This window comes from Jaculus jaculus, chromosome 1, assembly GCF_020740685.1.
Source record: "Jaculus jaculus isolate mJacJac1 chromosome 1, mJacJac1.mat.Y.cur, whole genome shotgun sequence".
NCBI classification, from domain to species: Eukaryota; Metazoa; Chordata; class Mammalia; order Rodentia; family Dipodidae; genus Jaculus; species Jaculus jaculus.
In genome coordinates this window covers 46,820,123-46,892,211 of record NC_059102.1, presented here as the reverse complement: position 1 = coordinate 46,892,211, position 72,089 = coordinate 46,820,123, and the positions used below count along the sequence as shown (strand labels likewise).

The 72,089-nt window shown below is 41.9% G+C and overlaps 2 protein-coding genes, 1 long non-coding RNA gene and 1 pseudogene across 5 annotated transcripts in view; 3 read left to right on the top strand and 1 right to left on the bottom strand.

Moving 5' to 3' along the window:
• The window catches only part of LOC123453267, a 12,421-nt gene extending 8,909 nt beyond the window's left edge, over window positions 1-3,512 (top strand). Inside the window, exon 3 of the long non-coding RNA XR_006632719.1 lies at window positions 3,220-3,512. This is a non-coding gene — a long non-coding RNA (uncharacterized LOC123453267). The remainder of the gene's footprint in view (window positions 1-3,219) is intronic.
• Window positions 3,513-33,355: 29,843 nt separating this feature from the next.
• Window positions 33,356-64,744, top strand: Fas (Fas cell surface death receptor). Of its 3 annotated transcripts, none has more exons than XM_045142687.1 (9): window positions 33,356-33,474; window positions 45,920-46,088; window positions 54,437-54,574; window positions 55,526-55,634; window positions 57,815-57,876; window positions 59,946-60,008; window positions 61,023-61,084; window positions 62,123-62,147; window positions 63,072-64,744. In XM_045142687.1, exons 1-9 carry the CDS (start codon window positions 33,445-33,447, stop codon window positions 63,401-63,403), a joined length of 990 nt encoding a protein of 329 aa, XP_044998622.1. In that variant the 5' UTR covers window positions 33,356-33,444; the 3' UTR covers window positions 63,404-64,744. The 3 variants fall into 3 exon arrangements, with proteins under 3 accessions (XP_044998622.1, XP_044998619.1, XP_044998611.1); XM_045142676.1 differs by lacking the exon at window positions 33,356-33,474 and adding an exon at window positions 38,612-38,654; XM_045142684.1 differs by lacking the exon at window positions 59,946-60,008.
• On the top strand, window positions 48,580-49,928 carry LOC105943722 (corepressor interacting with RBPJ 1). Its single transcript, XM_012947665.2, is given in 2 exon segments — window positions 48,580-49,846; window positions 49,849-49,928. Coding segments are annotated over 2 exon segments (1,281 nt in total). The 5' UTR covers window positions 48,580-48,645.
• On the bottom strand, window positions 58,118-58,763 carry LOC123463431 (annotated as a pseudogene).
• Window positions 64,745-72,089: the final 7,345 nt, after the last annotated feature.

The window sequence follows — 72,089 nt, the reverse complement described above, 5'->3', positions numbered from 1 at the left end:
CCCTCTAAAGTTTTGATACAGCAATGTGACCCATGCAAAGAATCTGAGTGTCACTGTTCAACTCTGTTCTTTAATCAATATTAGCTGTTACAGATACGAAATATGCAGCTATATGAGTGTGATGCTTTCATTAATCTAGACAAAGGGATAATGCCACAGAACAAGAGGAAGCTCTTAGTGTGGAGGCCCATAATCTTGATGCTGCCACCAAGAAGCTCTTGTGACCTGGGACAAGATCTTTACATGTCTAGGTCTCAGTAAATCATCTTAAAATAGAGTTTAGAGATAATTCACTTCTCAGTTCCCTTTTCATTCTAACAGTCTATACAAGCTGCCCTCTGTCTCAGTCCTCCTTGTTTCTCACTCTCCATGGTGAGAGAGGACTAGGCATTACTACTCAATGAAAGGTTTTGAACCTACAGTTTGGAGATAGTAAATGAGAAAAATGCAAATGGTAGGACTATTATGTCTGCATGATTTCTTAATTTCTTTAGTTTTCCCCTTCACATATGCCAGTAATCCATGTTCCAAAATCTAAAATAAATTTCATAAATTCAACGACCTATGGACAGGGTGGGGAATATAGTTCAATTGGTAGAGTGCTTGTCTAAATATACATGGGGCCTTGGTTGTGATGACCACTCTAGTATAAACCAGGTGTGGTGGCACAAACCTATAATCCTATCACTCAGGAGGAGGAAGCAGGCGGTGGAGATGAACTATAAGAACAATCCATGAGAATGAACTATTGAAAAGAATTGTGTCAGTATTTCTTATGGATCTCACAGATAATTTTCTGATGTTATTGCCGTGAGATGCTAAACTCTGTACTTGTAACTTGCCCTAAAGTCAATCTTACAATTATGTAATCTACCCACTTAAAACAATGTGACTAGGTTCCTCTGCCTTGGTGTATCTTTGGCCTGAACAGAACAGATGACCAATATTGAAAAGCAATGTTTAGAGATGCTGATTGATCTTAAACTATATTTTTTGCCTAACTTTCAAAGTGACCCGATTGGACTCTCTATTCAGAGCAAAAATACATGCCTAAGAAGTGCTAACCACAGCACTGAAGATGAGGTCAGTAGCTAAGGGCCCATCAATCTGTTGAGTGAGACAAGTAGGCTTATTGTGATTGCATTTCTGAGTAAGGGACTGTTGCACTCAGGTTCTCACTGCTGGTAGAAATCACTCAACCAAGAGCAGCTTGTGGGAAAAAAAGGTGGTTTAATTTGGCCTATAGTCTCAAGGGGGAAGCTCCATGATGGCAGGGAAAATGGTGGCATGAGCAGAGGGTGGACATCACCCCCTGGTCAACATAAAGTGGACCAGAGCAACAGGAGAGTATGCCAAATACTGGTATGGGGAAACTGGCTATAACACCCATAAGCCTGACCCCAACAATACACTCCCTCCTGGAGGTGTCAATCCCCAAATCTCCATCAGCTGGGAACCTAGCATTCAGAATACCTAGGTTTATGGAGGACACCTGACACAAACCACTACAGGGATTAAACAGCAAGTACAATTTATTAGGAATGTTATGATTAGGAGCTAATGAAAATTTTAAGTGTTTAACACTTACTTGACTCTATAGCCAAAAGAAAAGTTGTCCCCTTTCATAGAAGACCCTTTGGGAGGTCTCTACCATTAGCCAAGTCTTCTACATCTTTGAATCAAACCAAGATCAACTTCTAGATTCTTTTTTAAGTATGGGAAGCTTTTGAGGTTAACTTGTTTTCTGTTTGCATCAAAATCTCATTCTCATCAAAGTCTAGTAAAGAAGGTGAATGGGCAAACTTGGATATTAATTTTCTTGGTCAAAAGCAGGGGAATTGTGTTGTTTGTGAAAGCCAAAATGCACAATATGCTCTTAGCTGTAAGTGGATTCATGCAGATTTATTTTTGTTTGTTTGTTTGTTTTTGAGACAGGACCTCTGTATCAATGGCTGTTCCAAAACTCAGTACATACTGCCTCAGGCCTCCAGTGCTAGGACTACAGGAATGAGCCACTATACCTTTCTCAGGGTTCTTCATGCACGTGTTTCGTTGCATGCTATACTTTCTAACTATTTTCTAACCTAGTCTAAAAGGCCCCTTCTTTCTCTGGCATCTTATGTCCAATTTTCACTTTACCTAACTGTCCTGATTTGTGAGTCTGTATGCATGCATCCATGTATTTTGCTATATACAGTAGGAAAATAATGTCGCTGGCCCCTCCTGATTTCTCATCTGAGACCATTACAACTAAAGACAAGTGAACAAGAAAAAGAGAAATGAAAGCTTGCTAATATACATATCTCATACACAGATGAGACACTCAAGAAATGAGTAATTATGGAGAAGTGGTTTAGAACTTTGCCCATACAGCATCTTCAGCAGAAAGCAAGACATTTTTGGAGCAGTAATAAGACAAAGCAGATGTCCGTGTGGCCGTAGGGTTGGTAAGCTGCTGTGAAATGATAGACAACCACTAGCTGTAAGTGTGTTTTGTAGATCCTGTGTTTCAGTCTCCAGACAGGTGAGGTTTTCATGAGGACCTTTGCTTGGAGTCAACCTTCACCCTTCCTTGTAGTGAACTGAATTAGGACTATCCTCATCACTGTGATAAAATGTCTAGCTGGGTGTCTGTGATGGTGGCGTTCTCAGAGACGATTAGAGCACATTACAGCACAATGACTCTGACCCGACCGTTTCCATTGGTTAATCTTTTGATGGAGTCACAAGACGAGGGCAGTACTGGGAAGCAGTGAAAAGTAAGAACAGGGTCTAGTCAAATGAAGTTGGCCACTGGAGGCTTGTCTTTTGAAGTATACCTTCACCTGGTCCCTTCTTGTATGTCTCTTTCTCAGCTTCCTGAAGGCTGTGATGTGAGCTCCTCCACACTGCCATGATGGACTGACATCTTTGATACATGCACCAAAACAAAGTTTTCATCATTTTAGTGGCTCTACTAGACATTTACTCACAGTGATGAGAATAGTCCTTCACACTTCACAGGAGCAGACAAAGGATACTTGGTGATACAGAGCTCTAGGCTCATAGTTTTGTTTTTGATTTTTCAAGGCAGGGCCTTACCCTAACCCAGACTTACCTGGGGTTTACTCTGTAGTCTCATTCTGGCCTTGAACTCATATTCTGCCTCCCAAGTGCTGGGATTAAAGATGTGTGCCACCACGCTGGGCCAAAGGCTCTTTTGTTTCTGCTCCTTCACAGTTGCTGTTGCTCAAATCAGTCCTCGTGCCACAGAAGAGTCTTCGGAGACACGACTGCTTCAGCCCCTCCGCCTACAGCATCTTCGTACGTGTGTGCCCGGTGACCGCTTTCTCTCTGCGCCTCCACAAGCATCAAGCTATGAGGACAGCATGAACTTTCCGAGGAGGCTCCCTTCCATCCTCTGGAATTTCCCCTCCAATGTTCAGGAATTGCTTTAGCACTCTAACTTTTCCCTTTCCTCACAGAACTAAAATCCATATGGTTTGTTCTCTAAGGCCTCATGCATGGCAATTTCAGAGCCCAGAATGTTTTCCTTTTTACTCTGTTGAAGCATGTTCCTACCTTATATTAAAACATGTTGAAAATCCATCTGCAATCCATCTTCTTCAGTGAGTTTTTCCAGGTGGAAAATGCTCTAAACATTGTAGTGGTTTTTCAGTAAAAGTATTTTTTAATTGATTTTTTTTTCTTTTCTCATACTTTCTCTACACTCACCAATGGGTTGCAAACTTTCAGGGGGAAGCCAATGTGTTGGTTATTCCCTTAAGGCCATTCTGCCCTTCCACATGGAACTTAGAAATTAGAAATTCAGGAATTCAGTTAGGCAACTTCCTATTTTCCCCAAACCTTAAAAGAGGTACAAGGAGTATATTAGACATTGCCATTTTCAGTAACATATTCTAATTTATTTTAAGGAAAGAATAGATAAGATGCCTAAGCTAGGGAAGTTTTGTGGCTTTAGGCTCTCTTTAGCATGCCTCAGGCTTATTACAACCCAACAATTTAGCCATATTTTCCTTAAGTAGAATATGTCTGCCCAGCGTGCTTGCTTCAGGAGATTAGTATCTTAGGCATATCAATACACGCCAACCACCAAAAGCTAATGCACAGACAAAAGGCTCTTGGGTGAGCAGGCTGAGCCACATTCTGGGAGGTTGGTTCATTAGACAAAGCATCATGGGAAGCCATCATGCTTCCTTTGCACTTCTTCAAAGTCCAGAGGTGAGCAGAGAAGCCTCTTCCTGAAGGAAAAGCATGCTCATTAAGAGTCTCCATTCTGTAGTACACTGATTTGCTGAGAACCAACTATTAAGGCTACTTTGGGAAAGCCTTACTGAAAGTAAATTGTTCATTAAATATAAGTATCCAAGGGTTGGGGAGATGGCCTGGCAGTTAAAGGCACAGGCTTGCCAAGCCTATCAGCCTGGGTTCAATTCCTCAGCACCCATGTAAAACCAGAACACAAAAATTGGTGCAAGCATCTGGTATTCACTTATAGTGGCCTGTGGCAAGATACCCTAGAATGCCATTACACACATACAAATAAATGAAAATATTTTTAAATTTATTTTTATTTTATTTATTTGAGAAAGAGAGAGAATGGGAATGCAAGGGTCTTCCCCTGCTGCAAACAAACCCCAGAGGCATGCACCACCTTGTACATCTGGCTTATATGGATCCTGGGGAATTGAATCTGGGTCCTTTGGTTTTGCAGGCATGCACCTTAACCATTAAACCATCCTTCAGCCTGAAAATAAATGAATTTTTAAATATTTTTATTTTATTTATATATTATTTTAAATAACTAAATACACATTTTTAGATATACAATTATATATAATTTATATATATAATATATAATGAATACACATACATACATATGTATATATATATATAATTTATCATGCTTGTCCCACCCCAGTCCTTGAAAGTGGGAAGTGTGAACAGGGTTCCCTAAAGTGTAGCCTGAACTTCTAGAACCACAGCCACCAGAATCATTTGGAAGTTTACTAAGATAAACATTCCCTGTCGCTCATCTGAGCCAGACCCTGTGGTGTGTGGCTTATAGACCTGCATTTAAACAAGAACCCTCCCAAAGCCCTGGGACCAAGGGCAGAAAGAAAACGTGATGTAAAATTCTCAAAAGTATGCAAAAGTGATGAGGGGGTCTCTTATCACAATTGTCTATTGTGAGACTACAGAACCCAGGCGCAGGCGCCGCAGAGGACTCGATAGTGGGTATGCGGACAGGAAGGGGCCTGGGAAGGACTGGGTCCTATGTCATCTTTTAGGTTTTGCCACTTTTGGGCTTTGAACATTTCACTAGCCCCTCAGTTTACACGTTTAATGTTCTTTTTACCTCCAACAACCTTTGACGGGAGTACTGAGTTTGAAACTCTGCAGAGGAAGTGTGAGCTCTCCCATGTATCTCTTGCATCCAGATCTACAGGGCCAGGAAAGCTTCAGGAGTCAGTATCTTATTACTTGGCAGGCAAGTCGCCTGCATTGGTCTCCTCGTCTGCAAAAACCACAATGGCACGGGCTGGCTAGCAATCATTTTTCAGATTCTCGAGTAGGTCAAGGACACAAGCTATTCTGATGGGTTTGTGGTTATTTGCAAGCTGGGGATTGAGCCCAGGGCTTCCTGTGCAGGGCTAGCTGTGAGCTGGTGTACCCCTGAGCTCCATGCCTGACCAGGCTCAAGGGTCTTCAAAAGTATAAAGTGCCAATCAGTGGAGTGTTTTGTCAGTTGTCACCTATATATGGATTAGTTAAGACTAGAATGAGAATCAGGTTGTACTTAAATATCTGTTGTCTAGTAATGTGGAAAACATGGATGGACGCTGAGTGAATGAGTCCAGACCAAGAGCACAGTGTGCACCCAGTTTGATCTGGGAGATCACAGGGCGCTTGCTTTACCATTTGACATGTTTTGCGTCCCAGAAAGCGAAAAGCAAAGAGAAAGAGCCCTGTGAGATATCACTGGATGCTTCAAGAATTTCAGAAACTACAACTTGGAATCTGAGGTATTTACTTCCTTTTACTACAAATTTGAAACCCTATGGGGTAATTTCATACTGCCAAGCTTCTATTGCTTTAAAAAACCTGATTGGAATTTGAGATAGCTCGAGCCAAACCAAATTCTTTCTTTCTTTTCTTTTCTTTTTTTTTTTTTCTTTTTGTCTGGAGGCAAGAACTCACTCCAGCCCAGGCTGACCTGGAACCCACTCTGTAGCTCCAGGTTGGCCTTGAACTCATGGAGATTCTACCTCAGCCTCCCTGAGGACTGTGATTAAAAAGGCATGTGCCACCACACCTGGCTTAAAGTTCTTATTGTCTATGCTGAAGATATTGTGAAGTAGAGAGGCCACAGTATAGAATTTGGAATTAGATTGGCTTCGAGCACCCATGTTTCAGCAACCTAGTGTGAGTCCCTATGCAAGTTGGGTTTCTCTTCTGTGAGAAGGCAATGACTGCAGTGTCTACTTCGACAGGTGGTGTCGTCTGCAGTTTGTGACAGTCAATGTTACCTATACTGCTAACTGTAGCAACAACCTGGCAGCCTTCACATGCTGGCCAGACAAAGCACAGGCCCCATTTCTTGAGGACAGAGGATGGATGGGCATAGATAGAAAGCACTACATCTTGCTGTATGACTTTCTTACCTGCCTGAGTCATGTTTTGTAAAGTTCAGTGAAAGGAAACCACTTTGAGATCGGTGACTTTCACCAGCCCAGAAGCAACGGTGGCTTCCAGGCCCGAACCTCCATCACTCATCTTTCCGTTCTAAACAGGAAGATGGCTGACAAGGTCATGTGCTTTTCCTCCTTTAGGGGTACTGCTTGGAAAAAAGGACTGGTTTGGATTTCTGCATGAATGACTTCTGAAGAATTTGCCAGTCTGATCATCACACTGCAAGATTTCAAACTATTTGTTGCTGTAACATGTCATCAAAATTGGGATTTTTCCTGTGACCTAATGCTATGTAATGGTTGTAACATGTCTTCAGAAGAAAACAAATCAATTTAGTAGTATCTAAGGTTGTAATTATTTGTATTTAACTTTCACTTTATACGTTAATTTATATTTAAGTCCTTGAAATTTAAACCTAGGTATAGACTATTTGATTAACGAAAACATCTAGTAAAGTTTTTAAGGGATTCTATCCCTGTATTTAATGCATGCTCTTTTGTTTATTTATTTTTTGTTTGTTTGTTTTGAGATAGGGTCTCACTCTAGCCCAGGTTGACCTGGAATTTACTATGGAGTCTCAGGGTGGCCTCAAAATCATGGCAATCCTCCTACCTCTGCCTCCCAAAGTGCTGGGATTAAAGGTGTGTGCCACCACACCTGGCTTCGAATGCTCTCTTTTTTTGCAGCAAGGATATGTATTAATTAAGATTCTTTTCAGGGTCAGGGTCCCCACAAATGCACATGTAATTTTTGGTCACCTTGGTTTTAAAACTAATAGTGGAACAATTGAAAACTATTTGTGTTCATGAATCCATGACAACAAGAACCTTGTCCAAAACTAAGCTGCAAATGTCGGTAACACGGGCACTCCCCTGACCTGCAAGAATGCAGCCCTCAGTTGCATTTTGGATACATATTTGTCGGCGGAGTACTTTTTTGGTAGAGAAGAACAGCAAATTCTGGCTTCCTCAGAGAACTGGATGCCTCCTCCCGAACTAGTCAAAATACCACCCCAGAGAACATTGACTTTATAAGGGAAGGGGCAGCTTCTGAGTCACAGGCTTTTCCTGCTCCGTTTTCACTGGCTGGCCTGCAGCGAGGCTCTGCTAAAAATGTTCCAGCAGCTATGAACTTAGGCATTTCTGTCTTCTTTTCTAGTAGCATGGTATGTCTGTGTGGAAGATTGTATAGGTTCTTCACTGGCCCCTTGTAGAGCCTTCTTAGAGAGAAGCAGCAGGAGGAGGATTTCCCAGAGTTAGAAGTTTCAGTTTGTCAGATCTTTGTGTGGGGTCAGCATTTCAGTGAGCACATTACACGATTTGATTGTCCCTTTCAAGATTACAGATGGAAAAGGGTATCTGTGTAGAAGGCCCTTCCGAAGAAAAAGTGCTTGGGAAGATAGATAAGAGGCATTAAGGGTTGTATTACTGTGGGCGAATTTACAACGTCATGATGTTTCCTTCTGTGTAAGTAGTATTCAGAACATATACTTTCGTAAAAACAATAATTATTTGTGATCTATAACATGTAATCTTAAATGTGGGAACTGGGGGAAGCTGGAATAAATCTTAAATTGTTCTAATGCCTCACTCATCCTGCTATTTCTCTCGTTCCTAAGAAAAATGTCTTTAGCACCAGTAGTACACCTAAAAAGTTTTATGGAAGAAATAAGAATTTTTACCTAATGCTTCCTTGAGGCATGAGGTGTACCCAAGCTCAAGCTTGGAAAACTCAATGGCCAGTTTGCCTTTGATGTTTTTGTTTGAAGGAGTCTGCAAATCCAAGGTTTAAGAGGGCTTCAGTAAATATTGCTCTCATGGGTATTGTTGAATGATAAACCCCACTGGGACATTCATAATGAGTGAGTGAGGGAATGAATGAATGAATGAGTAAACTGTAACTATTCAAGTAATAGGAGTTTATAGCTTCAGATATAACTATGTCGATAACTGGAAAGAAACATGAATTTACATGAGTTTTTAGACACAGCAGTTTCCAATATTTAGACTATACTTCATCTTCATGTTTAATGTTTAATGTTTAAATTCAAGATATGAAGCTTAGGAACAATTCTTTTCTTTTATAGTTGCACTTCAAAATACCTATCAACTCTTTCTGCACTGAAAGGCAAAGCCATTATCCTATGAAAGTGGATTTGTCTCTCTAAGAAATCTCTCTCCAATGTCTGCATCCTAATCTATCTATCATTGAGAAACATCCAGAAAGTCTTGGTGACCTTGTTTCCCCTCTACTGATCCCCTGTGAATGTGGCAAATCCTCAGCCTTATCCTGACATCCAACTTCACTTTCATCCATCCTTGTTGAAGATATGGACCCTGCACACCAGCAAGATTCCCTACTTGGAACTTCTAGAACCATCTAAGTAGGTCAAGTTGATATTTATACAAGTCTGACATTAGGATTTCACCACTCAATGACTAAGTTCTTCTCAGAAGACACATCTTCCTGAATAATTCAGTCCAATTTTCAAGGCCTGTTCAGTCAATTATGGATCTATGCAGGAAAGAGGTTTCCATAGCACCTGCACTGGGGGGGAAAAAAGTGGATTTTTCTTGATTTCACTTTATTGAAGGTTCAAAACTTTATTTGTTTTTTAAATGGGTAAATCATACCCAAGTGTGTATGACAATGGATAATGTATTTATTTTCATCTTCAAAGACTAACCTGATGAAATGAGTATAGATAAGGACAAATACAAACACAAACGGGAAATCCTGTGCAGGCTGTTAGGTAAGGGATGTTGGTGGGAGGGAGCCAATGATGCTATCTCTGTCTTTGTCAACATGACCCATTTAAGTTTGTGTGAGGATCTGAGTGTTTGTGGTAAATAGAATAAGCTAAGAATGGATGGCAGATGTATTTCTTCAGATACCATCTGGTGGAGGTTTTGGTCCAAATCTTATCATATGACTAGCTCCTTTCTTTCTAAATATTTGGATTTGATTTTTCTTTTTCTTCTTGGTTTGCCAGAAACCAAATTAACAATGCTCACTACATGAGGAGGTTTTATTTTTTTAAGCTAAGAGGATGTGACATTTGTAAATGCTAAACTACAACACAAGTGGGAATCGCAGCATATAGTGGCCACGGAGATTTATGCATTACTCCTTCTCTTGCTCTTGCTGCGTGGTCTCCCCAAGATAAGAGTCAAACGTGTTCCTTAGAGGGTGGGTCCGTGAAGGAGAGCCAACGTAGTGAACAGCTTTCCCAGCAGTTCATTCAATCCAGCACTGGGAGACTTGGGGAACTGGAAGGAACTTCTCAGTGGAACTACTTAATAACTTAATAATTAGTAATTAATACTTAATAATGTGGTGTTCAAAGTCAACACCACATTTATTTATTATTGAGAATTTTCATTTATGAACATACTGCAATTTTGTCATAATCCCTTCTCGTTACTTTCCTATGTCCCTACCTCCTTCTACTGAATCCCCTTCCTCTCTCCAACTGGACCTGTTTTTCTTTCTTTCTTTTAGGGGCCATTGACCAGGTTCTCACTTTAGCCTAAGCTGACCTGCAACTCACTCTGTAGCCCAAGCTGGACTCTTTCTTTCTGCCTTCTCCATATCCATATCAAAATGTGGATGTCTTGGGCTGAAGAGGTGGCTTAGCAGTTAAGCGCTTGCCTGTGAAGTCTAAGGATCCCAGTTCAAGGCTGGATTCCCCAGGACCCACGTTAGCCAGATGCACAAGGGGACGCACACATCTGGAGTTCTTTTGCAATGGCTGGAGGCCCTGCTGTGCCCATTCTCTCTCTCTCTCTCTCAATCTCTCTCTCTCTTTCTCTCTCTCTCTCTCTGCCTCTTTCTCTGTCACTCTCAAATAAATAAACAAAAATAAACAAAAAAATTTTAAATGTTGATGTCTCAATACTGTGTAGCTCTTGTGGAGGTAATGACAGTGGAGAGCCACTATGAGTTCATGAATGGACCAGTCACTTCATGTCCAGGAGGAGAGTGTCCCAAAGTCCTATTCATTACCCTGTGGCTCTCAGATTCTTTCCATTCCCTCTTCACTGTTGTTCCCTGAGCCTTGGGGTGAGAGAGAGAGACAGAGATGTCTCATTTTGTGCTTACCTCTCAACAGCCTTTTATTCTCAGCCCTTTGACCAGTTTTGAGTCTCTCCAGCCATCCACAGCAATGCATGGGTCCACTAGGCATTAGACCACATTTATTTTTAATCTGTTTCTGATCTGTTTTCCCCAAATCCTACAAGCAATTGTGCAGCATTCTACATGGATTAGATAGCAATATAAAGATTTAATGCCTAAGTGTGTGTGTGTGTGTATCACATGCACGTTTTACATAAGGGTGAGCTATTGTAAAGATCCATTAAATAATACAAAATTCAAACCTAAATTCAAATAGATTCTTGTTTTAAAAGCCTGTCTTATAAATCCTCAGCCCTTCTAAAAATAATTTAACGTCTATATTTCATTTTTATACTTTCATTTTTCCTTAGCAGTCCCCCCTCTCCTTTCATCTATATTACTAACAGAGTCACAATTACCCTTGTGATAATTTTTGGTGCGGTTTTGGAGATGGAGCCTATGAAGACTGGCCTGTGAAATTCTTGCTCTGGGAGTCAGTGGATTGCCACCCTCCAGGATTTCTAGGTAGTTACTATTGTCTGAACCACTTCAAGAGAACAGGAAGTGGAATGTAGGCAATCGCAGAAATTACCAGGGAGACAATTCTGAAACCCTTTCATGAAATTCACAATGAAGAAAATGTCATCTTATAGAAATCACCCCTTCCTTTCCCTTTCTGAAGAAAACCATATTGCTTCATCCTGATAGCAGTTTCTCATGGATGTGAGTCACTGTGCTCCAATGCTGTATTAGTCACATCTGCATCACTGTGACAGATGTCTCACAGAAACAGACTCAGAGAGGAGCCTGACAGAAACAATCTCAGAGAGGGGGGTATTTGGGCTCACGACTTCAGACGATTGTGGTCCATGACGGTAGAAAGGTGTGGTGAGGGTATGAGAGCAGGACCAGGGAGCAAAAACCCATGGTCCCAAACAGGAGCAAGTATAACCTTAAACCTTGCTCCCCTTTCCCACTTGGTACCCTACTTCTACCACTAGGCTCCACTTCCTAAATGCTTGAAAGCTGTCAAAACCATGTCTGATGCTGAGGAACCAGCATTTAAAACGTAAGCCTTTGGGGACATCCCAGACTCAAACAATAAGATGTAATGTTGTGGCCCTGTTCCCTTATCCCAAAAGCCTCCTTAACGGGACCTTTCCTTTCTTCAGGGTCAAAATATGCAAGTTAAACAAACCTCACATAGTTCTTATTAATTATTAATAGTTAATAATTATTATTAGTGTCCACATCTACTTTGCTACTAAACCAAAGCCTTTTCCAAAAATTATCTGAATAACTACATATAAATATATAAATATATATATTTACCTATGTGTTTTGCATAGTTACATATAGGCTCTAGAACCTTAAATTCTTAAATTTTAAAGTGGAGGCTAAACCAAACACTGTGATGACCCATAAATATAGCCTGGATAAGGTGAAATTTCTTTTAGCTTGTCTCTTTGATAAAGAACTTAAGTTCTCAGGCTGAAGAGATGGCTTAATGGTTAAGGCATTTGCCTATGAAGCCTAAGGACCCAGGTTCAATTTTCAAGGTCCCACATAAACCAGATGCACATAGTGGTGCATGCATCTGGAGTTTGTTTGCAGTGGCTAGAGGGCCTGGCATGTCCATTCTCTCTCTCTCTCTGTCTCTAATAAGTAAATAAAATAAAATAGATAAATAAAATATTTTAAAATTTTTGAAAAATAAAAACTTAAGTTCTCAAGACATTACCTTAGGAACTTAGTAAATCAATTCAATTTTTAAGAACTCAATTGAGGAAACTAATTGCAAATATCAAAATGGTCTTGGTGTTTTTCCTTAAATACATGTCCACAGAATTTACACTTTGAATCAGTGCTTCACATCTTTAAAGTAAGTTTCAAGCTAAAGCCCTGTCTGCTAGTTTGAGAGTTTGGATAAAGCAGTCACCTAGCATGCAGTTGTTTTTTTTTTTTTAATTTTTTTTGGTTTATTTTTATTTACTTATTTGAGAGTTACAGACAGACAAAGAGGCAGAGAGAGAGAGAGAATGGGCATGCCAGGGCTTCCAGCCACTGCAGACGAATTCCAGATGTGTGCGCCCCCTTGTGCATCTGGCTAACGTGGGTCCTGGGGAATCGAGCCTCGAACCAGGGTCCTTAGGCTTCGCAGGCAAGCGCTTAACTGCTAAGCCATCTCTCCAGCCCACATGCAGTTTGTTAATCCCTGGTAGTCTTTTCCAAGAGGGATTTCTCTGGGGTAGCTGGATAGATCAGTGAATGGTCACTAAGTAATAAAAATATTTTTGCAAATTCCATCTGACTATTGACCTTGTTCTAGTTGATTTAAGCTTTGTTTGGTAAAATAAATCTCTTTCCTCCTAATTAGGAAGCACTTTTTGAAACCAACCAAATACTCTACTATTGTGGGGTCAGAAAACATGAGGAATGTGGCTCCTTTTTCAAGTAATATTCCTAGGAATTGTTAGGAGAAGACAGAGAGCATTCTTCTGGGACAAAACACCTGAGAGGATAATGATCAGGGGTCTAGAGAGGACAATAGTGTTGAGATATATATATATATACATATATATTTGAGGACAGAAAACCTCACATGTGTCATTTGCTTGTTGCAGAATAGAATAACAAAAACATCTCTGTCTCTCCTCCTCTAGCAGTGTTCGGACAGGTCAGAAATCTCAGGTGTAAAAATGGAGAACATGATATCAGAAGGGCATGGAGAAAGCCCCGTGAGAGCTTTCACATAACACACCTGCAGGTTCTGGGCTTGGCAAGCCCAAGGCCCTGACTGCTTTTCTCCTGAACTGTAAGTCCCAGATGAGTAGGAATTTTTTTTTTCTTCCTTCATTGACACAGCCCTGAGGCTCTTGATAAATATCCTCAAACACAAGGTCACAAACTAGTGACACGGTACTTTTCGGGTAGGAAGAGCCTGGGTGAATCTTTAGCAGGTCACAGCGTTGCAGGCTCACCCCCTGAGGAGCCATCTTCTCCCCTTGGGACTGAGGTGTGTCTAGTGTGGTATTAGCACATAGTGATCTTCATTGGGCAGCTACAGGTGAATGGTGACTTGGGTTTTCGTGGGGACATCTTCATTACGCACCCCAGGTAAGGGTCACCCAACCCAAGTCTCTCCTAAAACTGGAGGCCAGGACCAAATAGCCCCTACCACTGAATCTAATGTTCCTCTCTTGATGAGGAATCTTCACTAATTACTACAAAAATTAATTTATAATAGATAAAATACCATGTATTTATAAATAATATAAATGATAGGATAAAGGCAATAGGCAGTTAGTGAATGGAGGTAAAGACAATATATTGGCTCTTTCTGAGGGTCGTGTAAGATAGAGGAAAACATTGCTTATATTTAAATATCTCATATTGTTGTAGTGATCTAATTCAAGTATTTTTCACCCTGAAATTCTTTAAATCCAGTGTAAACCTACCTCTTAATGATTTTAAAATGACTAATCTGCAACGCTTCCTGAATATAACAAGTAGCATCCTAGTGATATTATGTTTCTTAAAAAAAATAGAAACTATTGAGACTGATACAATTGTATTCCTAGCTAGGAGCCCTGGAAGAAATAAGATATCAAACAGAATCTCTTGAAAATATTTTCATTAAATAAATCTCTCTCCTTTTCTATCACTCTTTCAAACAAATAAAACATATTTTAAAACCTAGATAAGCTTTCACACAAATCAATTAAGCTTAGAAAACAACTGTGAATTTGTTGGTACCTGCAACAGGATGCCAATTGTAGGCTTAACACAAACGCTCTGGGCTCAAGGTTCTGCCATACCGATTGTGGCCTGTCAGGGAGGGGTAAGAGAGAAGAAGGATTCTGCTCAACTGGAACCTCAAGGGAAGGAGGAAATGTTAGCTATGCTAAGATTTGGGTCTAGTCACAGCAAACACAGTTTTTGGCACCAAAGACCAGCTGACCCTCCTGGAAGGACCAAGGAAATCATGTGTGTCTGTGATCACCTGAGGAGAAATCCATTATACTCAGTCTTCTCTAGTACTAACCGATGCTAGATTGTTCCGTATCTATTAGCAGCATGTTCCAAAGCCCGCTATGATTCCTGAAGGTACGCACGGGCCTTCCTCCTTTCTTGCTGTCATTTGTACTGTCATTACTCATAGGAAGTGACATTAAGGACGGACTACATGTCCAGCATGGTGGAGCACCTTCCGTGGGAGCTTCCTGCTGCAATCCTCATAATAAGCATAGACAGTAGTTCATAGAAAGTAGTTTAGTTCAAAACTAAAACCTCAGAATAAAAGTATAGATTTAATGATGGTTTGAAGTTTTGATCTTTTGACTTAATGATAGCATCAGTTTACCAAAATATCCATTCTCTTTTTCCCCTCTGTGTAGTATTTGGTAAAGCACAAGAGATCTTTATCACCTTAATATAAAATAGATTTTATGTGGCTAGGCGTGATGGCACATGCCATTAATCCCAACATTTGCCTGGTGAAGTGGGGAGGGCTGTGGCAGGAGGATTATAGGTTCAAGGCCAGACTGAGCTACACAGTGAGTTTGAGGCCAGCCTGGGTTATTAACAAGACCCTGTTTCAAAACCTCAGAAAACAAACAAAATAGTAATAATAACAAGATGCTTTTTTGTTAATGGTTTTGCTCAACTGCCAAACTGGAGGTGGAATTCTGAGCACATTCTAGGTAGACCAGGCTAAGCTGTGAAGTTTGGAAAGCTGGGCATATCAAATGTGTTTTCCACTTAGGCTATTTTTAACTTGAGTTTATCATGAGGGCACCCCATCATAAATTAAGGACTGTAACTTGACCACACCTAGAAAGAGCTAAATTGACTTCAAAGCCCATGTGTTAGCCCCGTTGGCCCACAGAATAGGGAGAAATGTTCTTCTAGGGAATCAACCCATATTCTGTTCATCTCTGTATCCTATCTTTTTAAAATTTTTATCATTTTATTTATTTTTACTTATTAGAGACAGAGGGAGAGAAAGAGATAGAGAATGGGCACACCAGGGCTTCTAGCCACTGCAAACAAATTCCAGATGCATGTGCCACAATGTCCATCTGGCTAACCATGGGACCTGGAGAATTGAACCTGGGTCTTTAGGCTCCACAGGCCTGCACCTTAACCACCAAGCCATCTCTCCAGGCCTCTGTATCCTGTCTTTGCAAAATTTGTACCATGTCCAAAATTCACCAGATATGTTTGGAATTGAATCCTGTAAGCGAATTCAACTTCACTCCTGGGCCATGGCAGATGAGCCACGGGAAAATATTCCAACCCATCACCGGGGAACATGGAAATTCCATTGCCTCTCAGAAGTATTAGATATGGGACTGAAGATAGGAAAATGTCTCCTACATATTTTTGTCAAAACACGCTAGAAATTTCCTCTTTTTTTCACCCTACTTAAAATGCTAAAGCAGTTCACACTTACCCACACCAATATATATATATATGGAACCCTAATGTCTCTCATAAGGTGATGAATGATCCTATTCCCAGCAAGCCTTTGAACACAGACTATCTCAGGGAAAGGGAGTCCTTTAAACAGGTTTAGGCATAAGAAGATCATGGCACTTCACAAGTTCCCAGAACCAATATGTACATGGGGTGTACTCTGTCCTGATCTAGTTATATGATCAAGTTGTCTTTTAGCCTCTTCTGTGTACCAAAAGGCAATGTACAGAATAAAAGGGTAAAAAGAAATGAGAAATAATGAATTAAAATGTTCAAACATTTAAAAAAAATTTTTAAAAACCTGAACATTGGTGAGGTTCTTGTATGGTTAGGAACATCATCCATTGCCAGCAGCACTGAGAGAGGGAGAAAGAGACAGAGAGAGAAGCATCACTCAAATGATGACTTCTTAGCTGTCTACATAAAGTAACACAGGTATGTGTCAGTGTGTAAGCTGGGGTGAGGGAAGAACAAGGCAGGGAGGGGAGAGCTAAGGAAAGGGAGACAAAAATGGGATCAGTGAGTTTCCAGGCTCTGGTGCAGCGGGCTTTGCCAACTTCGGCTCCTAGAACGGGAGGCTTTGTTACTCGTCACAGACGAATTTCAAAGAGAGACATACACAAGGAGAAGGCGCCAGAACTCAGAAGAGATGAGAGTCTGGCCAAGGACTTGTCAGGAGCCATTGCAATGTAAGCCACTCATCATGTAATTTTTAATAATTTTTTTTCTGGATTTATTTATTTATTTGAGAGCGACAGAGAGAGAAAGAGGGAGAGAGAGAGAGAGAGAGAGAGAGAGAGAATGGGTGCACCAGGGCCTCTAGCCACTGCAAAAGAACTCCAGACGCATGCACACCTTATGCATCTGGCTAACTTGGGTCCTGGGGAATCAAGCCTCAAACCAGGGTCTTTAGGCTTCACAAGCAAGCACTTAAGCGCTAAGCCATCTCTCCAGCCCGTCATCATGTAATTTTTGACTCTGGTAGGTAGCAAAGCCCTAATGAAGCATGGCAAGTGTGGACCCCAGAGCTCACACTGAGCCAATCTCTCTGACTCTTGTCTCTATGTTTCTATTGTTGATAATTATATGTTTTTTTTTCATAATATGTGTCTGTAAATACTGAAAGAGCAAGAAAGGACAGCATAAAAGCATAGATGTAATGCATTGAAATTTAAAAAAAAATCAGGATGTGATTCAAACTTCATTCAACCAGTATGCTTGGTCATATAATTTTCAAGCTGTCTAGTTAGTTCTGATTCCAGAATCAAATGCCAGTTGGATCCACAGAGCAATAACAAAGGTCATGTCAAGTGTCTCCACACATACACTAGCAAAGGTCATGCCCTCTACACGTGTTTAAGGAGCCCATAAATACAGAGGATAAGCAATAGGCAGCAGTAACAGATTCAATTTCTATGTTCAAGGTCCTAGTAAACTCATTGTGGACTCTTAACAGATTACATTAAAAACAAATTGAATTGACAAAATCTGTGACAGTTGTTGTTTTAGAGACCTTTAGAAGTGAGGGCGCCTGGAGACTCAGTGCTTTATCAAGCAGCAGGACACTGTCCATGCACCCATAGCATGAATGATGACAAGAAAGAAACATCCAGAGCAAGATGAGAACCAGAGTTACCCCAGAAAAGGTTTTGAGAGGCAAAGAGAGGTGAGTATTGACTATGATATTTATTTGATTGAGCCAGCCTCTCTCATACAGGGCCATGAGATCAAGACCATTCTTTTTTTTTTTTTTTTTTTTTTTTTTTTTGAGATAGGGTCTCACTCTAGCCCAGGCTGACCTGGAATTCACTCTATAGTCTCAGGGTGGCCTTGAACTCTCAGCAATCCTCCTACCTCTGCCTCCCGAGTGCTGGGATTAAAGGCGTGCTCCACCACGCCCGGCATAAAACCATTCTTAATCCTTCCAACTATGGTCCTCAAGGGCCTTGCACGACCCATGCATTCAGTAGGCACTTAGTAATAGTCGTTGAGTGAGGGAAAGCCATTGGGATCCATACATAAGCTCAAAGATTCAAAGGAAGGGGAACACATGTCCTTCTCTGCAACAATCTGTGATCTGATAAGAAATGTGTCACACACCAGACACAGCTGATTGGTTGCAAGGCACCGATAAATAAGAGGGACAAATTCAATTCCACCTGAATCTGGATTGCTCTGAAGTGTACATTTAAAGAGAGAGGGAGATAATTTTCATAGACACCGAACACAGCAGTTGTACTTGTGGCTCAAAGATGCCAAGGAAGCTATAAGTTTGGGAAAGTCTGAAAGGAGTAAAGAGAGTCAGGATGGTGACAAGACTTCAGTTTTGCCTTATATGGAAAGTGGGACTCAGATTGTCAAAGCAGGAGAAAAGAGTTCTTCTGGGGAGACGTTTGGGAGATGAGGTGGGGGCAGAGCGTGAAGAGGCCAGCTGCGTGGAAGTGGGCATTAGGAAGTGCCGACATCAGAGAGGGAACGGGCTGGGTTGACGTGTTAAATTAGTCCCAGCCCTTTAGTCCCAGCACATGCCACCCGTGTATAAGATACTTCAACTCACCAAATCTAGGTTTCTTCACCTGAAAAGTAGAGGTGATATTAGAGATAAATATTAAAGTGAGGATTATGGTTAGGGATGTAGCTCAGTTGGTAAAGTACTATCCTAGCATTCATGAAGCCCTAGGTTCCATCCCCATATGAAATTGGATATGGTAGCACACTCCTATAAGCCTAGCATTTGGGAAGTAAAGGCAGGAGGATCAGAAGTTCAAAGTTATCCTTGGCTACACAGTGAGTTAGATGGCATCCTTGGCTACATGAGACGCTGTCTCAAAAACATAAGAGGAAGTAGGGATTAAATGAAATGATGAATCAGTTTCCTAATGCAGGTAAGCCCTTGATAAATGATAAGCATGTGTTCATCACTGGGCTGAGAGGGTAATGACTACATGTGAAGAATTTGGGCCTGTGCCTTGTCCTGCCTTGTTGTGGTTTTATGGTCTTTGGCTGTACTCACAACATGAAACATAGATAGTGAAGGCTATTTTGAGTGAGGTCTAGACTAATACCCAAGGAAATGAATACAAAAATAAAAAGTCACAGTTCTAGGATATAGAAAAGAGACAAGTTTAAAGGATAAAGATACTCACTTACCCTCCAATATCCACTTTGCTAACAGTCCTAGGAAAAAGCCTGGGTGAGTGAGTGATGTGCTTGGAAGAGAGAACGTTGAAAGATAAGATGAGAAGGGCAGAAAGAAAGATCAGGCAATGATCCTTCCAGAAAGAGTGTCTCGGGTGAAATATCATGTGTTTTAATGTATGCTTTTTAAAGGGTTAGGTTTAGCTTTCTATTTAAAAAAAAAAATGGCATGAGGCAAACTATCTCATTCACACCAAAGGCAAGAGATAACATGCTAATGTACAAAGAGCAGAGGCAGTAGTCAAACGCACCTTGATACCTGCTTGCAACATGAATTTGATTTATACGAATCAGAAAAAATTACTCTTTCCTTATAGAAGGAATCAGTAAGAAAATTAAATGAGGACTGGAGAGATGGCTTAACCATTAAGGAGCTTGTTCGGAAAGCCAAATAACTCAGGTTTGATTCCCCAGGAACTAGGTAAACCAGATGCACAAGGTGGTGCATGCATCTGGAGTTTGTTTGTAGTGGGTGGAGGCCCTGACATGCACATTTATTCTCTCTCTCTCTCCTTCTCCCCTAACTCTCAAATAAGTAAATGAAAATAAAATATTTTTAAAAGCAAAATTAAATGAGATAATATGCAAAAGAGTTTAGCACTTTTTTTTTTTTTTTTTTTTTTTTTTTGGTTTTTCATGGTAGGGTCTCACACTAGTCCTGGCTGACCTGGAATTCACTATGTAGTTTCAGGGTGGCCTTGAACTCATGGTGATCCTCCTACCTCTGCCTCCCGAGTGCTGGAATTAAAGGTGTGCGCCACCACGCCCGGCAACTTTAGCACATTTGAAATGCTTAGTGAACTACTGCACATTGTTTAAGAAGGCAGCACATGGTTGAAAGCAGGAAACAGTTGCCTTGGCTCACATCTCAGCTGTGTAACTTAGTGCAGGGCTAGTACCAGATCCTCAACCTCTGAGTTTCTTTCTCTACTTCTAAACAGTGAGCATCACATCAGCCTGTGTCACAAAATTTCCATGAACATTAAATTTGTACAACGTTTTTAGAAAGGCACCTGTCTCCTATGAAGTGCTACAAACATGTTAGGCATGATTATCTATGAGAATTAAAAACCCAGCCAAGTGTGGTGGTGTTTGCCTTTCACCCCACACTTGGGAGGGAGATGTAGGAGGTTCACCATGAGTTCAAGGCCACCCTGAGACTATACAGTGAATTCCAGGTCATCCTCGGCTAGAGAAAGAACCTATGCCAAAAAAAAAAAAAAAATTTTTTTTAAACTGCATGTGAGTTACTTAAGAACTTTTAATGTAAAAGTCAATGCATTTTCAGATATGTAATCACACTGTATTTAAGTAGTTTTCAAGAAGTGGAAAAAAGAGTAAAAAATAAAAGACAGAGTATGTGACATGGAACTGTAAGATACATATCCCCAAGACACAAATAAAAGAGGCAAGGATTCACCAAGGGGGGATTTTATGGACATTTATGGTCACATTCTTCTGATTGGCTGAAGGAACCAGCAGGCATCCAGCCACTTCTCTTTCTGTTCACAGAAATAAAAGCTCGGTGTTTGAAAATGAACTAAGGTTTGCTTTTTCTTGATAGGAAAAAATGTATTTATGTATTCGAGGCAAACTTTTTTCTGATAAGGAAAAATGTGGCCTCAGCAGTAAAATATTAAACTAAAGAGGAACTGGATAAAAATATACTTCTTGCGAGATTATTGATTTTGCTGTGTTTTCCTACATTTCTCACCTACTACCATCAAAGAAATGCTCAAATAATAATGTACTGACAAAAGTGTTAAGCACAAAGGTGGAGTGAGGCTGTTCTTATGGTTGATGGACTGTTTCCCTGGGCTGGCTGGCCACTCGCTGCCTCTTGGGTCCCTTCAGGTCACAACAACACAAGGGCCTGGGGGAAGCAGAGTATCTCAGGCTTCATGAACCAGAGTCTAAATTTAGTAAAGCTTGTGTTTTGTTAGTAGAGATTGATCTCAAAGCCTCACACATGCTGAGCACATGTTCTACCACTGAGCTACATCTCCAGTCCTCACTTCTTTTTCCTTTATATTTTAACACAGAATCTCTCAGTAAGTTGGCCAGGCTGACCTTGAACTTAAGACTTTCCTGTCCCAGTCTCCTGAGTAGCTAGGATTATAGGCCTTGCTGAATTTAATACTATTACTAGCTGACTTATTTCAAGATTCAAAAGCTATCAGTCCATTTGTGGCCATCCCAATCATGAAGTTTTTAATTTCATCCACTTTGTGTGGTGATGGATGCTGTAATTCTTATAAAGGAGAATCAGTGTAAACAGCAAAATTTCCCGATAGATTAGTGAATGAAGTGAAGAGTTCTTCCATGTTACTATATTGTGCTTTTAGTCAATGAATTAAAGAAAAAAAATGTAAAAGTCTGCTACTAATCATTAGGAAAGCATATGATCACCAGCAAACAATAGATCATCAATCTCACAGACTTGGGGAGAGGGGTGCGCCCTTTTGATGTCAGGCGACTCACATAACAGAGTTAAAGAGGAAGTGGGCTCAGCTTGGACTTGACGGTTTACTTCGGAGGTCTGCCTAGTCACTGTATGCTTGGGCTGTCACCAGTGAATAGGAGGCTAACAGGACTTGCTTCCTGGGAAACTGAGAAACCCAGAGGTGTTCACAGTATGTGACGCACCCACACATGCCACCCCAGAATGTGGCACGAATGACCTCTGCAGTGCTTATCTCCTTAAACCAACCTTCCCAGCGTGCATGCTCGCGCCTCAAGTAAAAGTGAAGTTGAATGGAGTTTGGAAAACTCTAGACAACTCCATTGGTGAGCTTGCCAGATACAGAAATGCTTTCCTACTTTCTTTCAGGGACAGTAGTTTACTATGATCAGAGAGTCAGGCTGCCCTCTTCTTGGTGTCTGGATTTAAAAAAAGAAAGAAAGAAAGAAAGAAAGAAAGAAAGAAAGAAAGAAAGAAAGAAAGAAAGAAAGAAAGAAAGAAGCTCCCAAGATGCAGGACTGTGTAGATCTGGGGTGACTTTCAGAGAGTAAAGGACCTCTTCTACCTCCTGCAAGAAGGGGTTGTCATCTCCCAGGTCTTATGCAGCAGCTCCAGGTTTGTCTATACATAGCTGCCTTTTCATAGAGGATAGTGAGCAACATTTGTCGACTATAGAAAGTTATACCACATAGAGTTTCCAAGCATTGGAAAGTACCCCAAAGTGGAATAAACTACTGTAAGCTTTGGGAGTCACCAAGACCATGAGACCACTCTGAGGCAAAGATGGAAGCTTTTATTTGGGAAAACATGAACTACCAGGACTGACTGTCAAGAGCGGAGCACAGTCAACTTTGAGATTACAGATGGTGGGCAGTATAGAGTTCTTCAGTTGGGGAAGATGAGGAAGGGAAATAGCTAGGGAGTGAGACCAGGACAGTGACCAGGTGGGAGATAAGGAAGCAGGGAACCTAGACCTGGGGCATTGATAGGCAAGGCAAGGAAGAGATAATGGCTGGGCCATTCCCTGAGGAATGTGTATGACCCATTTCCTTGTCTCTGTTGCCCTCCTGCTGTCCTTGGAGACTCCATTTTATCCTGACCTAACAACTACCTTCAAAAGTGGTAAGAATTTGCGTTGGAGGGATTTAAGCCAAGACTGGACCTCAACTCCAAGAACTGCTATAGAGGAAAGTCTAGGAGGTGGGAGGTGTTAATATCATGGTCCCAAAGACCACCCCCAATCACAGGTGCATGTGTGCATGCATGTGTGCATGCATGTGTGTGTGTGTCACATGCGCACACACATACACACACACACCAGCTTTCTTCCTGTGCAGGTCAGAGTATCAGGAGTAAGTAGGAATGGCTCAGGCGTCACATGGATGAAATGGCTCAAAGTATGCCAGGGCATTCGTGCCACATATCAAATGGCAAAGGACACCATGACATTAGCCCCAGATGAGGTTCTGCACTAAGATTTAAGTGTCAGAAACATCAAAGTGCTCCATGGAAACACTTAAGACAGCCCATGTTTTTAACCATCTATTTCAATATTTTTGTTGATTTTTGCTTTACTCTAATAAGCTGAGAACATCAAAAAGAACATGGGCCCAAGCTCTCTGATTCATGTGTCTTGAGCCCTAGAAATCATGTTCTTGAGTTCAGCTATTCAGGAAACCATTGGTCTTGTCTAAATGTCTAAATCATGAGAGAAAAGGGAGAGAGATCTTTAACTCTTCAGATCTGATGAGAGGTAGCAGCAGCCATCATGGAGGACCCAGTGATTCCTTTTTAGTTCTTCCTATCGTTTCATGTGTCCTCCCCAAATTCAGATGTTAGAAAGAATTTAAACCCCACATCAAAATGTTGTTGTTGTTTAGAGGTGGGATCATTGGGAAGTAATCAGGGTAAGATGAGGTCGTGAGATGGCCCTCTTGTCCGCTGTCCACCAGCCCCCATCCTGTAATCTTTCTCTAGCTGTAGAGCAACAGTCCTTCACCTTATCGCCTATCATCACACATCAGCTGTCTTTTAGAATCACCTGACAAGGATAGGCTTCCTTGGCAGAGGTGCCCTTATCTCACACCATTGGCACTTGATGGGATTTGAGAGGCCAAGTGGTTCACCCCCTGCTGCTCCAACATCTTATCTTTCACATCACGGTCCTTCCAACATCCCCAGAGGGCCTGGGGTCAGGTTTGTTAGTCTTTTCTTGCATTGTCATTTGAGGGCTAAAGACTAAAACAGAGACCAGGCATGGGCACCTTAAACCAACCTTTCGAAAACGACAGTGTTCCTACCACTGGTGCTTTGGGAAACAATCTGGTATGCAGGCAAATATTTTACTTCAATAGCAGTGTGTTTATTTTTATGGGTACCTTCTATTTGTGGCAAGGAATGCTGATTTTCCATTTATGGCTATAATGTTATATTTTATTTTAAAAATAAAGTGACTGAAGAAACAAAGTGAGTTTATTTTTAAAAATACATATATCAAAACATATACTTAATGTATACAAGTGGGCCACAGAGGTGGCAAAGGATGACTTAGGTTTGACATGGCCTTCTCAGCGCTGAACTCCGCCGACTGCAGCCCAGCGCTCAGACTGGGCCTCTCCCCATGTCGGTGCTGAGCCCCTGGCGGTATTCACACTTCTCATGCCCGGAGTCATGGGCGCTCTCTGCTGTTTGCAAACATGGCAAGGAAGGGAACCCACTTGGACTATGAAGCCAACATCTGTAGAACACCTATTTTCTCATTCTACATGCAAACCCAAGAGTTATCTTCACTTAGTTAGTGACACTTCAATAGTCTTTGGTATATTATCTTTGCCAAACCATCTACCAAGAGGCAGACTAGTATACTAGTTTTTTGTTGTTGTTGTTTTGAGTATTTTTTTGGGGGGGGGGTTGCCAGTTTTCTGAGTCGCCAGGTATTGCAGATTGCAGTCTTCATAAGCCAGGTCTCTTCTACTTTTTTTTTTCTTTCAGAGTAGGATCTCACTCTCACTCAAGCTGACCTGGAATTCACTAGGTAGTCTCAGGCTGGCCTCGTGCTCATGGCAATCCTCCTACCTCGGCTTCCAAGTGTTGGAATCAAAGATGGACACCACCATGCCTGGCCAGCCAGGTCTCTTCGCCAAATGCTTTTTGGAAGCACTTTTTTTTTTTTTTTTCCTGCAACACTATCCTTTAGTGCTCTTACAGGAGGTATTTCAGGAAAGGAGGCTGGAAGCCACTTAATTGTCTTCCTTTTCACCTGAGCTATGATCATAAATTAGCAATTTTTCCTGCAAAGCCAATTCATAAGAAAGAGCAGTGTGAAAGCAGGAACCAGTGTGCACTGAGTGTGCTGGGGGTTTTGCACACATCATAGTTTTTCAAACATATGTATGTGCATACGGTGGACAAGTGTGTGTGTTCACATCCATGTGGGTACATGTACTCATGCATGTGTGTGTGGCTTATGGAAGCCAGAGGTTGGTGTCCTGTGTCTTTCTTAAGGATACTCCATGTTATTTTGACAGAGTCTCCCAATGAGCCCAGAGCTCACTGATTCGGCTAGACTAGATGCCTTGTAAATCCTTCTGTCTCCGCTTCCCTCGAGCTAAGATGATGGGCATATAATTCTGATCCTGACTTTTTTTGTGGGTTTGGGGGTGCTGAATTCTGGTCCTTGGGCTTGGGCAGCAAGCACTTTAACAACTGAACCATCCCTCCAGCCCCACAAATATTATTTTTAAAAAATTTTTTTGGTACTTTTACTTAAGAGCAACAGACAGAGAGACAAGGAGGCAGACAGAGAGAGAGAATGGGCGTGCCAGGGCCTCCAGCCACTGCAAACAAATTCCAGATGTGTGCACCCCCTTGTGCATCTGGCTAACGTGGGTCCTGGGGAATCAAGACTCGAACCAGGGTCTTTAGGCTTCACAGGCAAGCGATTACCGCTAAGCCACCTCTCCAGCCCACAAATATCTTTTTTGACCCTGTAAGAAATACCAGGTTTTCTGGAAAATTAAGATATCATGTGATCAGGGTCACCGATTATGACAAGTTCAATTTTCTTTCAATCAATTAATGCAAAGAAAGAAAATTCACCTTGTCATTTGAGTACTGATGCCCTCTAGTGACAGGAAAATTTTTTGGTAGAAATGTTCAGCAGTTATATAGGTTTAGACAATTCCCCTTATTTGAGCATGAAAACAGAATAGGTAATATGTAGATATTGATTTGCATAGAAAATATTTTCTTATGTCAGTAATAAAGTCTGATGATACCCCAGAAACCTTGTAATGATAAGAATTTGGCTTAAGCAAAAGCTGAGAATTGTGTAGTTACGGGTAGTCTAAATTTCAGTTTCAGGGAGAAAGGAATCTAGAACTCAAGAGGCACCCTCTGGCTCCGTCTTCATGTAGCTTCTTTTCTGTGTGTTTTGCTGTATCCACTAGCTTCCTTTATAGCCAAATGTCTCATATATACAATCCCAATTTAGTAAAAAAAAATAAACAAACAAACAAACAAACAGAGTTTGTGTCTCACTTGTTTCCACCAACAACTCCAAAGCTTTCTTCGACTGAATATGGTACGTAGGCTGTCTTGGTCAAGTGGAATTCCTGTTCCCCCCTCTCCAGCCCACGTGTACACCCTGGCTAGTGTTGGTGCCAGTACTACTGGAATGGTTAATTGTACGTGTCTGCTTGACTAAGCTAGGGTACCCCGATATCTTGGCAAATGTTATTCTGATGTTCCTAAGAGGCTATGTTTTGAATGGGAGTAACACTGAAATCCGAAGACTTTGAGTAAGATTATGTCCCTCCCTAATGTGAATAGGCTTCATCTGATCAGTTGAAAGCTTTAAGAAAAGAACTGGGCCGAGGACGTGGCTCAGTCAGTAAAGTGTTACCCTGCATGCATGCGGACTGGAGTTGGATCTCCAGAACCCATATAAAAACATCATCCCAATGGCGGGGATGTGCAGACAGCTGGTCTTTCTGGCCAGACAGTCCAGACTATTTGACAAGTATCACTCCAACAAGAAACCCCATCTTCAAAAAACTGTGGCCACTGCCTGGGGAATGATAGCTCAAGTTGTCTTCTGGGCTCCATATGCATATAGGGAAAGGGAAAAGGAGAGAGAGACAGAGACAGTGAGAGAGAGAGACTAACCAAAGCTTGATAAAGTAGAAATTATGCCAAAAAGCTATCTTTGGACCTTAATTCTTTCATGGGTCTCTAGCTTTACTGGCTGGCATAGAATAGATTTGGGGCTCCAATCTACTGCCGTGTGAGCCAGTTACTGAAGATCTATCCATGATCTGTCTTTCCACCAACACATCCATCCATCCAACTATCCTTCATCCTATTGATTCTATTCTACTCCCTATGGCCTAGAAAACCTTGGCTAAAAGACTAGTCGTATTTCAGTAGAGAAGAGTGGAACATCTTTCCCAAAGTTGTATTGTAGGTACTGGTGATACAGAGGAGAAGATGTGGGATAAAAAGACATGGATATATACTGCAGTTGGGGATTATTAACATTAAAGTATTGCTATTTAGTAAAAGCAATTAATTGACAACAATTTTTTAAAATAATAACTTTTAAACTTTGCATTGACAACCTCCATACACCACACAAGATCCCATCATTGTAATCCCTTCCCACTATGCTGCTTTATACCCTCACTGACCTACATCCCATCCATAGTCTCCATTTCACTTTGATGTCATCATTTTCCCTCCTATTATACAAGTCAGCCACCATAAGATCATCAATGTCATGGCTACTTTGTATCTGGAAGATAGTGTAGCAAAGCACTCCTCCCCTTCCTTTGGCTCTTACATTCTTTCTACTACCTCTTCTGCAATGGTCCCTGAGCCTTGGAAGGTGTGACGGAGATGTCTCAGTGCTGAACACTCCCCTGTCACTTCTCAGCACTTTGGGGAATTGTGAATATTCCCAGTAGTCACTGCCATCTAAAGAGAGAAATTTCTTTTACAAAAGTGAAAGTGGTAGTGATATATGAGGTAAACACATTAGTTAGAGAAAAGTTTGGTGAGCATAATATATCCATTGGCCAAACAATAGTAGTTTTCCTACTAGGGATTATGACCTCCCCATCAATAGGCTTTGGATTGAGTATCCAGTACCAGGCATGAATTCCCTCTAGTACAGCAGGTCTCAAGTCCAATCGGAAGGTTCTTGGTTTCCCCCATAACAGACATACCACCATTGCACTGCTTGGCACATGGGGCCTGGCTATAAAGCCATAAAGCTTGCAGGATCCACTGCTGATTAAGACAATTGCTGTCATTTCTTCCCAACAGAAAATATAGCTTTTCAGCATCATGAAAGCCAGTTAACAATGAGGAGAGTTCCACCTCAGCTCCGGCTTGATTTTACAGTGTCCAGTGACATACTTTCCTCAGCAACAGGGCTTTATTATCCAGTTCTGGGGAGCAACCAAAAGCCTTGCGCTCTAGGTTTCTAGGTATTGCTGCTACTTTCTTGTTACTGGGACAAGCACCAGACCAGAAGTGGCTTATAGGTAAAGATGGCTTATTTCAGGCTTACAGAATCCAGGGGAAACATCCCCAGTGGCAGAAGAAGCTGGCACACCATAGCATCCACAGCAGAGAAACATGGCTGCCAGAAGCAGCAAGCACCAACAGCCAGAGCTTAAACTGGTTCTAAACACAGCTTAGGGATGGACTGCAAGATCCGCCCCCCAGGCACACCTCCTGCAGCAGGCTGCTCAAGACTTAAGTAAGAAGCTTAGTCAAAAATCCCTAAGACTATGGGGACATACATTCACATTCAAACCACCATACTTGGCAAATAGCCTGTAATGTTTTGGGGACATCAAGGGTCCTCCCTGACCATTGACTTACTTGAATGTATCTCACACCAGCACTGAAATTTTTTGTAACAATCTATGGCTCAAAAATACTCTCAAGAGGGCTGGAGAGATGGCTTAGCAGTTAAGCACTTCCTGTGAAGCCTAAGGACCCTGGTTTGAGGCTCAATTCCCCAGGACCCATATTAGCCAGATACACAAGGGGGCGCATATGTCTGGAGTTCGTATGCAGTGGCTAGAGGCCCTGGCATGCCGATTTTCTCTCTCTCTCTCTCTCTCTCTCTCTCTCTCTCTCTCTCTGCCTCTTTCTCTCTCTGTCACTCTCAAATAAATAAATAATAAAAAAATACTCTCGAGAGCTGGAGAGATGGCTTAGTGGTTGAGGCACTTGCTTGCAAAGCCTAATGACCCAGGTTCATTTCCCTAGTATACATGTAAACTATGTGCACAGATAGTGCATATGTCTGGAGTTTATTTGCAGTAGCTGGAGGGCCTGGCACACCCATTCATTCTTTCCTCTCTCTCTTCTCTTTTTCTTTTCCTCCCTTTCTCCCCTTTTCTCCATTTCAAAAAATAAATAAATAACAAGACAAGTTTTTGTCAAAGCACTTGATTACCAGCCTGAGGTAAAAGGTAAGACCCTATTGCTGAAGACACCATATACTGCTGCTGACACAGAACACAGGAAGAGCTGGCTGGAATCTGGAAGAGAGCCAGTTCCTAGACAGTTAGCCTATCTTGTGCTGGAAAGTGCTACATGAGCTACTGCAGAGGAGTGTCCAACAACTGTGTGAGCAAGCACCCACCAGTCCAAGCTACTCAGAAACAACCAGCTTGACAAGAAGTACACACCAGTGCAAAGGAGGCACAGCCTTTGTGGGCAGCCAATAGCTTTCTGATTGGCTAAGAGATCTGATCAGTTCAAAAGAACCATATCTGGAACTGGGAACCAGGTTAGAATACTATGGAGATAAAGATTATGCTCCCCAATGCCAAGTTCCCACTAGTCTTTGGCTAAAAGAGGGGCTGCACCCACCTAATTCTCCATAAATTAATAATGCTTACCCACTTTAACCTAGGCAGACTTCACTCTACATTGGAGAATCTGTTTTCTTTTTGCAGAAGATAGCAAGCCTGAGGAGAGAAACCACCTCTTGCATCTCATCCAAGGCCCAGGTGAAACCACAGAGGAACTGGGGAGATGAACAAAAGTGCTGCTTCCACAGTGAGCCTGACAAGCAGCACTGGGGAGAAGAAGATGCACCCTGAGGCTACTCAACATTTACCAAAGCAGAGATCAGAGGCTCCTAAGAGCTCATCACTGAAGTAGACTTAAAACTCACCCACCAGGACTCAGGGAATTTTGTGAAGAAGGGGTGGAAAGATTGTAAGAGCCACAGGTTGGGATGTCATGCTCAGAAGCACTGCCTTCCCCCAGTACCTGACTGCTGCTCCCACAGTGCATAACCCACCCCCCATGGGGAATACCAGCAACCCCACTTATGAGGGCTCTCAGTGCAATGAGGGCAGGGAGGAGGACAAAGGTGGTACCAACACATGATATATCCACACAAAATGTGTTCTTAATTAAAAAAAAAAATTACTCTTGATAGTTGTATTAGGTAAGATTCTCTAGAGGAACAGAACCAATACAACAGATTTTTATTGAAAAGGAGATTTAATGTTTATCCTCATAGACTAGTGGCGATCACACCTTTGATCAGTGAAGCTTCTTTTTGCAGATGGCTATAACTACTGAGAAGTTTCAAAACTCACCAAAGTACCGAAAATAAGTGGAGATTTAGTGCTCAGCACTAACTGAGACATCTATAACATCCCACCAAGGTTCAAGAACACTGCAGAAGAGAGGCAGAAAAATTGTAAGAGCCAGAAGATGGGAGGAGTACTTTGGGACAATATCTAGCAATCAAGAAGTGACCATTACATGATGACCTCATAGTGGCCGTCACTACCTCTGCAAGACCTCCACAAAATGAGATCATCAATATTTCAACATAGATGATGATAAATGGAGGGGAACTTCCATCAGAATAGAAGAGGGGGCTGGGGGGATGGCTTAGCTGTTAAGGCATTTGCCTGCAAAGCCAAAAGACCCAGGTTCTATTCCCCAGGACCCATGTTAGCCAGATGCACAAAGAAGCGCACATGTATGGAGTTTATTTGCAGTGGCTCTCTCCCTCTCTCTCTCTCTCTCTCTCTCTCTCTCTCTCTCTCTCTCTCCACCCCTCCCTCTCTCTCTCTTTCAAATAAATAAAAATAATATTTTTTTAAAATAAAGAGAATTACTGTGAGTTCAAGGCCAGCCTGCGACTACATAGTGAATTCCAGGTCAGCCTGGGCCAGAGTGAGACCTTACCTCAAAAAAAAAAAAAAAAAAAAAAAAAGAGGGTCTTGTTGAAAAGAAAAAGTTCAGTGAAAAGGGCTGATGAGGTTGGGAGGAGATCATGAACAAATTACATTGTATGTAAATTGTCAATATAAAGGGGAATTTTTTTTAAATTAGTTTACAGAATATATGGGATAATTTTTTCAGTGACAGGTGCAGGATGAGTGAGTGTATACAAAAAGGTCACTTAGCCCAGATTTGGGCACCTGAACAAACTTTCAGAAAGTCAAAGTAAACTGATTGTATATGTGTAAGTAGAAGAACAGATTAATGGGGATGAAAAGGCCTAAGTAAGATCAGGGGAAGAGATTGAGTAAAGGAAAGGTGGAGGGAGGGCTAATCAAAACCTCCTCCATGTAGACCAGATAACAAAGCTGGTAAAAGCCATGCTGCATGCAGTTCAATGGGAGAAAGAGAAATCACCAGTGAAGATACTCAACAGTGGACACTGCAAGCCTTATATTTGGTCAGCCAGGCCAAATGAGCCAACATATGCAATAGTGGCATATCTGTTATGGGGGAAACTAACTGCCCTCTACTTGGACTGGAGGCCTGCTCCATGGGAGGGAATACAACCCTGATACTGAAAACCTACAAAAGGGGTAGTCATGAGCCCTAGGGGTGTAATGTCTGTTGGTGTCTGGCTAAATGTATACACTATGCTCACCAAACTGCCCAGTAAGCTCTTCTCTTAATGTTCATACCCATATATTAATGCTACTCTCACTTTTGGTTAGAGAACCTTCTCTTTTCAGATGGCAGTGACCTTGGGATGACTCAGAAGGCACCACGGTGCTGAGAAGAAGTGACAGAGGAGTGCTCGGCCCTGAAATATCTCTATCACACCTTCTAAGGCTCAGGGTCCCTTGCGGAAGAGGTAGCAGAAAGAATGTAAGAGCCAAAGGAAGGGTAGGACTCCTTACAACATGCTCCTCCAGACAGAAAATGGCCTGGAATCCATGACCTCACAGTGCCTGACACTAAGTACACAAGTCCATCATAATAGAAGAAAAGATCATGACATCAAAATGAAAGAGAACTGATTGAGAGGGGGAGGAGGTATGATGGAGAGTGGAGTTTCAAAGGGGAAAGTGGGGGGAGGGAGGGAATCACCATGGGAAATTGTTTGCAATTATGGAAGTTGCCAATAACAAAAAGAGAAAATGACTGAAGGACGAGTGTGGGGGCGGGGGTATTGCTTAATGAGTGCAGCGACGGAGTAAGAGAGTGAGAGATGGTAGACTGCGGAGAGCATTCAATGGAGTTTGCAATGAAATAACTGGCCAGCTGTACGGAGCCCATGAGCTGCTTCCAGAGGCAGTCTCCTTACTGATGTGCTGCTATAAACTGTCCCTCTGTAGCGTTTTTTTTTTTTTTTCCAGACCAAAATAATTGTGACTCTGAACGGTGCTAACTAGAGCACCAAAGAATTTTTTTTTTTTTTTTAAGTTAAGAACATGGGTCAGGAAATAATGAGTAACAAAGGACAGGAAGTAAATGTGAAAGTTTTAATACAGCGGGGCTGTGTGACTTGTCACGTACTGTTAGCTTTGTTGTCTGTTTGGGAAATCCAGCCTGAGGGCACCTCTTTCTTTCAGAACCCTGTGCATCAGTATCTGAACCTTTTCATCTGGTAACTGCTGGTCCTTACCCTGCTCGGGGGTTTCCTGGGAGCCGCTCTCAAGGCCTGGTGGGTGGTCTCTGACTGCTCCCAGCCATCAGCCAAGGCAGGGAGAGCGCCAGTGTACTGTTCTGGGGGTGACCCACGGCACAAGGTAAGGAAGCACCGAGTTGTCACCTTAACTGAGCTTGCCAGAAGAGCCACGGGTGGGAAAATGCCCATTTATGTAACAAAGCTTGACTCCTTCCCCACTCTGGCTTCTCAGTCCATCCAGCCTTGAGCCCTAGGTTCTAAATCAATCGCTGGAGTGAGTCCCCCTCCCCAACGCCCCGCAAAGCTCCCTCTTGAATCGGGAGTCAGAGGGACAAGTGTCTGGTCTCTCAGAGGAGTGACACACAGGTGTTCAAAGCCGCAGCTGAGGAGGGAGAGGAAGGAAGCGGTTAGACAATCACTTTGGAGGAGCGCCAGGGGCGGGCCCTGGCCCAGGAAGGACACACCCGAGGGTCAGCCCGAGCCCGAGGTAGGCCTGGAGGACTGTCCCGTCTGCGCGGGGCGCGTGCCGGGCTGAGCCCGAGGGCGGAGAGGTCCCGGCACGTCGGCGGATCGCTCCACAGCCATGCCCAGCATCTGGCTTCTCCTGTCTCTGGTGAGCCACCCTCTGCCCTGTCGGGTCCCCGAGGCGCGCGGGGCGGCGGGGGAGGAGCGCGCGGGCATCTGGGCTCGGCGGGCATTTGCCCGGGACCTGCCTTCCTGCCCCGAGGGTGGGGGTGCGCAGCCAGCCGGGAGCCCGCGCATCTCCGGGGTTCGTGGAAGCGCTGATCCCCAGGCTCCGAGGCCGCGCCGGCGCTCCGGGAGACGAGCGCGCGTGGGGAGCGCCCGGAGGTTGGGGACACGTCCTTGGATGCTTTGGTGGCAAAGAGGGGGGTAGGGGTGATGGGAGGGTATCTGGCGGACGTGTCCTGACACTCCCAGGGGAAGACCCGCCGTGCTCTGGGGCGGTGAGGAACCCGGGGTCCTGGGGCATTTCCAGCAGTCCCCGGCTGGGGCGGTAGGTGTGGGCACAGCCGAGGCTTTCCAGAAGTTACCTTTGGCCAAAGCGCCTTTGCAGGTTTGCTTCCGTGCTGTTGTCTAAGTAGAAAAAGAAACTATTTTTTCTTCCCTTCTGGGAATTCTCCCTAGGCTGCAAGTCAGCAGCCGCCTTAGCGGGGTTTTCCGTGTTCTTCTGTCACCCTTTCCTCGCTGGCTTTCTCCAGTGACAGATGTTGGCATCAGAGGGAAGTCATGGCGGGGGCTCCGGCCGGGCATCTGCTTCGACCCGCGCGGCCGTCAGCAGTCCGCCAAAGCCCCTGGGGGTTCGTGGGTTCTAGTCCCTGGCTCCTAAAGGCCGGCTTGATGATGGCTAATCAAAGGGACTTGACCCCGGACTTGAAATGAATTCTGATGTTGAATTTTATAGGTCTCAAAGGATCCCAAGGCACAGGGAGCTCAAGTCACTTTTCCCAGCAGGCCAGGAAGGAGGCTTTGTACCATTTTACAGAGGGCGAAATGGGATCCAGAGAGTCTAAGGAACGCAGTGAGGCCACACAGCTAGACAAGGACAGGGCTGGGCTGGAACTCACGTGGAAGGCCCAGGCCCAGGCAAATGTGCTATTGGCCTCGACTTCCAGCACATACAGAGTGGAAGGGAAAGGTCACTTTATGATTGAAAGGAATAAAATAAGCCTCCGGGGTTCTTTTGGAAGTAATATGTACCACTTGGGCTCCCGAGAAATGTCCTTAGGGAAATTTTAAGATCTGCCTCGCAAGCCCTCTTCCTGATCACCACTCCGCTGTCGAAGTGTGGGTGGCTTTGAAACTCTCAGCTCTTGGACAACCAAGCCACCAACACGTGGAGTTATGCTCAACTTAGCTGCAGTTGTAGCTGTGGGAGAGGATGCCGATTCTCTGAGGCAACCTCTGTGTGCATGCATATTGTGTACGTGCTTATAGAGTTAATGTCAAATTAAATGGACTTTGGTATGATTATGGATTTATTAATGAAAGTTTGCTAAGTATTGTTACAGATGCAGACGACTAAAATGTCAACCTCAGACATGTCTCTGTTACCTCATTGCTTGTCTTTGCTAGTAATTCCCCTCATGTGACTTACATTCAGTTACTTAGAACCCAACTCCACCCCGCACCCACCTGCCCAACCTCATGCTTCTATTATTTTGCTGAAAATCCCCCCAGGGGGAGTTCTCCCCACTCAGCAGAGTTTCTTTAATAGTAGCATAGGTCAACTGGGGAGGGGCCTCAGCTATGTGGAACACAGAAGCAAAATGTGTCTCACTTTGGAGAAGATGTGATCACTTGCTTTCATGTCTTCTCTTCCCTCAGTCCCCTTGCATCTGATACGATCAATCAATAAATATCCACTTCCTTGCTTCTGTTCCTTCTTTTTCCTCCTAAAACTAGTTTCCTCTTTCCTTGTTTCTGGGGATTTTTCCAATGGCTCATCCAATAAATGAATTTGAAATCCCAATACATTCACAAATTTCTAGAGGAGATGGGGGGGAATGTCAATTTTTACTGTTTACCTTTTGTTTTTGAGAAGTACCTGTAGGTCGTGTGTGTGTGTGTGTGTGTGTGTGTGTGTGTGTGTGTGTGCTGAAACAATGCCTGATCCTTATAGATTTTATTTATCAAAGTGGCCAGTCACCTGTCAGCCAATATTCTGTCCCAAATTTCTTAGAGTCATTATTCAAAATTATGTTTGTGGAAAAGAGAGCAGAGTGTTTACAAGTTATCATACTGAAGAGGTTTTTGTTTTGAGTGGGTGCGTAAGCAGTGCTTGTTTCATTTATAATTTGGTCATTTTCCTTAAAATAGCCCTGGAAACATGACATTGGCAGCAGCATGTTCCTATTTTTTAGTGGGTTTTATTTATATCACTAGGCATTTGAAATGTTTTATGAATACAGTTGAATAATGGAATAAAAATCAAGACATTAGCAACCAGTGTGGAAAAACACAAGTATCTAAAAGAAGGGAAGCTTGGGATGCAAAACTTAAATTGAGGGCTGTAGAGATGGTTTAGTGGTTAAGACGCTTGCCTGCGAAGCCTAAGGACACAGTCTCGATTCCCCAGTATCCATGAAAGCCAGATGTACAAGGTGGCACATGTGTCTGGAGTTTGTTTGCAGTGGCTAAAGGCCCTAATGCACCCATTCTCTTGCTCTATCTCTCATAAGTAAATAAAAATATTTAAAAGAATTAAGTTGATATCTAGAGACCCACAGGACCCCTATCTCTAACCAGAGCTTGACAAATGGAAAAGCCTCTGTTGTCCATTTGGAAAGCACAGTCATCACACTTTGAAGCAGGTGAGAGGTTAAGTTAGCAGAAGAGATTTTATTCCTTGAATTTAGATTAAAGAGGAGTAGATGAAACAGGTAAAAAGAGCATGCACTGGGATACTGCCTCTAAGTAAAGCTCTTGGTAACAATGGACGAGGAATTTACTCCTACACAGCCTTGTGGTACAAGTGTCAGTATTTCAAAGACACTTTTCTGGAGGCTACTGGATACTCCAAGTGGGAAGTTCATCACCACAGCCAAGTTGCCAGCTGGGAAGAATCACAGTTTTCTGAGATAATCAGAAACCTGGATAAGGAAATCCCCCACAAAAGCCCCTTCTAACTCATGAGCTTTTGGAGAATTATCTTGGTGCCAAAAGTCCCTAAAGAAGCACATGTTTTATAGTAGGTACTAGAGATCACTTACATTTAAAATAGTAATGATAACAGTACATAGTTTGAAATTGGACCCTTATGATACAAAACAGTGTGAAACTGAATCCATCTCTTCAGGTAGGCAAATATAGAAAATTGGCCAGATGAAAAGAAACAAAAAAGCAAATATTAAGAAATCAAACCACTCGATTTATCATCCTAACAGGAGCATTTTTGAATTTTACTTATGGCCTCTTAGCTTTTTCAACACACACACCTAACTGATGTTTAATCAGCATTGTATACGCCCTGCTTTAAGGCACTTTGCATGTCTACAAACACTTGTGTGAAATTTTCATCTCATAATTTGTGACATATATTAGAGAGAGATTTAGGCTTACTATAATTCTCTTATGTAATTAAAAATATTACTTGTAAGCAGAGAGAGAAGGAGTGAGAGCACATGGGCAAGCCAGGGCTCCTTGCCATTTGGAGCTCCAGACACATGCACACTCTGTGCACCTGGCGTTACCTGAGTCCTGGGGAACGGGACCTGGGGGGCCAGCAGGCTTCGCAAGCAAGCTCCTTCAGCCACTTGTCAACCTTCCCAGCCCCAATTTTATTATTTTAAATTTTATTCATTACTTTTCTCATTCATAAAGAAATATTTCTTGGAGCTGAGATGTGGCTAGCATGTGCAAAGCCTTAACCTCATCAAATAAAGGCATGAAAAAGAAAGTTCCTACATACACACTCATATCTTATGAATATATAACTTATTATGATAGAATCATTTATAGCTATTATAACTGCTTTGTAGTTTTGTGTATACACACAAATGTGAGAAAAAACTAGGTATTGCTAGTTACTTAATAAGTCTTCCTTTTGTCTGGAGAAACTTTTCTTAAAAAAAGAAAATAACATTTTTTCTAATCACTGGATTCCTTCTAATGCCAATTAAGTACCTCCACTTAAGTTTTAAACAGGAACTGTTTGGTCTACTTATTTACTTTTATTTTCTAAGTGTAAGTAGCAGAGCCCAAATTAGAAAGACATTGATTATTATAAGTTGACCAACTTCACCTTCCCTTTCAGGAAGGAATAAGTTAGTTCTCCACTTTGATCCGCACTCCTTTCTTTTTTGGGGCGAACCCCCTGTCCTGCAGGCGAAGAACGACCACCAGACGAAGATCCTTCTTGATCACACTTTATTGGAGAGCCTCTTAGTTAACAGAAAAGCTAATGGCGAGGGGCGAGGGGGGCAGGAGTGTAGCTGCTTTTATAGGGCAGAATACTACGGGGCGCCTGCTGATTGGCTGCCATAGGCTCACCCGCCAACAGGAGCCACGGGATAGGCTCGGGACAAGGTGCGTCAGGCGCATGCGCAAACCTTAAGCGAGGTTGGCGCCAAGGCGCTGCCTATAAGGAATTGTTTACCTCAAGACTGGCAGGAGGCCAAAGCCATCTTGTAATGGCGTTTGCATTAGCTCCCTACACTTTTTTTTTTTTTTTTTTTTTTTCGAGGTAGAGTCTCACTCTGGTCCAGGCTGACCTGAAATTAACTCTGTAGTCTCAGGGTGGCCTTGAATGCACGGCGATCCTCCTACCTCTGCCTCCCGAGTACTGGGATTAAAGGTGTTGTGGTGGTTTGATTCAGGTGTCCCCCATAAACTTAGGTGTTCTGAATGCTAGGTTCCCAGCTGATGGATAGTTGGAATTAATGCCTCCTGCAGGGAGTGTATTGTTGGGGGTGGGCTTATGGGCTTTATAGCCAGTTTCCCCATGCCAGTGTTTGGCACACCCTCCTGTTGCTGTGGTCCATCTTCTGTTGGCCAGGGGGTGATGTCCACCCTCTGCTCATGCCATCGTTTTCCCCTGCCATCGTGGAGCTTCCCCTCGAGCCTGTAAGCCAAATAAACCTCTTTTTCCCAGAAGCTGCTTTTGGTTGGGTGATTTCTACCAGCAATGTGAACCGGACTGCAACAATAAAGTGGTACCGAGGAGTGGGGTTGCTGCTAGACACCTGACTATGTGGCTTCAGCCTTTTGTAGCTGAATTTCAAGAGGAATGTGGAAGGATTTGAAACCTTGGCCTAAGAGATGCCTCGCAGTGCTGTAAGTACAGCTTAAAGGACTATCCTGGTCAGAGCTGAAAGACCTGAAGGCAGTAAGAACCATGGACTGTGAGGTTTGGCTTATGAGGGTGAGAAAGAGCTTTGCTTGGACTGGGCTAGCAGTTTGTGTGAGAAGCTTGCTCTTGTGCCCGTGTCCTGAGAAGTTGTGCAGGGTTGCTTTGCGTAGAAATGAACTGATGTGAGCAGAGGAATATGGCACAGAAAGAAAAATCTTTGGGTGAACTACTGCCCGTTCAGCTGCAACTGAGAGATTACAACTTTTGAGACTGGGCTAGCTGACCTGTGCTGGGGCAACAGAAAGAATGTCGACTCTTTTGAAGGAGCCTGAGTGTTCAAGGAGTGTCTTGTTCTTCAAAGTCTGCTTTATTCCCCCCTGGATTAACAAACTGGCACCCTACCTGGTATCATGGAGTATACAAAATGCTGGAAAGAGGGTCATTGAGTTTGCAACATGGTCTTGTGTTTTGGAAATGGCCATGGGCAGTGTGAAGCGGGTTTGCTGGTTGCCTGCATAGAGACCCCATGGGGCCATGAGGATGAACCGTGGCTTGCAGTGGAGACCCAGTGGAGATGCCGGGACCATGAGATGGCTGCCGAAGAGCTGCCGGCCCCGGTGAAGTTTTCCAGGACTGTGAGTAGCCTAGCTGGAGGGGTGGAATTGGAATGCCAGAGACTTGTTGCTGGTTAGAATTATCGGACTTGAAGATTTGTCACTGGTTTGAGTTGCTGGACTTGAAGCTACAGAGTTTGATGTTTGCCCTGGTTGTTTTAAATCTTGTATTGGTTGAATGTTTCTTTGCTATGCCCAATGCCATCTATTGCAGTGTGAATATTTATTCTGTGCCATTCAGGGTTTTTTGAGGTTATATTTTGGTATTATGGCTCGGTTAAAAGATCTTGAACTATGGGGATGTATGAACATCATTGAGATTGATAAAAACTATGGGGACTTTTAAAGTAAGACTGAAAGCATTGTATTTTACATCATGTATGGATATCAGTTTATGGGGGCCAGGGGCGGAATGTGGTGGTTTGATTCAGGTGTCCCCCATAAACTTAGGTGTTCTGAATGCTAGGTTCCCAGCTGATGGATAGTTGGGAATTAATGCCTCCTGCAGGGAGTGTATTGTTGGGGGTGGGCTTATGGGCTTTATAGCCAGTTTCCCCATGCCAGTGTTTGGCACACCCTCCTGTTGCTGTGGTCCATCTTCTGTTGGCCAGGGGGTGATGTCCACCCTCTGCTCATGCCATCGTTTTCCCCTGCCATCGTGGAGCTTCCCCTCGAGCCTGTAAGCCAAATAAACCTCTTTTTCCCAGAAGCTGCTCTTGGTTGGGTGATTTCTACTAGCAATGCGAACCGGACTGCAACAGGTGTGCACCACCACGCCCAGCCACACTCCTTTCTTGATTTAAACTATTTTGCAACTAAGTCATCCCATCTTTGAGCATTTAGAAAGGGCCATCACAGTTTGATTGGACAACTGGCAAGAATGCCACCCAGTGGAGATGAAAGTGAATTTTTGATGAGATTTTGCATTTTTTTTTAATTTTTAAATTTTTATTAACATTTTCCATGATTATAAAAAAAATCACATGGTAATTCCTCCCTCCCAACCCCCCACTTTCCCCTTTGAAATTCCATTCTCCATCATATTACCTCCCCATTACAATTATTATACTTATATATATACAATATCAACCTATTAAGTATCCTCCTCCCTTTCTCTTCCCTTTATGTCTCCTTTTTAACTTACTGGCCTCTGCTACCAAGTATTTTCCTTCTCACGCAGAAGCCCAATCATCTGTAGCAAGGATCCACATATGAGAAAGAACATGTAGCACTTGGCTTTCTGGGCCTGGGTTACCTCACTTAGTATAATCCTTTCCAGGTCCATCCATTTTTCTGCAAATTTCACAACTTCATTTTTCTTTACCGCTGAGTAGAACTCCATTGTATAAATGGCAACCCTCATAAATTAGCAAATGTCATTAAAAACTCCATCAGCAAATGTACTCTGCCCTTCTAGGTGAATAAGTTGGATGGGCTCTTTTGAGGTGGACTGGGATAAACTTGCAATATTAGAATAAACATATCACTGGATTCCTTAATGGCAGGCTAGCCTTTGGTTCAGCCACATAGCAATATATATTGGTCACTTCTAGAGTCTGTGACACCATAAAAACACACAAAATTAGACACATCCACGGCTTGGTTTCTGAAGGCTAAGATCTTGAATCATTGTAAGGTGGGCCCTATTTTCAGAAATACTGGTTTGCTGGAGGAGCTAAGCATATTTATCAAAGTGTTCCATGCATGATTCATGTACCACTGTGAGATTTTAATGTCTTTCAGGGTTTTGAGACAATTTTTCTTTTGCTTACAATACTGGGAACCTGCACATGTTTGGCAAATACTCTACCACTGAATTACATTCCTAGTTTGAGAGCTTTAATATTAAATTCAAAATCATTTCCTTCAAGTACTAATAAGTGTATGAGCCAACAGAACTTCACCTGTGGATTCATTTTTAATCATTTTTATACATTTACTTATTTACTTGAGAAAGTGTGAGAACAGGTGTCCCAGGGCCTCCTGCCATTGCAAACAAACTCCAGATGCACTCACCACTTTGTGCATCTGGATTTATGTGGGTACTGGGGGAATCAAACCCAGGCCATCAGGCAAGTGCCTTTTAACACTGAGCCATCTCTCCAGCCCTGTGGCTTCATTTTTGTCTTCAGAACGGAGGATGGTGAGATTTCAACAGAAGTTCTGATTCATATCAGCCCCTGATGATTCCACTTCTAAATACTGCAAGAAGTTCTCATCCCTTTAGCTCAGTGGTCATTCAAGGTGAAGAATCCTCGGGCTCAGCTACTTAGTCTTCCAAATTTATCTGTATCACCAACATCCCTCAAATTAAAAATGGGAGGAAGGAAAAGGCTTTAGTTTGGCCCTTGTATTAGTGTGCTAGGGTTACTCTAACCAAGTTCCACACTTTGGGTGGCTTAAACAATAGAAATTCATTGTCTCAGAGTTCTTGAGGCTGCCCATTTGAGGTCAAGGAACAAGCAGGGTTAGTTCCTTTCTTTAAAAAACAAAAATTGAAAAAAAAAATTTTTTATTTATTTACTGAAAGGAGAGAGGGACCTCTTGTCCCTGCAAACAAATTCCAAATGCTTACAACACCGTGTGCATTTGGCTTTACGGACGTACTAGGGATTTGAATTCAGGCTGGCAAGCTTTCCAAGCAAAGCATCTTTATCCACTGAACCATCTCCCCAGCCCCAGGGTTAGTTCCTTCTGAGTGCTATGAAGGTTGCCCTTGACTATCTTTACATCATCTTCCTCTGCCCCTGTGAGTCTACATTTGTTCCTAAAATGAAGCCGGCTGTATTGGGGAAGGGTTCACCCTACTAACTTCATTTTAGCTCTGTGACTGTCCCATCTTCAAATGAAGTGCTGTGGGGGTTAGGACAGCTCCATGTAAATTTGAGGGTAGAGGTCTCTTAGGGTAGCAATATGACAGAGGGTCAGCTTGAAGCATTGCTCTGTCAGAGAAGGGTCTTGCTTAGGCCAGCTTTCAATTCCTTTCTGCGCAAAATTGTGAATAGAATGATATGCCAAATTTTATTTCATATATCGAGATCTTAAGAATTCTCTGTAAGCATTGTTCATATCAACAACCCTTTTTTTCACTTTCTGTTTCTACATCTCATCCAAATACACCTCTGCCTTTTGTTACCTCTTAGTTGAGTTCTGAAAGACATTCTTCAGAGTGGATAAAGGGTGAGTCTTTTCCTTAGAGCCTATCTATTCTCATTCATGTATTTGAAGTTTTGAGACAGGAGTTAAAATATCTACTTTCAGTTTATCTCTCAAATAATTTCATTAGCACACATTTTAAAGACATGTGCAATATTTTATTTTTTAACTCATACATTTGGAATATTAGCCTACTTATGAAATAAAGATAGTTTTCAAACACAATGTAAATATAATATTACTGATAATTTTAAAACAAACTTTCTAAAACTTTCACATATAAATGAATGTTTTCCATTATTTCTAGTTCCCAGAGTAGCCTTGTGGGTAAGTAGGCAATAGATAATACTTTATTAATGAACTTGCTTTCTTCCTTCCTTTCTCCATCCATTTCTTTCATTCTTTTACTTTCTTTCTTTTCAAAAATCATACAAGAAAGTCAGGCCACATCTTCTCTACAGGTATACAAATACTTTTTAATGAAATATACCTACTTATTTATAGTTTGATAAAAATGCAAAGTATTAAATTCCAAGATATTTTGTCTGGCTCAGTGGCAACCCATCAACCCAGCTACGGTATTTTCTACAGAATCTGTCAGAGTGCAGTTAACAAGGTATACTTTTCTAGTAAGTATTTGCTAGGGAAAATAAACCAAGATTCATCAGAGATAGAGATTTCTGTATAATGGAGATTTCACTTTCAGCAATTAAACACTCCTTTTTAGTGTGACTCTCAACAGTTCCATTTCTTTTTTGTTGTCCAGTCATTTTACTTCAAAAATAAAACAAAGGCTGGAGAGATTGCTTAGTGGTTAAGGCACTTGCTGGTTAAGCCCTAACAACCAAGGTTTGATTTCTCAGTACCCACGTGAAGCCAGATTCACAAAGTGCCACATGCATCTGGAGTTTGTTTGCAGATGCTGGAGGCCCTGGTGCACCTAGTCTCCCTATCACTCTCTAATTGCAAAGAAAGAAAGAAAGAAAGAAAGAAAGAAAGAAAGAAAGAAAGAAAGAAAGAAAGAAAGAAAGAAAGAAAGAAAGGAAGGAAGGAAGGAAGGAAGGATATAAGTATTTAAAAAATAATAAAATGGAATTTTCCTCGTGGTCAATCTGTGCTGGTATGGTGAGAGCTGACCTAGTTAGCCCTGGAGGACTAAAGGGAAGGAAAAGAGCCCTGATATCACTGGTCTAAGGAAACATAGTTAAAGACTATTTAAATGTAAACAAAAGCTACAATTGATGATTGACTTAGAAAATTCAAAGGACTGCCAAAAACCTTAGAACAAGAAAAAATGAATAAAACATTACTGTCACAAATATTTAGAATTTCTTCCATTTTTGAAATGAGGTAGCTCCTATTGTAAATTCATTGCTACCATTGTCTAGATTTCTAATCTTTCTGGGGGAGGTGGTTTGAAGTAAGGTCTCTTTCTAGCCCAGGCTCAGCTCTCTAATCTTATTGGAGTAGAACAATATAACATAACTAACATATTCTTTAAAATGAATAGAATCTTATACCACCAAAGTTGTCCCTTTGGATAACTGTCCAGTGAAGTCATAGTCTTGGCATCAACATAAACACTATTAAAATTGTGATGTGTGCCAAAAGATAATTTGCTGCTGATACATTTTTTTTTTTTAATTTTGAGAAATTTTAGATTTTGCCATGTAAGCCCAGGCTGGGCCTCAAACTTGTCATCCTCTGCTCAGCCTCCCCAGATCTGAGATTCCAAGTAAACAGTGTCATGCCTGGCTTAGTCATGCCTTCACTTCCTCTTCCTTCCACTGTTTAAGTCCCTCATCAGCTCCTTAGCTAGGGAGTATTTTCATTTTCTGTAGCAGCTGAGCACTACGTAGTCTTACTGAAAGAAGTTCCCTGTGGGCTTTGCTGACCAGTAAGCCCTTTTCATGTCACCACAGTTACCAGACAGCATGCTGCTGCCTGGCACAGAGAATCTGCAGTTTGCCTGATGTCGGCACCAGTGTTGAAAAATCATACTGGGTGCCTATCTGTCTTTCTGCCTTGTCTGTCTGTCTTGTCTACTCATTCTTGCCGTTCATGTGGCTGACAGTTTTCATAGCCCAACACCTTTTTCCCCCCTGCTGCTGTTTTTTGAAAGCCTTTTCCTGTTTGTTTTGAATTTAAGAACAGAAAAAAAAGGGGTGACCTTTTGGTATCCCCTCTCAGAACCTAGTTATGCATCAAGCCAACTGCCACATTGATGTTAGTGTTACCGTTAGCAGGAGCCTCAGTTTCTTCTGGTAGCTGGTTTACTTCAGTCCCTGAGAGGTCACTGTGCTTGTGACTGCCATGTTAGGTCTAGAGCACTCACCACTCCCGGGATGTGGTGAGCTTGTGCTGTACGGTGATACTGGGTGGGTGCAGGGTGGGTGAGGGCAAGGGGCTCAGCTGGGTTTGTCTCTTCCTGCATCATGTCTTCTTCCTATCATATCTTCCTTCCTGAACCTTGTCTTATGTTGTAGGATGGTTCTGGGAGGGTCCAGGGCAGGTGTGTCTCTTCCTGCATCATGTCTTCAGTGGATGGTCTGGGTAACTCCCAGTTCTTCACAGAGCTGCAGACAGTGAATCAATTCCCAGCTGTTCTCTGGGACATAGTCTTATACCTCCTGGAAGGTTCCACAAAATTCCTGGAGCCTTGGTGGGTGTATTTTAAGTCTACATTAGTGTTGAGCTCTCAGCCACTTTTGGATTTCGGCTTCGGTATGTTTTGAGTGTCCTCAGTGACTGTCTCCATCACGCGGTAAGATCCTATGAACTCAGTACCCATGTGGACGAAGAAGGTGCACCCCGGCATCTTCTCCAGCTGCTCTGTGTACCTGCCAGGCTTCACCTTCCATACTAGCCAGAGCCCTGGCTGTGACCTGCTATGCTTGTCTCAGAAAAATCCCACATGTATTTGTTTTGATGGTTCTTCATATCAATAGCATACTGACTTTTGGTCAATAAGTATCTGGCAACAAATTATTTGTGAGCCTAGGTAGCAAAAGGAAACTCACAAACTGGTAACAGATCTCAGATTTGGAATGGAAGGACTGAATTTGAGACCATTCTTAGCCAATCCCAATGCTGAGCTTTGGGACATGCCATTTTTCGCATCCTGTGCTTGACTTCCACTATATCCAACAGTACTGATTCCCCGAGCACAGGCTCATCGTCACTGTGGAGAGGTTGTGTATGCCTGAGCCCAGAAATCACTGAGTTTCTTTTCATGATTTGTCTATTTCATTTACTTGTTTGTATTTATATGTGGGTGTGCACACACGCGTGTGGTGTTCACAGGAGTTGCCTGTGCACCTTCAGGGTCTCTTGGCATTGTAAATGAATCTGGCCGGCAAGGGGCTTTACATGGCTGCTGGGAAATTAAACCCAGGCTGGCAGGTTTTCACGTGCCTTCAACCATGGCACCCTCTCCTCAGCCCCGCTTCACGCTTGTTTTCTTTCTTTCCTTTTTACAGGTACTCACCATTATTGCTGGGTCATTGCCAAGCGTGAATGCCCAAAACACTGGCGCTGGCAGTACCTCTGAGGAGCTGGGATTGAAAGTGACCGGGCCTGAAGCTGAGGCTCAGTGTTCTGACGGCCTCTATCGTGTGGGGCAATTCTGCTGTAAGCCGTGCCAGCCTGGTAGGTTAGACAGTGTTCAGAGATCAGTGTGAAAACTGAGGTAAGGTATAACAAGAGGTGAGAATGGTTAGAACATTGTTGCAGCTGTGGTTATCCTGTAGCAGCATTACTAGGAGAATAAAGAAAACCATGAAACGTATTCTCCAAAGACGGGTTTCATTTATCCTTATCGAATTTGGGTAATATGCTTTGTGTAATTTACAAATGACACACATCTGAACTGAGAGGATTCATCTCTGTGTCTACATTCCTCATGAACAAAATGGACTCGTTTGTGGATATTAAAGCTTATTATGTCAAAATTGACTGGGATATATCTTGCTAATAGTGGCATTCTCAAAACTGGGACTTCTACCCTGAAAGGTATGTCTCAGGCCTCTCTTCAGTTGGTCTCTAACTAGCACTGAAGCTTGCAAAATATAGCTTGCAAAATATATTTGCATTTTGCAGCTGAATCACTAGATGAACTAGAAAAGCAACGGACAGAAACCAACTTAAAAAAAAATGGTATTTTGAAATGCAAATCAATTTCCGTTTGGAAATCGTTTAAGCACTAGTAAATTAGCAACTAAAATAAATGTGACTGTGCAAACATTTTCCACCTTGAACTTAACTAGAATTACATGTGAATGTGGATAAATCTAAGCTGCAGACAGGAAGAAAAGGACAGCACAAGGGTGGTTGAGAGATTTATGCAATAGACTTAAAGACCTCCCCCACAAAAAAGAAAGCCCCTCATAGGTCTCGGGGTTGTCCGCCCGGCTGGCAATGCTCCCAGCGCAAAGCATGCTGGGCCCTGCACTGTCTCCTTGGGCCTCCTGTCAGAGCTCAGTGAAGCTCGCTGAAAACTCTCCCTCACAGCACAACCTATTTACACCTCGACCCCTTCACATTTACACCTGATTCATACTTGCCATGTGGTCTGGATTTCTTATTGAAAAGTTGCTAAAGACAGTTTTGCCCTGTGAAGTGAAATCAGTACTCATGTTAAAATTTTTGTTCATTTAAAATGGCAACTAAGCCGGGCGTGGTGGCGCACGCCTTTAATCCCAGCACTCGGGAGGCGGAGGTAGGAGGATCGCCATGAGTTCTAGGCCACCCTGAGACTCCATAGTGAATTCCAGGTCAGCCTGGGCTAGAGTGAGACCGTACCTCAAAAAAACCCCAAAAAAATAAAAAATAAAAAAAATAAAATAAAATAAAATAAAGTGGCAACTAAAAATGGACAACATAGTTAGCATATTAAGTTGCCATAATGTATGTCTGCTTTTCTCTGTGTTATTTTCATTTAAAAAGTGACTTCATGGGCTGGAGAGATGGCTTAGCGGTTGAGCGCTTGCCTGTGAAGCCTAAGGACCCTGGTTCGAGGCTCGGTTCCCCAGGTCCCACGTTAGCCAGATGCACAAGGGGGCGCACGTGTCTGGAGTTCGTTTGCAGAGGCTGGAAGCCCTGGCTCGCCCATTCTCTCTCTCTCCCTCTATCTGTCTTTCTCTCTGTGTCTGTCACTCTCAAATAAATAAATAAAAATTTTAAAAAAAAAAGTGACTTCATGGGCTGAGCATGAGATGGCTCAGCAGTTAAAAGGGACTTGCTTGCAAAGCCTGCTGGCCCCAGTTCAGTTCCCCAGTATCCATGTAAAGACAGAGTCACAAAGTGGTGCATGTGTCTGGAGTCCATTTGCAGCAGCCGGAGTCGCTGGCATGCCCATACTTATTCTCTTTCTGTCACTCAGATCAATAATAAATGCATTTTAAGTGATCCAGGCCTGGTAAGGTGGCTCAGCGGATAAAGTATTTGCCATCCAAACATGAGGACCTGAGTTGGGTCCCTGCTGCCTGTATAAAAAGCTGGCAGTGTTGGCACACACCTGAAATCCCAGCACTGCTGAGGCAGAGGCCAGAGGAGGATCACAGCTTGCTGTTTAGCTAGTCTGGGTGAGTAGGTGAGCTCTGGGTGCAGTGAAAGACTCTGTTTCAAAAACTGAGGCAGAGAACAATTGAAGAAAGCACCTGACCTTTATCTCTGGCTTCCATACACATGCAAACACATAAGCATGTGCACCTGCACACACACACACACACACACACACACACACACACACACACACATCTAATACATCTGAACACACAAACAGCACAAATACAAAATTTGAAAAATAAATTTCTTTATACTTTGTAAAATATTTATTTATTTATTTTTGACAGAGGGAGAGAGAAAGAAAAAAAAATGGGCACACCAGGGCCTCCAGCCACTGCAAATGAACTCCAGATCCAGGGGCCACCTTGTGCAACTGGCTAACATGGGTCCTGGGGAATCAAACCTGGGACCTTTGTCTTTGCAGGCAAATACCTTAATAGCTACACCACTCCTCCAGCTGGGAATTTTTTTTTTTTTTAAATGTGATCTCATCCTTGGTAGTGACTTCTGACCAAAATTCTCACACTACTCATAGGAATGTGAACACAGTTTAAAAACTATATTTTGAGTTTTGTTGTTGTTGTTGTTGTTGACGTAGTTTCCCAACCCTGCGGCTCACTCTCCCAGTTCGGACTCCAAAATGGGGAAATCTTTCGCCAATTTCATGTGCAAGAAGGACTTCCATCCTGCTTCCAAGTCCAACATCAAGAAGGTATGGATGGCAGAACAGAAAATAACATATGATAAAAAGAAACAAGAAGAACTAATGCAACAGTACCTTAAAGAACAAGATTCATATGATAACAGATTGCTTATGGGAGATGAGCGTGTAAAGAATGGCCTCAATTTCATGTATGAGGCCCCACCAGGAGTTAAAAAAGAAAACAAAGAGAAAGAAGAAACAGAAGGAGAAACAGAGTACAAATTTGAATGGCAGAAAGAAGCGCCACGAGAAAAATATGCCAAAGATGATATGAACATCAGAGATCAGCCTTTTGGTATTCAGGTTCGAAATGTGAGGTGTATTAAATGTCATAAGTGGGGTCATGTCAACACAGACCGAGAGTGTCCCTTGTTTGGGCTTTCTGGAATCAATGCAAGTTCAGTTCCCACTGACGGCTCAGGGACATCGATGCACCCCTTGGAGCAAATAGCGGAGATGAGAAACAGTGGGTTTGCACTGAAACGAAATGTCCTGGGGAGAAACTTGACCACAAATGATCCATCACAGGAATATGTTGCAAGTGAGGGTGAAGAAGATCCAGAAGTTGAATTCTTAAAATCACTAACAACCAAACAAAAACAGAAACTTCTCAGGAAATTGGATAGACTTGAAAAGAAAAAGAATAAAAAGAAAAAGTACAAGAAAAAGAAAAAGTTACAGAAAAGCAAAAGTAAACACAAAAAACATAAAGCCAGAGTCTCTTTCTCTTCCTCCTCCTCAACGGAGACTTCAGAAAGCAGCAGTGAGAGTGACAGTAAAGAAAAGAAAACAGAAAAGAAGAAGAAAAAGAAAAACAAATGTTCAGGAAATAATGGCAGTGACTCTGAAGAGGAAACATCTAAAAAGAGAAAACTTTATGAAGAACATTCTAGCAGTCACAATAACAAGGAAAAGTTGAGGCCTCTGAAACAAGAGTATTCTGGAGAGAGTAGCAAACGGGGGCCATTCTGATTTTGACAGGAAGGGCGGGAGCCGTCATCACAGCGCCGAGAAAGAGGCTCGGAAAGAAATGAGGGACGCCGGAGCCATTGCAGGGACGAGAGGAGGAGGAGAAGCGGAAGCAGGAGCCCTGGTAGTTCTAAGCAAAGGGAGACATGGCATCGGCCACAGTGGAGTCCAGTGAAGAGTGGAGGAGAAGAAAGGACACCAGAAGCCATGGCCCAGAGGTGCACAGAGAAGGGATGTCGCACCAGCACTAGGGAGAGGAGCACACAGCTGTGCAAAAAGAGATGCAGAAGTGGCAGGGGACTAAAGAGAGCGAGTGTGACTTTTTCCTGAGAGTAATAACATCAACATTTTCTTACTGGATATCTTTAGCAAGGGCTAAATTATGTACTATTATTGTATTTCCAATAAAAACTGTCTTAATAGCCCCCCCCAAAACCCCTATATTTTATTTTTTTATTATTTAAGAGAGAGATAGCAAGAGAGAGAGAATGACTAAAAAAAAATGGACAGGCCAGGGCCTCTTGCCTCTGCACATTAACTCCAAATGCTTGCACCACCTAGTGTATCTGCCTTTACTCGGGTACTGTGGCTTCAAATCTGGGTCCTTTGGCTTTGCACGCAAGTGCCCTAACCACTAAGCCATCTCTCCAGCCCCATTACAAAGGTTTTTTAAAAAATTGTTTCAAGGGCTGGAGAGATGGCTTAGCGGTTAAGCGCTTGCCTATGAAGCCTAAGGACCCTGGTTCGAGGCTCGGTTCCCCAGGTCCCACGTTAGCCAGATGCACAAGGGGGCGCATGTGTCTGGAGTTCGTTTGCAGTGGCTGGAAGCCCTGGTGCACCCATCCTCCCTCTCTCCCTCTATCTGTCTTTCTCCCTGTGTCTGTCACTCTCAAATAAATAAATAAAAAATGAACAAAAAAATATTTTTAACAAAAATTGTTTCAAAACTTGTATTTATTTATTTATTTATTTATAAGAGAGACAAAGAGGGAGAGAGAGAGAGAGAATGGGTGTGCCAGGGCCTCCAGCCACTGCAGCTGAACTCCAGATGCGTATGCTACCATGTGCACCTGGCTTATGTGGGTCCTGGAGAATCGAACCAGGGTCCTTTGTCTTTATAGGCAAATGCCTTAACTGCTAAGCTATCTCTGCAGCCCTCCAAGCCTTTAAGAAAGAAATTTAGATATATACATCAAAAACTTGAAAATATCTATATTCTCTGGATCAATATTTGTGTACAGGGAAATATGCAAGGCACGGCAATGCCATGTCAAACTATGTAGGGCTGAATATTTGAATTCTGGAGAAATCAAAGGCCAGGATAGTTTGCATCTATCCAAATTAAAATACATCAAACTTTCTGATATAATACTCAGTTATACACATCCAACTGATCTGCTGGCTGTATTGATATTTTTCTCTGATCCTTCTCTGGTGTGTCCTGTTACATCAAACACAGGACATTTAGACTCAATGATATTCAAACTACTTACAAATCTGTTTGTACTCACTGTTGGTTTGATATTAAGAAGTAACTTAATTTGTGATTATAAATCAATGAAATATAGATATTGAAAACAGACACATTTTTGCTAGAAAAAGTAGGCTGAATATTTAGAGAAGTACAGGCATTCATGCAGATTATTTTTGTTTAAGTTTTTCATCAAGAAGAGAAGAAGTGGGCATGGTGGCCTAGGCCTTTAATCCCAGCCCTCAGGAGGCAGAGGTAGGGAGGGAAGCAGAGAAGCCAAGCAGGAAATCATAGGTGATGTATTGTATGAATCTGATATTCTGGAGCTAGAGAGATGGCTTAGCAGTTAAAGCACTTGCCTGTGAATCCTAAGGACCCAGGTTTGATTCCCCAGTGCCTGTGTAAGACAGATGCACAAAGTGGCTCATCTGTCTAGAGTTCGTTTGCAGTGGCTGGAGGCCCTGGTGCACCCATTCTCCCTCCTTCTCTCTCTCTCTCTATCTATCTATCTATCTATCTATCTATCTATCTATCTATCTATCGATTTATCTATCTATCTCTGTCTCTCTCTTTGCCTCTCCCCCATTTCTCTCTCCCCCATTTCTCTCTCCCTTCTTCTCTCACATAAATAGATAAAATATATTTTATAAAAAATTCTGAAATTCTAATGATGTGGCTCTGTATCATAGGATTGAAAATTTGTTATATAGTGATTACAAATTAAAATAAAATACTTTAATAAGTATATTTAGGCGTGCCATATGTGAACTTACATTTTAAAATATTTTATGTATTTATTTGAGAGAGAGAAAGAGAGGAGGCAGATAGAAAAAGAATGGGTGCATCAAGGCTTCTAACTACCACAAATGAACTCCAGACGCATGTGCCAACTTGTGCATCTGGTTTTACATGGGTCCTGAGGAATCAAACTTGGGTCCTTAGGCTTTGCAGGCAAGTCCCTTAACCACCGAGCAATCTCTACAGCCCATGAATTGACATTTTGATCAATCAAAATGTCTTTAGCATATCACCATACCCACTAAGAAGAATCCAACTGCATGCACATTATATATTCAAATGCATATATGTTATATATTAATACACACACATATGTTCTAAAATACTTATATATCTACATATATATGTGTATTTATGTGCATAGGAGTGCAACAAAATAACATACAATAAATATTTTAAGATAGGAGATTTATAGGTGCTTTTATACTTCAGTATTTCCTAAATTTTAAAAATTAAACATATGCATTATACTCGTAAAATGATATTTTAAAATGTCATAATGTTATTTTCAGGAAAACAGCCACTCATTTTTCATATATTAGTAAATTTATGTTCATTTTTGGATGGAATAGTCTGTGTGTTAATTCTATCCCTATCATGCTAAGCACATTTTAGAAGTTAATTCATTAAAATTTGAATTTATTTAGAATATAATATCACTAGCAAGAAACACAATTGGGGCTGGAGAGATGGCTTAGCAGTTAAGCGCTTGCCTGTGAAGCCAAAGGACCCTGGTTCGAGGCTGGATTCCCCAGGACCCACATTAGCCAGATGCACAAGGGGGTGCACGCGTCTGTAGTTCGTTTTCAGTGGCTGGAGGCCCTGGCGCCCTCATTCTCTCTCTCTACTTGCCTTTCTCTCTCTGTCTGTCACTCTAAAATAAATAAATAAAAATGAACAAATTTAAAAATTAAAAGAAACACAACTGAACTCGTGCTCTGTTTTGTTTTAGTAAAATTCTGTCATAATGCTATACAGCCCTGATGCATAGGTTTGAATTTTGTTCTGGGTTTTCATGATTATTTTTTAAACAGACTTACCATTGTTTGTGAAAAGATCATTCTTAGCTATGTTTAATCATTGGCTTATGTAACTATTTAACTATTAGTAACTATTTTTATCAACATGGATGCTGGGCAGTCGTGTGCCTGGGAAACCAGCATACAGTACATTTGGGTACATTTGCTGTCTGTGCAAGTGGAGTGCATAGAGCTGCTAGTGACACTTTTCTGTGGCACTTCCTGCTAGAATTGAGTCCCTTTTGTCCTCATTCTCTGCACACTGACACTAATCTAGTTTCCCATTGCACTTCATAGAACATGGGTATTTGTGCACTGGCTGCCTGAGGAGAGCAAGGCCTTACACACCCCAGCTTATTTCCTGCAACACCTCCAGCTTCTAGAACTTGCTTAGTATGCAATAAGGATTTAGTGGACACTGACTGAATATGTGAATTTTCTCTGGTGACATTTTTCTACAATGCTTAGTAATACCCAGTAACTTATTTGTTAAATTGAAGCAATATTTAAAATTATTTGACTGGGCTGAAGAGATGGCTTAGTGGTTAAGTGCTTGCTTGTGAAGCCAAAGGACCCTGGTTCGAGGCTCGATTCCCCAGGACCCACGTTAGCCAGATGCACAAGGGGGCACATGCATCTGGAATTCGTTTGCAGTGGCTAGAAGCCCTGGGGCGCCCATTATCTCTTTCTCTCTCTGCTCTTTCTCTCTCTGTCTGTCGCTCTCAAATAAATAAATAAAAATAAACAAAAAATTAAAATTTATTTTACTTGCAATAAATAATAAGTTACAATAATTTTAGTTATAAGCCTATAATTAATTTTGTTATAAATATATTTGTGCTTTCCCATCAAGATGTATTTTATTCCTAGATGGAAAAGAAATAAAAAGGTGAGAGGATGAACTGTGAATATTCTCTTGGCAAGGGGCATGTGCAGTTCTGATAGTAATGCAAGAGAATAATGCATATGTTATCTCCATGTATGGTATACATGGCAAAAAAACTAGTAGAAGCTACCTGCTTTGTTAGAGATGTCTTAGCTACTAAAGTTTTGACAAAGGTCTCAAACTTCCTTTGCACTTTCCCTTAAACTGCATCATCCATTATCAGGATTTGTGAATTTATTCCCAGTGGCCAGTGGCAACCATCTCTACCATGAATATATGCCCTCCAGCTTCACCTCCCCTTCAGAGAAGTTCCAACCCTCCCCTTTTCATATTTTCCTGTTGGCAACCATCCTATTTGTATAGCAACAAACCTCACTCATTCCTTTAGCTTTTGTCTTGAAAGGCCTTTTGGCTCTTGACATGATTTTTTTCCTAATAACCTTCTTCCCCATCATGTTTATATCGCATTAGCCTCACACTCCCTTGATCTGAGTGTTGTTTTTCATATCTTTATCATATCTTTATGCTTCTGCTATACATGGCCATTTCCCCTTCTAAAACTCACCTGTTTTTCTCCATGGACAGGTGAACACCTACATCTGGACTGCCCAGTCAACGGTGGTAAAGCGATCTGCAAGTCGTGCCGGGAAGGGGAGGAGTACACAGACAGGGAGAACTACTCTGCTAAGTGCAGGCGGTGCGGATCTTGTGACGGAGGCCACGGTGTGTGTCTCCATGGGCAACGGAGAGAGACCAGTCCTGCTACTTCGTAAAGATTCTGCACTGCAGACCCACTTATCATGCAATTAGAAATGAGATCTCTTCTGGTGGGCACTGTCTAGAGATATAGGACCAAGTATCTATCAATAGTCACTTTTTGGATCAATATTAGCAATTCTCCAAAATTGAGACAAGTAACCAAGTAGGAGTGGGGTACATCTGCTCCAATCAAAGATTTGTTGTTGTTATTTTCCTGCATGATTGGTTTGGTGGTTCATGTTCATGGCCAGGCAAGGACACTGAAGATGTGGACAGGATGCTCCCTCATCTTTGGGGATCGGGTTTGTCCTCATCATTCAATGTGAGGCTTTGAATTCCCCGGGCTATCTCAATGTATTCTGGGCCCCCAGATGAAATCATGACCAAAGCATTTTTTCGTTTGACTGGCCTCTCAACAGGAAGCTTTTCTTGTTACTATTCATCCTGTAAAGAAGTGATTCTGGATGTACCTTAGAATTTCCCTGGTAGCTATCTAAATTCTTTGTGGGTCAGTCTCAGCTCGCAACGATCTGTTAGTAGAGCCTTGACACTGGCCTCATCAAGCCTACATTCGGGTTTAGCGTGTCACAATTCCCCATGCTCTGGATTAAGCTGATGCTGCTGGTCTATGGGCCATGCGTTCAAGTAGCTTCCAGACCAAAGGCCCAGAGGAGCCACGCAGTCCATGGTGGCGGTCACCCTGGCTTCCGGATTGTCTGTCCATGAAAAGCTCCACTAGATCATAGCAAGTTGCCTCGTCCTGGCGCTGCTGCTTTCACCAGTCGAGTTGTTGTACTTGGACACTTGATACAAAGCAGTACTTCTCAAAAATCCACGCAGCCCTTGGCCATTATACATATGCTTTTGCGTGTAACAGGCTGCTGTAGGTGATAATTTTACAACTGCTTTCTCTAGGTTTAGAAGTGGAGACCAGCTGCACCCGGACCCAGAATACCAAGTGCAGGTGTAAACCAAACTTCTACTGCAATGCTTCTGTGTGTGAGCATTGTGAGCCCTGCACCACGTAAGTCTTGGCTCTTCATAGCTATATGTCAAGTGGTGCCGCCTTTCTGGAGCAGAACCACACTGAGTGAGGAGTCTGTGGGTTACCATTGCTTCTCCTCCAAGTAGCTACATGACCATTTGCCTGTTCAGACACCATTCAGCACTGAACATAATCCAATGCTTCCTGTGCACTTGACACAGTACTGGCTGCTTAAGTTAGTGGTGTGGGTGAGACATACTTCTGTCACCAACACCTCAGTTCTAGAGGCACAGACAGGCCCCAAAGCAATGGTCATCGTATGTCAACACCATGAACCACGCACAAGAAGACACTTGGGCCCACAGTGTTACAAGATATGCAGGAAGTCATTTCAACCGTGAATGGAAAGATAGGAGTGAAAAGACAGTGCATGACTTGAGCCTTGGAGGAGATCAGCACATGGATGGAAAGTGTATTTCAGGCAGGGGAGCAGCAGCTATAGAGAGATAGGAGTGGGCTGGGGAGATGGCTTAGCTGTTAAGGTGCTTATCTGCAAAGACCAAAGACCCAGCTTCAATTCCCCAGTACCCATGTAAACCAGATGCACAAGGTGGCGCATGTATCTGAAGTTCATCTGTAGTAGCTGGAGACCTCAGCAAGCCCATTGTTTCTCCCCAACACCTCCAATCTATCTGCCTCTTTCTCATAAATAAATAAATAGACAAACAGGAGAAGCTCTACAGAGCTTGCTACCCGCTGGGGAGAAGGAGCTGCATCATCAATCAGGGTACTTCATGCGCAAGAGCTTCGTTTTGACCCAACTCTAGATAACCTGATTGTATATCTCACTTGTCTGATTACTAGGGTTCATATGAGCAGATCACTTAACCTCTCAGAACTTCGGTTTCCTCACTTGTAGGATGAAAAGAATGCTTTAAGTTGTTCCACATCCCTAAGGAGATCGGATTGGGCAGCGTGTGTTGTGGATCTCTGCTTTTGTGGTTGCGGATGTGGCCAAGTGGCAGGACACTTGCCCAGCATGCCCAAGACCCTGGCATGGTCCTCAGCACTGCATAAACATGCATAAGAACAGTGCTGAGTTTTTAAGAGATGTTTTGTATAAATTTGAGTGTCTAGTGTTGATGTTAATTTACCTTTCCTTTAACCTGAAATTTACCTTGGGAATCTTTTGGGTGTTCACTTAATAAGGCTTAAAAAGTAGGGACATGATGCCTCCTATGTAATCTTTTCTAGAAAAGTGTTGTGTACTGATACTCTTCCCTTTTCTCCCTAGCTCCAAATATTTGAGAGTGCCTTCATGGTGACAGGACAGGTAGGGGTTGTGGAGATTTGACTAGCTTAGTCAAATAATAGTTGTTCTCAGTACTTTATAATCACAATATAATTTTCTTCTCTCTGGACTGGTTGAGGCAGACATCGCTGAGATTACTAGGTCATGGAGTTCAACAAACTTGCCTAGGCTCTACTTAGGAAACAGACAGGACAGAATTAGGGAATGAACTCGGTGAGATCATGACAGTTTAGCTGTCTGAAGAGACTCCCACATGTACCTCTTGAGCGCTCAGAACACCAAATGATGCCAAATATGGTGACCTACTTGCAGGAGGTGGGGGGGGGCTTTCTGGCCATTTTCATGTTTTAGGAGGCTTTTAAAATTTTTACTCTTGACAGATTTGTTTTAAGAGATAGTGAGAGAGGGGGGGAGGGAGAACTGGCACTCCAGGGCTTCCAGGCACTGCAATCACACTCCAGGCACACGCACAACCTTGTGTGTATGTGCGACCTTATGCGCGTGTTGTCTTGTGCATCTGGCTTACGTGGGATCTGAGGAGTTGAACATGGGTTCTTAGGTCTTGCAGGCAAGCCCCTTAACCACTAAGTCATCTCTCTAGCCCCCCCCCACATATTTTTTAAATAATTTACTTTAAGCTCTGGTATTTAAAAGTCCAGTTTAGAGTTAATTTTATGCTGATTTTTGTGTGTATTTCATCGGCTGCCCTTCTTTGCCTCATGATGTGTAAAGCTCAGAGTGACTCCTTCAACATGTTTGCCCTCTAACCATGCCAGTCATAGTTACTGCCTTGTGTGGATTACCAGCAATGAATGCAGAGATGAGCAAAAGGGACTCTGATTTGTAATGTGCCATTTAGAGTGGAATCATTTCCAGACTTTCAGAGTGTTCTGTCTGTTCTTCTTAGGTGTGAATATGGGATCGTTGAGCAGTGCACACCAACCAGCAATACCAAGTGCAAAACAGAAAGTAATGATTTGTTTTTAGTATTATTAAACTTTCTTTCTCACATGTGAACAATTTTTAATTGAGTTTAACCTTTCTTTTGGAGTGAAAAAATAATCTATTTAATTGAAAAATTGGGAGGCTCACTCCCTTAGAAAAATAGAAAAAAATGACAAGACCCTTCACATTTCTTCATAGTTCTGTCAGATGTACTTCGCCAGATAGCAGGAAACACAATATCCAGTATCTCTGCAAAAGAAATGCCCTAGACCATTGCAGCCACCAGTAACATGTTGGTGATTTCGTTTTTGTTTTGTTTTTTAATTTTTCCTCAGCCATATCCCAATCTGCTCCCTGTTGCCCTGGGTATGGATGCATCAAGGCCTCCTTGAAATTAGTTCCACGCCCATAGTAACCTCAATGCAGCAGGAGTCAGGGACTCAGTCCTTGGTCACACCAGGGATGTTCCCCCAATCTGTGTAGTGAGGAGGCCCCCAGCACTTAACATCTACCTGCCACCTACCCAGTTTTGAAGCCATTTTGTTGTCTTTAGGATATAAGTCTGCACCTGCTGCTGGAAATTCTTACTGAACTCTGATGTCACCTTGTCTCTAAACACATAGCCAGCCATGGCTGCCGCCTTTCCATCAGCATGATAGGAGATAGGATAATGGCAAACATAATCATAGGTCAGTAGTCCTTGCAGTCCCCACAGCAGCCCCCAAAGACCACCAGAGAGAGGAAGGCTCCACTGTGATGATGACCATAGACACCAGGGAACCAGAAGTTGTCCCACGGGTAAAGGTGTGATTGAGGGCAATCTATCCCCTTATACCTGCTGCAAGCAGTCCCACTGCACAGGTGCAGAAGGACCCAGAGCAAGAGCCTGACCCGCTCAGTCCTCTTTCCATCTCCGTGGCTGGTGGGCGTCGCGTGCTCCTCACCCACCCAGCTCAGCGGCCTTTCTACACTGAGTCTGAGCTATCTGGTCTCTTTTTTAAAAAACTTCATTTATTGGCAAGTTCATGGGGGAGTGGGGAGACAACAGGGGCTCTGGTCTCTGTCAATGAACAACAAGAATTTTTACCACTTAAAGAATATATATTCTTTTTTTAAATGGCCTTTTTGCTTATTTTTATTTGTTTATTTGAAAGTGACAAAGAAAGAGGCAGATAGAGAGAAAGAGAATGGGCGTGCCAGGGCTTCCAGCCACGGCAAACGAACTCCAGATGTGTGCGCCCCCTTGTGCATCTGGCTAACATGGGTCCTGGGGAATTGAGCCTTGAACCGGGGTCCTTAGGCTTCACAGGCAAGCGTTTAACCGCTAAGCCATCTCTCCAATCCCCCCAAAATATATCATATATTTTTGACAATGCCATACATGTATAAAATGTGTGTTTAAAAAATGAATTATGAACTTTGTTATATGAACGTATTGTGTTGGTCATATTCCCATAGGGTTATACTCTTATGTCCCCTCTCCCTTGCCCATTTTCCACTGAGGGCTCTTCTCTCTGGGCCTATTGGTATTCACCGTGGGATCATGAATGCATCAGTCAGTCTCTGTGAGGGGAGGGGAGCAATGCCTCAGGACACTTCTTCCCACACTGTGCTCTTTTTTAAAAAATTTATTTATTTATATTTATTTATTTGAGAGACAGACAGAGAGAAGTAGACAAAGAGAGAGAGAGACACTGGACATGCCAGGGCCTCCAGCCACTGCAAACAAACTCCAGATGGGTGCGCCCCTTGTGCATCTGGCTAATGTGGGTCCTGGGGAATCGAGCCTTGAACCAGGGTCCTTAGCTTCACAGGTAAGCGTTTAACCGCTAAGCCATCTCTCCAGCCCCCATACTGCGCTCTTACAGTCTTTCCACCCCGTTCTGCAATGTTCCCTGAGCCTAGACAAGTTCACTTTTGTGCTAATATCACTTGCTTGTACCAATTTTACATCCAGCTTACGTGGGTGGCTTGGAAATTGAACCCTGGGTGGCAAGCTTTGCAAGTGCCTTTAATCAGTGAGTCATGTCCTCATCCCTTGATTTTAATCTTAAAAGTTACTTATTTTCATGAACGATACCCACTGTTCCCAGCTGCAGGTCCCACATATCAACTTTTATGGCTTTTAAGCCTCCTCCTCGTTCCAGTGCTGTCTGGTGAGTCCATCATTTATTCAAGCTGTAGACGGAAATGACATGGGAAGTAGTTGTTCGATGCATCAAGAGAACCCAGGCCTGCAGGGCTTCCTACCCATGCCGATAACTTTGTTCCCTCTTTGTGCTTCCTTGGTGATCCTATAACTTATTTTAAAATTATGTTGTTCATTTGTATTTATTTATTTATCTTATTTGAGACAGAGAGGCAGAGAACTGAAAAAACAGTGACTTATTCCAGTAAAGCAGGCAGCATTTGACGTTTTTGAGCTAATGAAAGTTGCTGTTATCTTTATTATATGATTTTTTGATTTAGAGGTATTTTTCCAAAATCATTACAATTGCACCCAACTTTACCTTAGCCACCAACTTTTTTAAGTAATCCTTGAATAAAACATGTTGCCAGAGGATTTTGAGTTAAAGACAAGGGATAATAAAAAATAATAATAATTTTAGGGCTGGAGAGGCCACTTTGCAGTTAAGGTGCTTGGCTGCAAAGCCAAAGGACCCAGGTTTGATTCCCCAGGACCCATGTAAGCCAGACACACAAGGTGGCACATGCATCTGGAGTTTGTTTGCAGTAGCTAAAGGCCCTGGCATGCCCATTCTTTCTCTAAAAATAAATAAATAAATTTTTTAAAAAAGAGCACAGTGTGTGAATACTTGAATTTCAGCCATTAAATTTCCCTCCATGGTAAGATGATTTCAACTTTGCACACACCATGGCTTGTGTGTCCTACTGCAGCTGAACCGGATACCACACTAGAGAATGTTGGTGGCCAGGCAGTAAGCCCAAAGCCAGCTTTACACTACACCCCTGTGTGATAAGTAGGTGAGTCACAGTTGACTCAGCTGGGTGAGATTAGCAAGAGGCCATTCCTCTTCACCATTTACCACCATGCTGCTTTACCATTATAAGTTTTAGTGAATTTCTTCTTCCTTCTTAGACTTATGTTAATGTGAGGGCTTCCCATTGTGCTGACACCTGAGTCTGATAAAATTTCTTTGATCTTTCAGTGCCGATATTTAAAAGGTGGCGAAATAAAAATTGTCACCGTGATTCTACAATGTTGAGCTCTGTAAGTGTTGAAATATATATATCAGCTTTCTTAGAAAAAAATTTCAGCTATTCATATTTTTCCTTTTAAATAAACACATTTATGCATGCGTAGGTTAGAGTAACATCACAAATGAGTTGAAATACGATAGCTAATTTATAATAAGCTTCTACATAAGTACTGTAAGAAGCAACAGGGGAGACGTGGGAGGGTAGTGAATGTAAGTAGGAAAGGATGTGCACACCTCTGTGTTTCCCACTGCCCCCAACCCAGCAAAAAGGTTACTGTGGAAATCTATTTCAAAATCACAAAGTCAGGTTGTGAATATAGCCCAGGAATTTAAGGAGCTTCCCCCCAAAGCCAGGGGTTCAAATACAAATACCCACCTAAAGCAAGATGCACAGAGTGGTTCATGCATCTGATTTGGTTTGCAGTGACGAGAGACCCTGCCCACCCATCCACACGCTCTCCCTCTGTATCACTCTGTGTCTAACAATTAAATACATTTTTTTAAATAACGCAACTCAATTCTCTCCAGCTAACTGTTGAGCTGATATTTTGGTATATTTGTTTCTGACATGGGAGGCAGTAGATTTAAATAATAAAAAGACACACTAGCGAGAGAACCAGTTCCAGTTAAATTTATTTATGTGAGACTTGGATTCACAGAGAATAAAAGACTTTAAATCATATGATACAAAAGTTTTAAAATTGTACCACTTGCTGGTGTCAAAAATAAGCGTGTAGTTCAAACATTTTAGAATAATTATATTTGCTATTTATTTCAGTGCCTACAGGAAAAATAATTGTGGTCCATTCCACGCATTCCTTAGTTTCATTTTCTTTGCAAAAACCAAAACAATACTGATTAATTTCTGGTGGGGATAGAGCCTTTCCAAATCAAAATGTGAAAAATTACAGACTCTCTTTCTTACCTAGTCTGATATCCTAGTTTAATACACAAAGCTAATTTTATAACTTTTCTGTATAAAGGAAAAATTCGATGACATTTTGGTATATATTTATCTCACTTTCCTGCTTCCATTTTTTTCTCTCCAGGAAAATATGCCAATGAACTTCTCAGGTAAAGATTTTATTGTTTTATTTCACAGAAATAGCTTCTTTTGTAGGAGTAGGCTTAAAGAGAAATACACTATTAAGATTTTAGAGTAAAATAATTGTCACTAGTTTCAATGACATTGTGGTTTTTGCTATTCTTTGTGCTGTCAATTCTCCTGTTGGGTTTATTGAGTGGTTAAAAAAATCTGGGCTGGAGAGATGGCTTAGTGGTTAAGCACTTGCCTATGAAGCCTAAGGACCCAGGTTCGAGGCTCAATTCCCCAGGACCCATGTTAGCCAGATGCACAAGGAGGTGCATGCATCTGGAGTTCGTTTGCAGTGGCTGGAGGCCCTGGCACACCTATTCTCTATCTATCTATCTGCCTCTTTCTCTGTCTGTCACTCTCAAATAAATAATTTAAAAAATCTAACACTAAATTAAAACAGTTACCAAAATGACATTATATTCTGAGGCTTCAGAAAATGTTTCTTCACTATCAGTTTACATGTATTACAGACTTCCTCCCTAAATTGACATAGAATTCAAACTGTACTGTAAACTTAATTTTGGTTGTAATCAACTCCATGATAACATGCATAATTCTGTTTTGGCTCTGGCCTTTGACCTGTAATGCAGAGATAAGATGGTAATAAACTTTGTACTGTCCTTTTCAGTTTGTAGGTCTGGTCATCATATCTATAAGGGGCATTTCTTACATGAGATATGAAGATAACAGAGATGTTATGTGACATGTCCAGCTTGGATAGCAAAGTCATGGAGACAGATCAGGGGTCTGGAGTCAACTCAAGGTTTCTTGGCTTAGACCTGTGAATTGACCAGTACTCTTCCATGTGATAAGGAGCGAGGTGGACATGGCTTTTGATAGTGGGGATAGCAGTTTTTTAAAAAAAATAGCAAATTATTCAGAGATTATTTTCTGTTTTTCAGATGTTGACTTGAATAAATATATCATTAGTATTGCTGAAGAGATGACAATAAATCAAGCTACAGAATTTGTTCGAAAGAATGGTATCAGTGAAGCCAAAATAGATGAAATCAAGAATGACAATTTCAAAAATACTGCTGAACAGAAAGTCCAACTGCTTCGGAATTGGTATCAGTCTCATGGGAAGAAGGACGCATACAACACTTTAATTAAAGGCCTCAGGAGAGCCTGTCTGTATGTTCTTGCAGACAAAATCCAGGAGCTAGTCCAGAGGGACACTGAAAACTCAACTTCAAACCTCATAAGTGAAAATGAAAGGCAAAGCTTGGCCTAGCATGAAAACAAACTCAGTTCAACTTTGAACAGTCAACAGGAGAAAAATTACTGTGAAAAAGGTTTCAGAGCTAGGCGTGGTAACTCACACTCGCAATACCAGCACTATGGTGGTTGAGGAATAAGGATTGCCATGAGTTCAAGGCTAGCCTATGTCATATAGTGAGTTCCAGACCAGTCTGGGCTACAGAATGAAACCTTATCTTAAATTTTCTTTTAATAAATGAACACCATAAATATTACTTGCCTTTGTAATGGGTATATGTCATATATCAATTGTGAAGTTTAGAGTTAATATTTTATGATACATTTATATCATTCATATATGTATTTGTATATACATGAATTCAATATGTATATCTGATAAAAGCTGCTCTACCTCTGCACCACCTGCCCAAACCCAAGCTGATTGCAGAGATTTTACAATGTGTAGGAACTCTGCAGACACCCCAAAAGGAAGCTCTTCAGGCAAAGCTTGCCAATGTGTCCAGTGCAGAATAAGATCCTAAGAGCTCAAGAAGATGGCTCAGCATTTAAAGGCACTTACTTGCAAAACTGTTGGTCTGGGTTCAATTACCAAGCCATACACTGAAGCTGGATGCAGAAAATGGCATTCATTTGAAGCTGCAAGAGGCCCTGGCACACCCCTTCCCCCCATGCACATGCATGTGTGCAAATAAATTAAAATTCTAAAATGGTAAAATTAAAAACTAAAATTCTGCCTCAGTGATTTTTTTTCATGGATCATTAGTAATTTGTTGCACAATATTGTAGTTTTGAATCTTTATGTAAATGACAGTCTGAATGATAATGCTGGAATATATTCTCTTTATATGCCATTTTACAGAACCAAAATTGTCTGCTTTTTCCTTAGCTCTCAAAAGCATTTGAAGCACGAATGTTTTACCACAGCCTTACTACCTCTCCAGTGTCTCCTTGATGCATCCTTATGCACTTGTAAATCTGGAAGGATTGCCCAAGAAATCCTTAATGATCCCCTAAACGATCAAGACTGCCTTAGAAATTCTAGCCTTGTCCAGAAAGACTACAGGACTTTTACAGAAGCTGGATTTAGGGCATGTCATATTTCATAAGCCCATGTCTATCACCAATGGTGAGAGAAAAATAAAAGCCTACCTTTTCACTATTCAATAACACCTTATGTAGTCTCTTTGGTGACAATTAGCAGCTTAAACCTGGCAAAGATAAAATTATTACCAGGTTATAGGACATGTTCTTGTTATTCTTTCCATGGTCTTTGACAAATAAGCCCCTCTGCCTACTGATACTTGATTAACTTTATACTCAAATATATATATATTTCATTTAATATGTGTGTGTATGTGGGATGAACTGAAGTTGTAAACTGAATTACCCTGAAGATCTTATCTTGATGGGGGATTCTTTTTTTCCTACATCAGGAAATATATAATAAAGGAAAAATATTTAGTTAAAATAATGTTTTGGTATTTCTTGCTCTTGCTTTGATAGGGGACTTTCTTTATCCATAATAACTACTAAATGTAACCCTCTGAATCCAATGAATCAGCATCATTTGATCTCTTAGGGGGTGAATATTTCTTTGTGAATAACTTTAAAATTTTTCTTTGTTTTTATTTATTTATTTGAGAGTGACAGACAGACAAAGAGAGCAAGAGGCAGATAGAGAGAGAGAGAGAATGGGCGTGCCAGGGCCTCCAGCCACTGCAAACGAACTCCAGATGCATACAGCACCTTGTACATCTGGCTTACATGGGTCCTGATAATCAAGCCTCGATCCGGGGTCATTAGGCTTCACAGGCAAGTGCTTAGCCCCTAAGCCATCTCTCCAGCCCTGTGAATAACCTTTTTATTGGCTAAATAACTTTCCAAAGGTTATCATTGGCAAGAATATTGCTTCCAAACAGCACATGAGCAATTTTTAAACATGACTGTATTAGAGATACTCAAATATTGATTAGAAAGTACAACTTTTAAGTAGGTTCTATTCTAGCTACTTGGTATATTTGGTTTTCTCTTCTTTTCTCTCTCTCTTTTTCTCAAATCCTGAACATGTTTCCCATATTTGCAATAATAGCATCTGAAAGGCCAGAGATATGCCTCAGGGGTTCATTTCTCCAGTTCCCACATAAAGCTAGATGTGGAAAGTGGCGCATGCATCTGGAGTTTGTTTGCAGTGGCAGGAGGCCCTGGTGTGCCCATACTCAGTCTCTGTCTGCCTCTTTCTGTCTCCCTTTCAAAAAAAAAAGAAGAAGAAGAGGAGGAGGAGGAGGAAGGAGAAGAAGAATAGTATCTGAATATAGAAGTCTCATAACACAATAGCTTTTATTTTAATCCTAACGTAAGTCTAGTTGAATTAACAGAGTCAAATAAACAAGCATAATAAAAATAAGATTTAAATAAAGTCACCACGTCAAATAACCAAACTTGGCTTTGGTGATCTCATATGTATAAAAGATGTTTCTTTCTCCCCCCCCCACCCCCCACTTTAAAACCAACACTGGAAAAGGTTAAATTTCCTGTGAGCACTGCCTTTTCTTCCATCTTTGTTTAACAAAATATTTGATTATACTAATATATTTTATCTAACCCAATATTCCCATAGTATTAACATTTGAACACGTAATTAATATAAAACTATTGATGCTCAGTGCAGTGAGACCCTGGGATGGGGAAGTGTAGTACCCATCCCTGAGTTAGCTAGCCGTGGGGACTGGCCTGCTTAGAGGCTGGCTGGTGCCCCTCCCCTGCGACTGCGCTTTGCCTGGCTCTGGGAGACGCTCCCTTCCCTCCACTGCCCTGACCAAGTCCATCTGCGAGCTTCCTTCCTTCCAACTTTGCCTGCCCACCTGTGCTATGAGAAAGGGGAGGGAGGGGCTGGCCGGAAGGAACTGTTTGGGGACAGGTGGGAGCCACATGCTCTTCTCCGTCATCCACTGTGAAATGTCCATGGGTCCAGTATTGTGCAGGTAACGACATCCACTGCGGTGTAACAAATGCAAAGGCCTCAAAGAGGGAATCGCCTTTGAATACACATAAGATTTTAAACAGAGTTTTGGACTCGACTTCAGCAGCAACACGATTCTTGCTAGCTGCTTTAGCAATAAGAGGTGAGGTCTGCAGGGAAATGGCCACGGGTGGAGTCAAAGGTCACTACAAATGAGGTGGTCACATGCAAAGGCTGAGTCATAAGGGTTCATGCTTTTCTTTCACTATCTTCTCGATGATGGTGGTGGTGGTGTGGTGGTCAGGCACAGGGGAAAGCGTCTTTGATGCAGGAAGTGTACTGTAGCCCCTAAACAAAGAACACAGATGCAAAAACAGCAAGAAAGGATTTTTTTTTCCTTTGGGGTTCATCCTCTCGTCATCTATCACAATTTCTGTGGTGGCCTCTCGAATTGCAGGGATTTTAGGATTGTTTCCCAAATCTAGGAAGCATGTCTTACTCCTCAGCCTACCTCCAATGAAGCCTACCTCAACAGAAAGTTTCCCTGTAATTTTACCTATTCAAATGATTCAGTTTCTTGACTCTATTGGGTATTACTGCCTGATCCTAATGACCTATAATCCCTGTCCTAGATGAGTAATGTCAGTTAGAACAAAATAATCTCAGCTATGAAAGCAAAGGCCAAGAGACCTGCCAGCAAGCTGGCCATTCAGATGACCTAGCAAGGTGTGAATGACGCAGCAAGGCAATTGGGAAGAAATTGGCCATTTAATCTAGTTAGGTTCTAGATGCCCACAAGATGGCACTGTTTCTCCACTATTGAACTGGATTGACTAAGATTTCTTCATAAACATATGTAAGTTGTCATATTTTGATTATTTTTGCTGGTGGTAATGGTGGAAGTTTTTTCAACAGGGGAGAATCTCAGCAGAGTGAATCAAAGATTTTACCTAGAATCAGGAAAGTTCTGGTTCAAATTGTAATTTTGTTTAAAAAAATGAATTTACTCTAAATGGAAAACACACCTCTTCCATCCTTCACATCATTGGAAGGCAGAGAAGAATATCTGTCTGTGAGTGTGGTAAGCTATAGTGTGCTATGCCTCAGATCTTAAGTGTATGTCAGACACAAGGACAGTTTTATTATTTTAGCTCCTATAGGTGGTGTGTCTCTGTGGTCTAACACACGAATACTATGCGTAAGGCCTTTGGTTTGATCTAATTACTCTAAAATTCATACTCCTAGGACAAGACGTGCTTCAATAAACTTGACACTGTCTGGGAGTCTTCATATTGCTTTATATTAATCTGCAATCATGAATATGCAGAGGACCCTTGAGCCACAATTTCCTTTGGCTACAATTTCAGAAACTTCACTATACAAATACTGATAGAAAGGAACTATTCTTGGTTTAGACATTAGCTATACTATTTTGGATAGCAGTTTTTGCAAAAGCTCTGTTATTCCTGGTTTCACTAACTGAAGGCATAAGTCTGTATCTTCCTCCTTCTCTTGAACCAATAGAAAGTATTTACAAAACGTTTCTTGGATGATAATCAGATAACAACATTGAACAACACATGGAATATCTGCAGTGTCATCTCCTTCTTGGGTATATTAGAGAAGAACTTGATAGAACTTGTAGAACTGTCCCTGGCTTTGCCTTTGGGTCTCCTAGGCTCATTTTTACTTCCAGAAAAGTGATTCAGTGACTTCTAGTCAGAGCTGAAGCACGGGTCTACTCTACCGAAGCACAAACAATAATGCTCAGGAACCCCCTAGAAATCTTTGTCAGCCTTATGATAAACCACTAGGGCTTGTTGACCAACACTAATGGAGTTTTCACGGCTTTCTCCTCCATCTCAGCTCATCGGCAAATCTGGTTGCAGAAGTGCAGGAGGAGAGGTGGGAAGCCCAGCCTTAAGCTGTGACCACTGTGCAGGAGCTGGGCTGCATTTTCTTCAGCACCTGGGTAAGGGTGTTCATTTCCCATCTTAGGTCACAGGACTATTAGTAAAATTTTTAGAAGTGGCTACAGACACGTGCTTTATTTGGCATGTATTCTAACTTTGCACTAAGCAAGAAAGAAAGGCATTGACTTTTAATTATAGGATTCTTAGTCTTTCTGAAGCAATTTATTGGACACCTCTAGTTTGTTTTGAACCAAGCACTATTCTAGGCTTGTGGCTCAATATCGAAAGACACTGCCATTATGGAGAGGGATTCTAGCAGCAGGAGATGATGCGTGTCTTGTGATAGAATAGGGGAAACGAAAGAGGGGGGGAAATTGCAGGAAAGGCCCACAAGGAATGCAAACTCTTTTGGGAAATAAGAGAACATGAGCATGGGTACCCATTACAGTTTGGAAGGCCTGCGAGGATCACATATTAAATCAGTCATTGAGAGGATTCCCACTACCGCGCTTTCTACACCCTACTCTCATGAATCCTAGTTCAGGGCTCACCTTGTGAGCATTCTTGCCACCCTGGTCTCCTGCCCCCCAGCACTTGACTGACCTATGCATCACACCTTACTCATCCTTTCACTGAGAAGGACTTTCTAAAGAATTTGGAATTTGGAAAGTCCCTTTCTTTTTTCCACTCCCCCCCTTTGTGTTTGAGATGACACTCACATAACATAAAAACTAACCTTTTTTAAAGTATACAATTTGGTGGTGTTTAGTATTTCACAATATTGAGCAATTGTTACTTCTATCTACTTCCCCAGAATGTTCATCAATTCAAAGGGAAGGTGGTGTTCATTAAGCAGCCTTTCCTAACCCTTCTTGAGACCAACCATGCTAGGAACCAGAACTCTGGTTTCTGTGCTTATAGATTTAACAAAGGTGGATATTTGATATACATGGATTCATATCCTATGTAGCCCTATATGTATGGTTCCTTTCAAAAACATTTCTTGGCAGTAGAAATGATCAAATGAAAGGGCAGTGTTTAGTTACTACATTGTCAAAGAGGCATGTGATGGTTACCAGTCGCTGTGTAATGGCCACCAATGGTCCGAAGCTCTCAGATTCCTTCAGATTCAGAATGTGACATGAGGAAAACAAAATGTTTATAGTGAGATGTCTACAATATTAGTCCTTCTATTTCCTAGGACTCTTTGTTGTTTGGATAAAGATTCAGAGAATAGGTAACATTGGTAACAGCACTGGTAGCCCGACTCAGTTTTACCCCCTACTGTCAAAAGCAACACATGTTAGAACAAGGAAGTTCTCTATGCTCGGCTTTTCTGGGCAGTGAGAGTGAAGAGAGGTTTGAAAAAGTCTTACTCTACAGGCTAGTGTGTAATGTCAAGCAAGAGCTCTTATGTATTTTTTTCACTAAAATGTAGCTATTCTAGTATGTGTCTATATGTCCTTCAATGGGGACACATCCTGAGGTCCTGTTACATGAGGCAGTTTTGACCTATAAACACCATAGAATATCTTTCCTCAAACTAAAATGGCTCTTATGCCATTAGATGATATAATCTTGTGCAATCTTTATACATTTACATTTCTTATAGAAGTTATACATGTAATGATTGCATTGAAAAGACACCTTTTCTTGACTTAATATTTTATTTTTATTTATTTACTTGAGAGGGAGAGTAAGAGGCAGATATACAGAAAATGGGTGTACCAGGGCCTTCAGCCACTGCAAATGAACTCCAGATGCATGAGCCACCTTGTGCATGTGGATCTTGGGGAAATGAACCTGGGTCCTTTGGTTTTGTAGGCAAGTACCTTAACTGCTAAGCAATCTCTACAGCCCAAAATGCACCTTTCCTTTTATAAATACTTACACAAATATATTTATTGCTATTATGTCTTCTTGGAGTTTTATTTTATGTGATGTATATCATACCTTATGTTTGCACTTAAAACCATATTTTGAAGATCAACCCATTTACATTTGTACAAATAATAAAATAAACACCTATGGCCTTTAGATCATCTCTATATGTCTGCATGTATCATATATCTTACATATGTATATAACCTAGGGCTAAATAAACATGAGATAATCGAAGGATCAAATTATGCTTTTCATGCCCATCAAACACTTTTCCCCAGTCTATTTTTTTATGATTTCAAAATGTATGTAACAAGATTATTATTCAATATAGTAAAATCAATTTACCTGTACATAATGCTGATGTCAAGTAAGCAGTATTACTGTAATTTAAATGATGAATAAATTGAGTATCTGAAACCTTGGTGGTGAACATTCACAACTCTTTCTGCTGACAACTAGACTGAGTTCTGATGCCCCAGAGAGGTTTGTATGGAGCAAGGGCAAAGCAGGACACTGGTCGTATTTTCACAAGAAGGCTTGGGCATGTTCTCAGGAAACTGACCCAAGTCTGACAGCTTCAGAGTTAGCTGAGGGGTATCTGCTCTCAGACAGCATTTTAAATTTTATTTGTGTGTGAGAAAGCGTCAGAGAAAAAGAGGGAGAGAGAGAGAGAGAATGGGTGTGCCGGGACCTCCAGCCACTGCAAACAAACTCCAGATACATGTGCCACCTTGTGAAACTGGCTTTACATGGATACTGTGGAATCAAAACTGGGTCCTTAGACTTTGTAGGCAAGTGCCTTAAACTCTGAGCCATCTCTCTAGCCCCTCAGAGAGAATTTTTAAGGTTATAGACCAGGTACAAGCTCTACCAAATCCAGAATTTTCTAACTTCTTTTTTTTAGAGCAACTGAAAGAGATAGAGAGAGACAGAGAGATCTAGGACCTCAGACACTGCAAACAAATTTCAGATTCCTGTGCCACCTAGTGAGCATGTGTGACCTTGCTGTTGCCTGACCTTTATGTGTCTGGCTAACGTCAGATCTGGGGAGTCAAAACATGGGTCCTTAAGATTTACTGGCAAGCGCTTTACCTGCTAAGCCATCTCTCCAGCCCCAGAAATTTCTAATTTCTGTGCTTTGGTTCTCTTTTCATAAATTAAATTGTGTGTGTGTGTGTGTGTGTGTGTGTGTGTGTGTGTGTGTATCTCCCAGAGTGTCAAGTTCACTTTTTTTTTTTTTTTTTTTTTTTGGCTTTTCAAAGTGTCTCACTCTAGCCCAGGCTGACCTGGAATTCACTGTGTAGTCTGAGGGTGGCCTTGAACTCATGGCAAACTTCCTACCTCTGCCTTCCAAGTGCTGAGATTAAAGGTGTGCATCACCATGTCCAGCTTAAAAGACTTGTTTAAAATATTTTATTTATTTATTTATTTATTTATTTATTTATTTATTTATTTATTTATTTATTTCAGAGAAAGAGGCAGAGAGAGAGAGAATGGGTGTGCCGGGACCTCCAGCCACTGCAAACAAACTCCAGATGCATGTTCCACCTTATGAAACTGGCTTTATATGGGTACTGCAGAATCAAATCTGGGTCCTTAGTCTATGTACACAAGTGCTTAAACCTCTGAGCCATCCATCCCTCTAGCCCCTCACAAAGGGACTTCGGCAGCTTTGCATGTTTCATTTACCAGAGGTTGACATGTAATTATGAAAGTGCACCACACACACTTTTCATCACACACACACACACACACACACACACACACACACACACAATGCTTGCTAATATTAGTTCTTTTTATATTGAGACACAGCCCCTTTCCCTGAGGTTGACTGAGACCTTGGTTACCCCAGAGTGAACACAAATAATCCCACTGAGGAGGACCTTCAGGAAAATGGAGACCAGGAGAGCGGGATATAAAACTATGACCTTTGTAAAATA

Excerpts from the sequence above, each read along its gene's own strand:
- Fas (XM_045142687.1), top strand. The coding sequence starts at position 33,445 with ATGCCCAGCATCTGGCTTCTCCTGTCTCTG. Across the intron at positions 46,089-54,436 it reads CTGTAAGCCGTGCCAGCCTG|GTGAACACCTACATCTGGAC; the intron begins GTAGGTTAGACA and ends CTCCATGGACAG. Across the intron at positions 60,009-61,022 it reads CCTCGTTCCAGTGCTGTCTG|TGCCGATATTTAAAAGGTGG; the intron begins GTGAGTCCATCA and ends TTGATCTTTCAG.